General features: G+C 37.9%; 2 protein-coding genes across 2 annotated transcripts in view; one reads left to right on the top strand and one right to left on the bottom strand.

Annotated features, from left to right (window-relative positions):
- LOC107648785 (enolase 2) overlaps positions 1–4,102 on the top strand; it is a 4,156-nt gene extending 54 nt beyond the window's left edge. Inside the window, exons 1-17 of the mRNA XM_016352603.3 lie at positions 1–212; positions 518–581; positions 786–850; positions 947–994; positions 1,172–1,258; positions 1,338–1,418; positions 1,593–1,694; positions 1,771–1,851; positions 2,084–2,158; positions 2,309–2,371; positions 2,457–2,534; positions 2,868–3,062; positions 3,175–3,225; positions 3,333–3,421; positions 3,531–3,582; positions 3,665–3,721; positions 3,808–4,102. The exon at positions 1–212 is cut by the window's left edge and continues 54 nt beyond it. Of these exons, the coding sequence (XP_016208089.1) occupies positions 147–212; positions 518–581; positions 786–850; positions 947–994; positions 1,172–1,258; positions 1,338–1,418; positions 1,593–1,694; positions 1,771–1,851; positions 2,084–2,158; positions 2,309–2,371; positions 2,457–2,534; positions 2,868–3,062; positions 3,175–3,225; positions 3,333–3,421; positions 3,531–3,582; positions 3,665–3,721; positions 3,808–3,888 (1,335 nt within the window). The 5' untranslated portion in view covers positions 1–146 and the 3' untranslated portion in view covers positions 3,889–4,102. The remainder of the gene's footprint in view (positions 213–517; positions 582–785; positions 851–946; positions 995–1,171; positions 1,259–1,337; positions 1,419–1,592; positions 1,695–1,770; positions 1,852–2,083; positions 2,159–2,308; positions 2,372–2,456; positions 2,535–2,867; positions 3,063–3,174; positions 3,226–3,332; positions 3,422–3,530; positions 3,583–3,664; positions 3,722–3,807) is intronic.
- Positions 4,103–34,593: 30,491 nt separating this feature from the next.
- LOC148561477 (uncharacterized) lies at positions 34,594–48,299 on the bottom strand. Its single transcript, XM_088490760.1, has 7 exons — positions 48,069–48,299; positions 37,910–38,501; positions 36,641–36,893; positions 36,192–36,445; positions 35,674–35,807; positions 34,886–35,163; positions 34,594–34,720 (listed from the first exon to the last, which is right to left on the bottom strand). The coding sequence occupies exons 1-7, from the start codon at positions 48,297–48,299 to the stop codon at positions 34,594–34,596; spliced, it is 1,869 nt and encodes a 622-aa protein (XP_088346886.1).
- Between the last annotated feature and the right edge of the window lie 23,790 nt (positions 48,300–72,089).

The following is a 72,089-nucleotide window of genomic DNA, read 5'->3' as shown; positions in this document are numbered from 1 at the left end:
TGTCTTAAAACCTAATCCCGAATAAAGTACAAAGCTTAATCAACTATAAATAAACCCCCACCACCCGAAGTTGTTCATCTTCAGAACTCGCCACTTCTCACTCACCCTTCGATCTACTCATTTCCAGATCTAAAATACAATCATCCATGGCCACCATCACTACCATCAAGGCCCGCCAGATCTTCGACAGCCGTGGTAATCCCACCGTCGAGGTTCGCTTCTCTCTCTTCTCAACCTCTTTCGCCTTTTCAGTAATTTTTATGTTATTCTCCGATTCGTCATATCTCACTCGTCCTCGCTGTTTCTCTTCATTTGTTTCTCCGTCTTCATTATTTTGATGATATCGAGATCTAATCAAGACTTTTTATTCACTTTATCCGTTGTCTTTGTTTCTTAATTTGATTTTGATTTGAATCGATTTGTTTTTATGGTTGAATTTGAATTTCTTGAGGTATGGTTATGGTGGACTATTTAAAATGTTTTTGAAATGGATGAAGATTCTTTTTTTCTTTTTCAGGTCGATTTGACATGCTCAGATGGCACTTTTGCTAGAGCTGCTGTTCCAAGTGGTGCATCCACTGGTATGCTGAAATCTCTTCTCATATCTGATACTGATGTATCCCTTTGAAATAACATCTAGAAAATTTTCAAAATTATATTCTATATCTTTATCGTTATACTGTTTTTTTTTTCAAAAAGATTTTCGGCATAACCGCATAGGTAGCTTTCTCACTTGATCAGTTTTGTTTAACTTTGTTCCCTTTGTCTTTTAAATTTCTTTTTAGGAATCTATGAGGCCCTTGAATTAAGAGATGGAGGATCTGACTACCTTGGGAAGGGTGTATCAAAGGTAAGTCTCATCTAGTGTCTACATAGTTTAATAGGTCGTCACGGTTATTGTGCTATCAGTGTTTATTCTCACCTTGATTTTCTTTTGCACATGCAGGCTGTTAACAATGTTAACACGATTATTGCTCCTGCCTTAATTGGCAAGGTTGGTTAACTTTGGATTTATTAATTATGTATTATCAGAGCTTCTAAATCTGTTGTCATGGCTAAGTTTTTTTTTTTCTTTCTTTTTTTTTCTGTTTGAAATTCGGAAGAGCTGTTATGTGGTTTATGGATTGATCATTGATCCATTTTTTTGGGTTGCTTTTATGACAATGAACAGGACCCAACCAAGCAGACTGAAATTGACAACTTAATGGTTCAACAGCTTGATGGAACTGTTAACGAATGGGGTTGGTGCAAGCAGAAGGTGCTTGTCAGGCTATCTTTCTATTGTTGCATCATTTAAAGAGATTCTTGAATTTCTAATTCATATTTTGTTGTTTTAGCTTGGAGCAAATGCCATATTGGCAGTTTCTCTTGCAGTCTGCAAAGCTGGTGCTAGTGTCCTGAAAACTCCTTTGTACAAGGTATTTATATCTGAACTGCTGATATTAATGTCTAAATCTAATATTTACTAGATTAGAATGAGGAAATATGAATTCTTCCACACAAACTCCTCAATTACCTTCTATGTGTGTTTTATCTTAGGCTGGAATTTTTCTTTATTATATTATATCTGACTTAATTATGGCTTGGTGCAGCACATTGCAAATATTGCTGGTAACAAAAAGTTGGTCTTGCCAGTTCCCGCCTTCAATGTCATTAATGGTGGATCACATGCAGGAAACAAACTTGCAATGCAGGCATGCTTTTGAAGGCTCTTCTCTTGTGTGTGTAACAGATAGTTACAATGAGTTTCTAATACTTATGTATATGCAGGAGTTTATGATTCTTCCCGTGGGAGCTTCCTCTTTCAAGGAAGCCATGAAAATGGGTGTGGAAGTATATCACCACTTGAAGGTCTGTCTTCATGTTTCATTAATTTGCCTCTTACATTGTGCTCTAAATCTTAATTGGTTTTTACACAATCTAGATTTTTGCTTTAAACTTAGCTTACATTGAAGTTTTTGGTGCCATGGCTTGCCATGCTTGGTTCTTTCTGAGCATGCATCTACACTGTTGGTTAATCAACATGCTTTGCTACTGTGTTTTATTTATTTATTAATGGTGGGTTATGCTAATAACGTTTCAGTCTGTCATCAAGAAGAAATATGGTCAAGATGCAGTAAATGTTGGTGATGAAGGTGGCTTTGCTCCTAATATTCAGGTACATGGTGTTGTTCAAACCCTCTTTTTCATATAGCTGATCATGTTTAGTGGGGCAATTCTTAATTTTTAATGTTTTTTAATGCATGGAGTGTGGGTACTTGCTCATATTTGGGGGAAGTTGCTGATGTTTTGTTTTTCAATTTTTCAGGAGAACAAAGAGGGTTTGGAACTGCTAAAAACTGCTATTGAAAAAGCTGGTTACACAGGCAAAGTTAGTTTCCCCCTCTCGTCAAAATTTTTGTTTAAGTGCTTTGGCTTCAGTAAGAGTGCTTAACAAAGTTTTTTTATGTTCTTAGGTTGTCATTGGAATGGATGTTGCTGCCTCTGAATTCTACACATCAGACAAAAAATACGATCTGAACTTCAAGGAAGAAGTAAGTATTTATTTATATCACTTTGTGAATGGGGTAATACGAATTTAGTCTAGTAAGGTAAGTGCGTAGTAACCAAAAAAAAAAAAAAATCTTTTGGTAAGGGCACAAGTTGATATAATTTGTTAGTAGAATCAGTGTGTATTCAAGTGTTAAAAGAAATTAATGGTCATGAATGAGAAGTTTGATTTCACCTATGTTTCCACTTGTTAGTATTCCTGCTACATATATTACTGTCCAAATCAATCTTTTGTTAGGAATAAATTGATAACATGTTGATAATTTTCATGGCATTCTCTGTTTCACATATTTCTTGACATCCTCTCTGATATGCAGAACAACAATGGCGCAGCAAAGATATCAGGGGATGCTTTGAAAGATCTCTACAAGTCATTTGTGACTGAATACCCAATTGTTTCAATTGAAGATCCTTTTGACCAAGATGATTGGGAGCACTATGCCAAGCTAACTGGTGAGGTTGGGGCCAAGGTACAAATTGTTGGTGATGATCTCTTGGTCACCAACCCCAAGGTTAGTAGATTGGTTGAAGAAAACTTCCCCTCTCCCTTCCCCTACAGTTTTTATTCTGTTGGCTGCGACTAGAAGGATCGCCCCTTGACTTGTTTTTGCGTTCTGTTCACAGAGGGTTCAGAAAGCTATTGAGTCAAAAGCATGCAATGCCCTTCTGCTTAAGGTATTTCTGTTTTACTCATCCTTTAGAGAAGTTATTGGAGCCTTTTATTTGTGCACAAGTAGATGTACATATACACTGGTATGTTACTTAAACACAAACTAAAACAGGTCAATCAAATTGGATCTGTGACCGAAAGTATTGAAGCAGTTAGGATGTCCAAAAAAGCCGGATGGGGCGTAATGGCCAGTCACCGAAGGTTCGAACTTCGTCTTGAACTGCATGTTAAATCAGTGAAATTTACTATCTATTAACTATTAATATCTAACTGTACTTGATATACTGAGATTGTTATATTTTGGTTGTAGTGGAGAAACTGAGGATACGTTCATTGCTGATCTTTCTGTTGGTTTGGCAACGGTATGACCTTATTTCACTTATAATTAGTTGTCGCCAACACAGTCCCGTATGCAATATTAATCTGGTAATTTCTCCTGAACAGGGTCAAATTAAGACTGGAGCCCCTTGCAGGTCAGAGCGTCTTGCTAAATATAACCAGGTTAGTCACGTTCATTGTGCTAGCTTTAGCTTTAAACTTCATGGTTGAGCTTTTGCTTAGTGTTTTTTATTTTATCTAAACGGCAGCTCTTGAGAATTGAGGAGGAGCTCGGTTCAGCAGCAGTGTATGCCGGAGCAAACTTCCGCACCCCAGTTGAGCCTTACTAAACTTTTGGAGTGGAAAAGCACTAGTTTGACATGAGTTGAGAAATGAGACATGGTTGCGGTGTGTTTTTTGTTGTCATGAATAAGTTGGTAGTTAGAACTTTAGTCGCTACAAAGGCTTGTTATCAATAATTTTGACTACTGAGGTTTAATGTCAGGGGTAGGATAGTGCTGCCCTATAATTTTAAAGGTTTAAAATGATACTCTTTATCTTTAATTGCTTGAAGCTGTCTACTTTCGTTTCAGATACCAAATTGGGTTGATGCGCTCATTCTATTTGCCTAATTTGAACAAGATAAAAAATTTGAATCGGTTTTTTTTAATCCCATAATTAGCTATAATAGTAACTGAAACCTCTAATTTTTATTAATCTATTAGTTTTGTTACGGACTTGGCGTACCGGTCCCCAATGGGCCCTCCACAACTCGGCCCATTTGGGGCATTCTTTTATCCCAAAAACTTGCTAGATTCTCGCGTAGTGGGACCCCCCTCCTCTCAAGATTAGATAACATAAGCCGGCTATAAAAGGAGAGTTCAATTAAATAACATAAGCCGGCTATAAAAGAAGATTTCAATTGCTCTGCTAGGCGTGATCAATTTTCGCTCTAAACAATTACTCCCTTTTTCTTACTCTCTGAACTTAACTACCATCACTAGCTAGAGCAATTTGGGCCCCAAAACTAGTGACCCGCTAGCCCACAAAAAGATGGCCAATGTGGTCCACAACCATGAAACACGCAGTCAACCAGGACATCAGTCACGAGAAGAAGACCGTCGGTCTAACGGGAGCAGGCCGTTTAGCGGTCTAGGTAAAGATACGAACCGTATTATCCAAGAACTTTGCTACTAGGTACAAACCCTGGAAGGTAGAGTTGCCACTAACCTATCAACCAGAGCACAGGCGAGACAATCTCTTGGACCGCCTCCCAGAATGTGGACCTTAGATTGACATCATGGGAAGAGCAGGAACCATAGCTGCTCTCGAGAATCCAATCCTTACTGAGATGACCACGGAGAATGATACCACAGGGTTTCCAAACGAAGAAGGCACGAATGTGTTTACCGAGAAGGTCCTAACAGTCCAGTTACCAAAGGAGTTCGATAAACCAACCGACATGAAGTATGATGGCACCAAAGTCCCCCAAGAACACATAATGGCTTTCGAGGTTAGGATGAACCTAGAAGGAGCAGTCGACGCTGTTCGATGCCGAAACTTTCCGGTAACTCTAGCTAGCCCAGCCATCAAGTTGTCCAATGCACTCCCAAACAGCTTGTTCTCCTACTTCGACTTCTCCGGGAAGTTCCTGCCACAATTCACCACACGAATCTATTAGGTGTCACACAACGCTTGGACGAGTCCATTAGGAAGTAGCTATATAGATTCAATGATGAATGCCTAGCAATTAACGGATTGACCGATTCGGTGGCTAGCCTATGTCTAACCAATGACCTGATGAATGAAAACTTTCGGAAGCACCTCATGATGAAGCCCGTTTGGTCAATACACGAAATCCAGAGCATGGTGAGGGAATACATAAATGACGAAGATGTAAGTTAGGTTGTGGCTGCTAACATACGGCACCATGGCAACACGGTACCTCGGAACAACCCCCTACCTAAAGATTCCAATAGAGAACAATTTAAACCTCCCACTCACAACTGACCACCATGGGTGGAAAAGTTCACAAATTACACCCTTGCCCGCCCCGATCACAGAAGTATATCATGTTGCAGAAAGGGGTGTCCTCCTGAAACCCAGGCAATTAAAGGAACTGATGAGCGAAAACTGAAGCTCACAGATATTAGCAAGTGCACCAGATCGTTCAAGTGCCCTTGGAAGCTGAGTGCTTCGGAGGCAGTGATTGTTGAACTGAGAGAAGTCAATAATGGAGAATGTCAAGGGCTTCAGAGATGTTTAAGCCCTAGGAAAATCAAATCTTGTTTACCTATTCTAAAGCAGGCAAAGATCTTTTCATGACAAATCTTAATTAATCGATTTCCAATATCTTGGCTTCTCGGTTTCTCTTTAATTAACCAACCGCCAATGTCTTGGTCAATTAATTAATTGAAAGGTTAAGTGCAAAACCAATTCAATTCCTCATAAGGTCCAAAAGTAGTCCTTAGGTAGGATTATATATCACGTATCCTAACTATTCCTATCCGATTGAACCCTTATGAGGAAACAAAATTTTCAAAAGTTGCTCTAATCTGTATTATATGTCACGTATTCAAAACTAGTGTGACTGAAAATCATGTACGTGACGCAAAATTCAAAAACCACTATGTCTAGTTGATTTAAAAAGTCACGTGAAAGAGTTTTCTAGCATAATTCGAATATTAGTTCTGTCGTAGCAGTAAACAAATTCAAGACGGGATTAGCATACCTTTCGATACTACTAATCCTTTAGGGATGAAGAACGAAATACTAAATCATGAATTAGATCAATGCAATACTTTAAAATAAAAGAAAACTTAGACTAATAATCCATAGAAACATAAACAAAGCTCCTAACCTTTTGACAAAAGGATTAGTTACTCATGGAAAAATGGAAAACAACAATGAAAAGAAATTGTGCGGAGAAAACTGGATGAAGAATCTTCACTTATTTATACGTAGGGTTTCTTCTAATTCAATTTGAAACTAAATCTTATCTATATCAAAATACGATAACTTCTAATAATCAAATCCTAGAATTAAAACAGAATTAAATCAAATTCGAATCTAATCATAACAATATCATCTTCAATCTTCAATTATGAATCACATCTTTGAGGTTGGGCTTTGTTGAAGTCATAATTGGCGTGCACATGAGCTCACTAGCGTGTATTTTGGTTACTTCTTTTGGGCTTGAGCATGTAATTCCAAGCAGTGGCGTTACACTCCATCTTCATTGGGCTAGCAGGGTGTGGCACGGTCCATCAGTGGCATTACATGATGACACGACATCTTAAATAATTTTTAGGGTTCTTTTTCATTCATTTTCTTAGGTTTTAAATAAAATTTTTTATGTTTTCTAATAGAATTACATAAATAATCAAATATTTGGAGTTAGAATAGTATTTTTGTGTTTTCAGGAGTTTTTAGCTAAAAACAAACAAGAACCAAAGCTTTTTCACAAGAAAAACACAAGTACAGCAAAAGCGTTACCTAAGGAGCAAAAGCGTGCCCAAAATGGAAGAAAAACATGCACGCCCGACGGCCATGACCACACGCCCGGCGTCCATGATTACAAGCCCAGCGTACAAGTTCTCAACTCTGACCTCTTCACACTCAAGTGGTCATAACTTGAGCTATAGAGATTCAAATGAGGTGGTTCCAGTTGCGTGAGAAAGCTAACGTCCAAAGCTTCAAAATGATATGTACATGTCTATAATTTTGAGTCATGCACAACCAAAATCAATTGGACACATAAAACAGCACTACAAACATCTCAAAATGTATGACCGACGGACAGGACCCACGCCTGTCGGCCCCTCCTTGCTCCCACGCAGGCCCAACTGACTAGCTCCCATGCCTGGCAGGCCCCTCCTTGCTCCCATGCACGCTCGGCAGACATGCACTCCACGCCCGGTGTATGTATCCCCTGAAGGTGTATTTTGGGCTTACGCCCAAATTTCTCTATGCAAGCCCGACGTTTCAAGAAGTCCAACTCCCAGGATGCAAGATTATTAAGGCCCAATCTCAATTACACACATCATTAGAAGCCTTAATTTCATCCAAAAGATTCAAGATTCCAGAAAATTAGTTATTAATTTTTTCTAGACACATAAAAGACTTGATTGTTAGCATTTGTTTCTAAATTAGATTTGAATTATTATTTTGATTTGAAATAAAAGCAAGTAGTTAGTTATCTTATCTTTCTTACCAAGAGATAAGATTAGAATTAGTTTTCAAATTAAATTCTAGAGTTAGGATATAAATAAGTGAACAAAGTTCACAAATGGCACAATCAATGAGGAGAATTGATGAGCAGATAATTGCCGATTAAGAATTTATAATAAAAATAGCGTTGCGAGTACAGTTCTTAACCGACGAAAATTTCGCTTATCAATTTAGATGTCACAATTTAAGAATAAAATACGGGGAGTAGAATTTCTAGGTCGTCTCCCAACGAGTTGACAAAAGAGTGCAATTTATTGGTCAGGAATTTTCTGAGAAATTTGAGAGTTGGGGAATAGAGAAATAAATGACTGTCAATCAAAGCAATAAAAATCAACAAGAGATTTTATATAATAAAAATAAAAAGCCTTGACTGGGAGAAGATTAATCGGAATTTCTATCCTTGTTGAATTTTCCCAAGTATAATAGTAAGAGGTTGTTGCTTCTACTTAGTTATCCTTTACCTAATAAAGGAAACTCAAGTAACTAACTAACTCTGATTCACAAGTCCTAATCCCTTCCTAGGGAAGGATTAGAGTTAGTTACTAGAGAGTCAGCCAACAACTTCCAATTACAAATTAACACTTGAGTATTCCAACTCAAGGGTCATCCTATTAATAAACTCCAAAGTCAAGTTGGGAGTCTACTCCATTGACATAGATACCATTTTCGCAAACATGTAAAAGGAGTAGAAAGGAGACATGGTAATTAAAATTAATTTAGTAAAAGCAATTTTTGAGCTAATAAATTAAGGGGAGATGATAATCAAACAAATAGTGAAATTAAATGTAAAAATAACTCTTGCATTAATAATTTCCAAAATCAAAGATGTAAATCATGTTGCTTGTATGCGAAGTTTGTATTCGTAGGTTTTGATGAATGACAAACCAACAAACGACATGAAAGACAAACCAACAAACAACTTGAATGAACAAGCATGTTGAAAGATCAACCAACATTCAACGTCGAGGAATGAAGAGTTGAAAGCAACACAACAACAACAAGAAACTCAAGTCCACAACATTTGAAGACAAGTATAGTGTCTTAGGACTTAGGTAACTTCTTGTTAAGAACCAATTGCTAAATCTCTCAACACACACTCACAAAATGTTTTGATGCACATCTTGCAATTCGATGCTAGCCAAATGGTTTAAAAACTTGTTTTCAAAGGTACAAAAGCATAGGAATTGACTCCAACAAGTTTGAGATCAATCCTAAGCACTTTGAAGTGATTTTAAGCCATTCTTTAAGGTTTGCATCGATGCACACTCATCTTGCATCGATGCAAAACATGCAACGACTTGTTGCATCGATGCAAAGATGTTTGCATCGATGCAACCTAGCTGAAAATTCAAATTTCAGCTTCAAAGACACATTTGCATCGATGCAAAGTGTTATGCATCGATGCAAATGATTCAAAAACATAAAAAACGGCTAGTTTTAACAAAACGGCTCCATCCCATTAACTCCCCAACGTTTCTAAGGTTTGGGGAGTCTATAAATAGATGGATTGAAGCCTTATTTCACACATGTGAGTATTTGCAAACTATCTTGTTCATATTCTTTCATTCTACACATTTTTAAGGTGTTATAATACACAGTTTGAGAGAGCAATATCAATTGGTTCAATAGTGCTAAACTTGTAATCATACACTCTTCTAGAGAGTACTCATTTCATCTCAACAATTCTTTGAGAATTGTTTTCTTGTAACACTTTGTAAATTGGAGTGTGATCTCCAAGGTTGAGTCAAGAGTTATAAACACTATAATCGGTAAGGATACCAAAGAGGTATACTAAGTACTCAAGGCAAATCTTAGAGAAGGTATCTCTAAGTGGAGTAGGTTAGTATACGAGTGGTGATCATATACCGTGAGGTGTTAGAAACTAAGGACTCGGATTGTAAAAGGTTTTGCGCGAGCACCTTGAAGCTTGGCAATAGTGGAACTTCTCAATAGCGATTGAGAAAGAAAGTGGACGTAGGGCAAGGATTGTGCCGAACCACTCTAAATAGCGTTTGCATCTCTCCAAACTCATCTCTTCAATATTATTGTCTTTTACCTTTGAGCAAATAAATTGTGATCGAAAAGTAGCTTCGTAAGTACTTAAGGAATAGCTTAAGTCCGATTGGTGAAAAGCTTGATCAATTTATTTGAGTTGGTGTCTATTGGAAAGTAAAAGCTCCTTATAAATGCTTAGCAATTGAGTTAAGCTCTTGGAAAAATACTAGTACAATAACACTTTTGTATATTGTCTTTAACTTTTGCAAAAAGATTCATTGTTGTTGCAATACTCAATTCACCCCCCCCTCTTGAGTAATTGTGCATAGGTTCTACAAGTGGCATCAGAGCTTAACCCTTTGAAAGACTTAACCGTTTAAGGGAAAAGATCATGGCAAGCACAAGCTTTAACAACAACAACACTAGTGAAGGTAACTCAACCGCTAGACCTCCTCTTTTTAGCGGAACAAATTACTCTTATTGGAAAAATAAGATGAGAATTTGGATCCGTTCTCAAGATGTGAGAATTTGGAAAGTAATTGAGAATGGAAATCACATTCCAACAAAGACAACAAGCGCTAAAGAAGGAGAAGTCTCCGTCTTAAAGCAAGTACCGAAAGGAGAAAATGAATATAGTGACGATGATTGGAAGAAAGTGGCAATGAATGATAAAGCCATCAACTTCATTCATTGTGCACTTAACGAGCATGATTATATGAAGATCTCTACATGTGAAACCGCTAAAGAGATTTGGGATAAACTCCAAATCACTTACGAGGATGAAACCGACTCCGATGACGACGAGGTTGCAAATCTTTGCTTAATGGCAAGCGAACAAAAGGTTAGTAATGACAACTCCACTTCTTTTAATTTACAAGATGAATATGATGCCTTACTTGAGGTGTACACAAAACTTACCCAAGATTATTCTCTCCTAAAGAAAAAGAATATGGATCTTTTAAAACAATATGAGATGTTGAAAAATGAGAATATCAATCTTGGAAAAGATAAGTGTAGCACAAGTAGTGATCCATACAAATCTTGTAAAATGCATGAAAATGAAATTACAAATCTTAAGAACACTTTAGCTAAGTTCAATGAATCTTCAAAGAACTTAGATAAAATGTTGAAAAACCAAAAGCATGTTCATAATAAGGAAGGTTTAGGTTTTGAAAAAGAAAAATTTAAAAATACTAAAACTCCTATTAGGCAACCGCAAGCCCAAAAGGCAAGCATGCCTAAAAGGAATGAAGCCTTTAAACATCCTCCTCAACATGCTTCATTTAGAAATTATAATCACAATGCATATAGATCAAAAGATGTTGCATTTAGGAAACAACCTAGGCAACCATTTAGAAACATGCATAGGATGCAAAATCCAAATGTCATATGTCATTATTGTAATAAAGTAGGTCATATAGCACCCGTATGCTTTACTAGAATTAAACATATAAACTTTCGTAGTCTAGATACGAGATGGGCACCTTATGGGCATTATGCTCATACTAACCATCAAGGACCCAAATTCACTTGGGTACCTAAATCCCAATTTTAATTGTTTTGTAGGTACGTGTTGGAGCTAAGGATACAAATTGGTATGTTGATAGTGGATGCTCCAAACACATGACCGGCGATGAATCAAAGTTCACCGCAATAAAGCCTACAAACGGAGGAAACATGATCTATGGAGACAACAACACCGGCAAAGTAATCGGCGTTGGAAAAGTTGAAAAGATTTTGATGAAAATGTAGAAAACTTTGATTCACTAAATTTGAATGGTGAAGACAAAGAAAAAGATTTAAATGAAGCCTCTACAACAAAGGATAGTGTTCAAGTTGAAGAAATTGAACCATCACAAGCACAAATAAATGCACTTCCAAAGGACTGGCGTACTTCAAAGGATCATCCTCTAGACAACGTCATTGGTGATGTTTCGAAAGGGGTAACAACTCGATCCACTTTTAGAAATTTATTTGCATATAGTGCTTTTGTTTCTCAAATTGAACCATCTACCATTGAGTCCGCAATTGATGATGAACATTGGGCTATGGCAATGCAAGAGGAGCTTAACCAATTCAAACGAAATGACGTTTGGGAATTGGTGCCTAAACCAAGTAATCAAACAATTGTAGGAACAAAATGGGTTTTTAGAAATAAATTTAACCAAGAATCCGGTTCAACATTCAAGAACCAAGCATATTGAGATTAGACATCACTTCATAAGAGACCATGTTGAAAAGGGTGATGTGGTTATTGAATTTGTCGAAACTAGTAAACAACTAGCGGACATCTTCACTAAACCTTTATGTAAAGAAAGTTTTTTTTAACATCCGAAATGAACTTGGTATCTTGGATTCTAATCTAATATGATTTGTTTGAATTCATTGTATTTATATTGCTATTTTTGTATCTCTTACTAACTTAAGCATTGGAGACATCCAATTAGCCATTGTTTTGTAGGTTTATGAGTTGATGAATGAGTGATTAATCTTGAGGTAGATTGAAGAATTTGAAGATTATAAACAATGGAGGATCAACAAATTGAAGTTTATAATAGTTTAAATCATCGCACGGGTCGCTTGGATCGTCGTATTGATGACTTATATGAGCATTTCGGCATCCACCTACCGTATGAAGAGGATACTGATGATGATGAAGACCAAGATTGATTGTCTCCTCTTCATCAAGTCACTTTTTATTGCTTTATGTTTACTTGATTATATGAACTGTTAAACTAACTCCTAGTAAGCTAAGGATTTCTATTATGGTTTAAATACTTTGATATTTCCTTCATAATTTTGTTTAATGATTAATGCTTGTATGCTTATTTGGTGAATAACTCAAAATAGGATTGGTACCCCTATTTTAAGTTAATGTGCATGCTTTAATATATTTCACTTATTTAGGGGGAATTATGCATGCTTGTTTTATATATAAAAAGAGGAAATCAAATCTTTTTTGAAAGGGGGAATATCTCATCCTTGAAATTAATAGAGAAATTGAACTTAAAAAAAAAAAAATTCATTGTTTTATGCATGCTTCTATGACACATTTCAAACTCCTTTCTTTTTGATAATGTCAAAAGGGGGAAGAGAAGTTTGAGGATAATATTTGAAATTTTGAACTTTTGAAAAAGAAGAAGTTTGGGGATTTGAAAAGAAGAAATAAGTTTGCGAAACAATGTTTTCAAAAAGACTTCCGCTAAGCAAAAACTTTGATATCTAAATCGTTTTCTTTGATAAACGCCCTTTAAGGGAACAAATGCACATATTTAGGGGGAAGAGAAGTTTGAGGATAATATTTGAAATTTTGAACTTTTGAAAAAGAAGAAGTTTGAGGATTTGAAAAGAAGAAATAAGTTTGCGAAACAATGTTTTCAAAAAGACTTCCGCTAAGCAAAAACTTTGATATCTAAATCGTTTTCTTTAATAAACGCCCTTTAAGGGAACAAATGCACATATTTAGGGGGAACTCCTGCAAAATTTTTTTGTGAAGTCTTCTCCAAAGCTTTCTATAAAACAAAGTGCATTATTGTTGCTTTCAAAATCATTTATAAATGCATATCCTCAAAATTGGTTTGTCATTATCAAAAAGGGGGAAATTGTAAATCATGTTGCTTGTATGCGAAGTTTGTATTCATAGGTTTTGATGAATGACAAACCAACAAACGACATGAAAGACAAACCAACAAACAACTTGAATGAACAAGCATGTTGAAAGATCAACCAACATTCAACGTTGAGGAATGAAGAGTTGAAAGCAACACAACAACAACAAGAAACTCAAGTCCACAACATTTGAAGACAAGTATAGTGTCTTAGGACTTAGGTAACTTCTTGTTAAGAACCAATTGCTAAATCTCTCAACACACACTCACAATGTTTTGATGCACATCTTGCAATTCGATGCTAGCCAAATGGTTTAAAAACTTGTTTTCAAAGGTACAAAAGCATAGGAATTGACTCCAACAAGTTTGAGATCAATCCTAAGCATTTTGAAGTGATTTTAAGCCATTCTTTAAGGTTTGCATCGATGCACACTCATCTTGCATCGATGCAAAACATGCAACGACTTGTTGCATCGATGCAAAGATGTTTGCATCGATGCAACCTAGCTGAAAATTCAAATTTCAGCTTCAAAGACACATTTGCATCGATGCAAAGTGTTATGCATCGATGCAAATGATTCAAAAACATAAAAAACGGCTAGTTTTAACAAAACGGCTCCATCCCATTAACTCCCCAACGTTTCTAAGGTTTGGGGAGTCTATAAATAGATGGATTGAAGCCTTATTTCACACATGTGAGTATTTGCAAACTATCTTGTTCATATTCTTTCATTCTACATATTTTTAAGGTGTTATAATACACAATTTGAGAGAGCAATATCAATTGGTTCAATAGTGCTAAACTTGTAATCATACACTCTTCTAGAGAGTACTCATTTCATCTCAACAATTCTTTGAGAATTGTTTTCTTGTAACACTTTGTAAATTGGAGTGTGATCTCCAAGGTTGAGTCAAGAGTTATAAACACTATAGTCGGTAAGGATACCAAAGAGGTATACTAAGTACTCAAGGCAAATCTTAGAGAAGGTATCTCTAAGTGGAGTAGGTTAGTATACGAGTGGTGATCATATACCGTGAGGTGTTAGAAACTAAGGACTCGGATTGTAAAAGGTTTTGCGCGAGCACCTTGAAGCTTGGCAATAGTGGAACTTCTCAATAGCGATTGAGAAAGAAAGTGGACGTAGGACAAGGATTGTGCCGAACCACTCTAAATAGTGTTTGCATCTCTCCAAACTCATCTCTTCAATATTATTGTCTTTTACCTTTGAGCAAATAAATTGTGATCGAAAAGTAGCTTCGTAAGTACTTAAGGAATAGCTTAAGTCCGATTGGTGAAAAGCTTGATCAATTTATTTGAGTTGGTGTCTATTGGAAAGTAAAAGCTCCTTATAAATGCTTAGCAATTGAGTTAAGCTCTTGGAAAAATACTAGTACAATAACACTTTTATATATTGTCTTTAACTTTTGCAAAAAGATTCATTGTTGTTGCAATACTCAATTCACCCCCCCTCTTGAGTAATTGTGCATAGGTTCTACAAAAGATATCCATATGTAACTCTGAACATACTTAATAGAAAGTAAAAGAGTAAGGAAATAAGAAAGCAAACTGTAATGATAGAGACTTCAATCGAAGGTAGTAACTCTCTCAAGATCCAATCCAAAAGCATAAAACTAAAAATCTAAGAATGTGAAGAACCGTAGAGGAAGTAGTGTTTTCTCTCTAAGATTCAAAACTAAAACTAAAACTAAGTGAATGTGAATGTCTCTTGAGTCTTTGCTTGTCTCCTGGCTCTAGTCTGTGTTTCTAGGCCGAAAACTGGGTCAAAAACCAGCCCAAATTTGCCCCCAGCGTCTTTTGCAATTTCAGCACGTGACACACGTCACGCTTACGCGTAAGTCACGCGTACGCGTCAATGGTCTTCTGCGTGTGTCACGCGTGCACGTCAGTCACGCGTACGCGTCGCTGTGAAAAGCTCCAAGTCACGCACACACGTGAGCTATGACAAGGAGCTCATTGGAATAGATAGAGCTTATTGGAAGTCCAAGCGTTGGTGGCAGCTTCAAGATGAGTTCAAGCACAAGCCACCATGACAAGGAGCTCACCAAACGTCCAACTTAAGGACTTAAACCAAAAGTGCTAGGTGGGAGACAACCCACCATGGTATGATCGTCCCTTTTTTATTCATAGTTTAGTTTTATTTTATTTTTATCAGTGTTCATTCATAATTTTTGCATCATCACTTGCATTCTGCATAAAAAAAGGGGCAACCCACGCGTACGCGTGGGCGTCGATGCAAATCTCGCTCTCCCATCCAACGAGTAGAAAGTTGTGATGGAATCGTGCGGCTGGTGTGTAAAAAGCACAATTTGACCTACGCGTATGCGTCTAGGACGCGTGCACGTTACTTGCAACCTAGGGAATCCACGCGTACGCGTCAAGTACGTGCACGCATGGATATGGCCATCGGCGTAAATAGCATGCTGAACAGGCACAAAATCACCCACGCGTACGCGTCCCTGACGCATGCGCGTCCTTTCACTTTCAGACCACCCACGCGTACGCGTGCCAGACGCTTACACGTCGCATGCCCGTGCCTGTTTTCACGCGCACGCGTGACACGCGTGCGCATCGTGCCTTTTTTTCGTTTTGTGCATTTTTTTTATATATTCTTTTCTAACTTTGCTATTTTTCTCTTTGGTGTTCAATTCTCTTACTCAACTGTTGCATATTCATGCATTATTTTGGTGCTCGTAACTTGTTTTAAATTTTTGGGTATTATTATTCATAGGTCAATGCTAAATTTTTATGACACATGTATTCCATTTGCATTGATATGCACTTATACTGTCTTGCATTACCCACTATCTCTTTCCCTTTGTTGCAATTCTTGCACTATTGATATGCCTTTTGCTTCTTCTGTCTTTTCACTTGCATGTTGTAGCTACCATGTAATTGAGACCCTCATTATTTGGCATTAACTCACTAATGAGCGGATAATTTATACGCTTTTTGGCATTGTTTTTAGTATGTTTTTAATATATTTTAATTAGTTTTTATTATATTTTTATTAGTTTTTAAATAAAAATCACTCTTCTGGACTTTACTATAAGTTTGTGTATTTTTCTGTAATTTCAGGTATTTTCTGGCTGAAATTGAGGGACTTGAGCAAAAATCTGATTCAGAGGCTGAAAAAGGACTGCAGATGCTGTTGGATTCTGACCTCCCTACACTCAAAGTGGATTTTTTGGAGCTACAGAAGCCCAATTGGCGAGCTCTCAATTGCGTTGAAAAGTAGATATCCTGGGCTTTCCAGCAATATATAATAGTCCATACTTTGCCCGAGATTTGATGGCCCAAACAGGCGTTCCAAGTCAGCTCAAGAATTCTGGCGTTTAACTCCAAAACTGGCACAAAAGCTGGAGTTAAACGCCCAAACTGGCACAAAAGCTGGCGTTTAACTCCAAGAAAAGTTTCTACACATGAAAGCTTCCTTGCTCAGCCCAAGCACACACCAAGTGGGCCCGGAAGAAGATTTCTGCATTAATTACTGATTTCTGTAACCCTAGGCTACTAGTTCTCTATAAATAGGACCTTTTGCTATTGTATTTGACACACGATACATATACTTTTGATCTTTGAGAGTCTTATGCACGTTTGGGGGCTGGCCTCACGGCCATGCCTGGACCTTGTTCTTATGTATTTTCAACGGTGGAGTTTCTACACACCATAGATTAAGGTGTGGAGCTCTGCTGTTCCTCATGAATTAATGCAATTACTACTGTTTTTCTATTCAATTCAGGCCTACTTCTTCTCTAAGATATCACTTGTTCTTCAACTTGATGAATGTGATGATCCGTGACACTCATCATCATTCTCACCTATGAACGTGTGCCTGACAACCACCTCCGTTCTACCTTCGATTGAGTGTGTATCTCTTGGGTTTCTGATCTAAGATTGGAACCTTCGTGGTATAGGCTAGAATTATTGGAAGCCATTCCTGAGATCCGGAAAGTCTAAACCTTGTCTGTGGTATTCCGAGTAGGATCTGGGAAGGGATGACTGTGACGAGCTTCAAACTCGCGATTGTGGAGCGTGTGACAGACGCAAAAGGATCAATGGATCCTATTCCGACATGATCGAGAACCGACAGCTGATTAGCCGATGTTGTGACAGAGCATCAGGACCATTTTCACTGAGAGGACGGGATGTAGCCATTGACAACGGTGTTGCCCAACATAAAGCTTGCCATGGAAAGGAGTATGAATGATTGGAAGAAGGCAATAGGAAAGCAGAGGTTCAAGGGGAATAAAGCATCTTCATACGCTTATCTGAAATCCACCAATGAATTACATAAGTATCTCTATCTTTATTTTATGTTTTATTCATCTTTTAATTATCAATCCTCCATCACCATTTGAATCTGCCTGACTGAGATTTACAAGATAACCATAGCTTGCTTCAAGCCGACAATCTCCGTGGGATCGACCCTTACTCACGTAAGGTTTATTACTTGGACGACCCAGTGCACTTGCTGGTTAGTTGTGCAGAATTGTGACAAAGTGTGATTCACGTTTGAGAGCTCCAAGTCTTTGGCGCCATTGTTGATGATCACAATTTCGTGCACCACTCACCCATGCTTTCTTTGTTTTCTTATCTTTATTTCTGGGTTATTTTTCTTCTTTTTCCCCTTCCTTCAGGATGGCCACCAAGACGGGAAAGAAAAAGCTTCTCAATGGAACGACAGACAAGTCCATCTGTACAATCTTTGGAGAAAAGCATCGGTGTAGCAACCCGTCTACTTGCACATCTTAGCATACACCGAGGATGGTGCAATCTTTAAGTGTGGGGAGGTCGATACCAACTTTTGTGGGTTAGTTATTTCCTATTTCAACACCAATGTTTAATTTTCCTTGTTAAATTAGTTGTTGCATTTGCATGTTTGATTTCATGTTTGTTGATCTTGTGCATGTTCTTCTACCACTACTTGGTTGGAGTGATAAGTTATTTTTCAAGACCCTTTTTATAGCATTTCACTAATTTAAATTAAAACTTTTTTGTTAAACTTATTTGAAGATTGTAATTTGGAACATAGTTTATAGCTAAGAACACACAACCTGTGAGATTTTGAGCTTAATTATATGGTTACATTATTTAACCATGATTTTTATTCTTGTGTGTTTTCTTCTCTATGATTGCAATTTATGGTTTGTTCCATTCTATATGTCCATTGTTTAGTGTATTTGCATGCATACATATGATTGAGGCCATCATTTGTTATTATCTCACTTATCCCAAACTAGCCTACCATTTTCAATTACCTTTGTTTGCCACTTTGAGCTTTTTAATCCACATTTGTTCTTTATTTTACCACATCACTAGCCTTAAGCAGAAAAACAATTAATTATCCCATTGAATCTTTGGTTAGCTTAAGATAGAGATTGTGTGTTAACTAAGTGTGGGGAAATTGTGCAAACTTGGGTTGATGAAAAGTGTTGTGTTTTTACTGACAAATGTTGGAAATTTGGGTGCTTATTCATGTAAAATCAGAAAAACCATATGCATTGATATATTATATTTTCATTTATGATTAAAAAATATATATATATATAAAAGAAAAAAAAAAGAGAAAAGAAAAGAAATAAATGAATAGGGGATAAAATCACCCCAATGCTAAGTTCAATAAAAAGATCAATATACATATGATGGAATTAAAAATTGATGTATGAGTATGTCAAATATACAAAAGTGAGATTTTGGGTAGCTAGGCATGAATTTAGAATTATATAGAGTATGTGTGTGTGTTAGGTGAGAATTTAGGTTAGTCAAAGATTCAAAGTATAACTCACTTGTCCATACATGTATCCTCACCCTTACCTTAGCCCCATTACAACCTTAAAAAGATCTCATGATGTTTGCATTTGTACATTAAATATTTGTTGATTGGTTAGATGAAGAACAAAGTTTTAGAGAGCATGACTAGAGGATATTAGAGTGAACTAACCCTAGACACCTGAGCGATTAGAGTGCATATACACTTCCAGTGAGGGTTCAATGCTTGATTCTATGTTCCCTGCTTTCATGAGCTATCTTCCTACAAGTTTACTTGTCTTTTATTGTGTGATTTGAATTAGTGGAATTTGATTTATGTTTGTCTTGGAGAATTTGTTTACTTTTAACCAAGTAGGTAGAAGTATTTTTTGCATTTAGTTGCATTCATATAGATAGGTTACATTTCATAAGTTTTACCATTCCTCTTCACTCCTTTATAGTTTCTCTTGAGCTTAGCATGAGGACATGCTAATGTTTAAGTGTGGGGAGATTGATAAACCACTATTTTATGGTTTATCTTGTGCTAAATTGAGTGGATTTTATCCACTATTGTCATACTTATTCATAGAATTCGCATGTTTTACATTTTCCTTCCTAATTTCGTGCTATGATTGAAAACATGCTTCTTTGGCCTTAAATTTGATATGTTTAATCCTCTCTTATTACCATTTGATGCCTTGATATGTGTGTTAAGTGTTTCCAGGGTTTATAGGGTAGGAATGGCTTAGAGGATGGAAAGGAAGCATGCAAAAATGGAAGGAATACAAGAAATTGAAGGAATTGTTAAGCTGTCCAGCCTGACCTCTTCGTACTAAATCGATCATAACTTGAGCTACAGAGGTCCAAATGAGGCGGTTCTAGTTGCGTTGGAAAGCTAACATCCGGGACTTCGAAATGATATATAATTTGCCATAGTTGCCATGCAGTTAGATGATGCGCACGCATGCATCATACGTACGCGTAACCTTGCAAAAGTTCAATCGACGCGTACGCATGACAGAGGGCGATTTGTGGGCTGTTTTTGGCCCAGTTCCGAGCCTGAAAACAATAGAAGCTGCAGAGTGGGAGATTCATTCATACAACATTCATTGACACAACTTTTCATTAGATAATTTTAGGTTTTAGATGTAGTTTTCTAAAGAGAGAGGCTCTCTCCTCTCTCTAGGTTTTAGGATTCTTAGTTTAGTTCTTCTTAATTTTAGATTTCTATCTTAATTTAATTTAGTTTTCTCTTCTACTCTTATTAGTTCTAGCACTTTAGTTTATCTATTTCTCTTGTTGGTTCATTTATTTTCCCAATTTAGCTTTATGAATTCTAATGTTAGACACAATTTCCTATTTAATGCAATTTGAGGTATTTCATGTTTATTGATTTTTACTTTATTGTTATCATTGATACTTGCAATTATTGGTTGTTTAGATTTAGTATCTCTTATTGCTTTTCTATGTTTTTACGTTACGCCTTCCAAGTGTTTGATGGAATGCTTGATTAGAATTTAGTGTAGATTTCTCTTCTCTTGGCTTTGGTTGAGTAATTGGAAACTCTTGAGTTATCAAACTCCTTTGTTGATTAATAATTGAAATTTGCTAGTTGATTTGAATTCCACTAACTCTAGTCTTTCCTTGAGAGTTGACTAGGACTTGAGGAATCAAATTGATTCATCCACTTGACTTTCCTTTATAGTTAGAGGTTAACTAAGTGGTAGCAATGGACAATTCTCATCACAATTGATAAGGATAACTAGGATAGGACGTCTAATTTTCATACCTTGCCAAGAGTTTTTCTAGTTATTAATTTACTTTCTTGCCATTTTGTTTCCTTGTTCAACATTCAAAAAACTCAAAAAGATACTTTTCCCATAACCAATAATAACTACACTTTCTGCAATTCCTTGAGAGACGACCCGAGATTTAAATACTTCGGTTTAATTTTATTGGGTTTGTTTTAGTGACAACCAAAATTTTGCATGAGAGGATTATTGTTGGTTTAGAAACTATACTAGCAATGGGGATTTATTGTGAAATTATAAACTAGCAAAAAATCCGTTCGTCAGAGATTACCTCCGGAAGTCAAGGACTGACCTCCCCACACTTAAGGCTTGGCACGGTCCTCCGTGCCATCAGTAAGGAGCAAGGTAGGGCTGGAAGCATCGCCTCCACTATCTGGCTCGTGATGGCTCCCTGTGCTACTAGGTGAAGGGGAGTCCAGGGTGTCCTTCTGTTCCAGAGGTGGGTGAGTACTAACAATGAGCTCCTTCAGATAGGTGTATCGGCGCTTGATGCGGTGCTCTATTTGCTCCATCCGCTGGTCTTGCCAGTCTAACCTCTGAAGGATCTGAAGGAACATCTGATGGGTGGATGGTTGGTGTACGAAATTGTGATCTCTAGCAACGGCGCCAAAAACTTGGTACGCACGTTTATAATCTCAAATACTTTTTCACAACTCCGATACAACTAACCAGCAAGTGCACTGGGTCATCCAAGTAATAAACCTTACGTGAGTAAGGGTCGATCCCATGGAGATTGTCGGCTTGAAACAAGCTATGGTCACCTTGTAAATCTCAGTCAGGCAGATTCAAATGGTTATGGGATTTTGATAATTATGATATAAAATATAAAATAGGATAGAGATACTTATGCAATTCATTGGTGAGAATTTCAGATAAGCGTATGGAGATGCTTTTGTTCCTTCTGAACCTCTGCTTTCCTACTGCTTTCATCCAATCATTCATACTCCTTTCCATGGCAAGCTGTATGTTGGGAATCACCGTTGTCAATGGCTACTTCCCGTTCTCTCAGTGAAAATGGACCAAATGCGCTGTCACCGCACGGCTAATCATCTATCAGTTCTCGATCAAGTTGGAATAGGATCCATTGATCCTTTTGCGTCTGTCACTACGCCCAACACTCGCAAGTTTGAAGCTCGTCACAGTCATCCTTTCCGAGATCCTACTCGGAATACCACCGACAAGGTTTAGACTTGTCGGATCTCAAGAATGGCCGCCAATAATTCTAGCTTATACCACGAAGACTCCGATCTTTCGGAATGGAGGCTAAGAGATAAACGCTCAATCCAAGGTAGAATAGAAGTGGTTGTCAAGCACGCGTTCATAGGTCGAGAATGGTGATGAGTGTCACGGATCATCACATTCATCATGTTGAAGTGCAAGCGAATATCTTAGAATAGGAATAAGCTTGAATTGAATAAGAAAACAATAGTACTTTGCATTAATTCATGAGGAACAGCAGAGCTCCACATCTTAATCTATGGTGTGTAGAAACTCTACCGTTGAAAATACATAAGTGATGAAGGTTCAGGCATGGCCGAATGGCCAACCCCCTAAACGTGATCTCAGAACATAAAATTAGTCAAAGACTAACCAGAGATATGAAACAAGTCACTAAAAGTAGTTTTTATACTAAACTAGTAGCTAGGGTTACATAAGATAAGTAAATGATGTAGAAATTCACTTCCGGGCCCACTTGGTGTGTGCTTGGGCTGAGCATTGAGCTTTCATGTGTAGAGACTCTTTTTGGAGTTAAACGCCAGGTTGTAGCCTGTTTCTGGCGTTTAACTCTGATTTGCAACCTATTTCTGGCGTTTAACTCCAGAATAGGGCAAGGAGCTGGCATTTGAACGCCAGTTTGCGTTGTCAAAACTCGTGCAAAGTATGGACTATTATATATTTCTAGAAAGCCCTGGATGTCTACTTTCCAACGCAATTAAGAGCGTGCCAATTGGGTTTCTGTAGCTCCAGAAAATCCATTTCGAGTACAGGGAGGTCAGAATCCAACAGCATCTGCAGTCCTTTTTCAGCCTCTGAATCAGATTTTTGCTCAAGTCCCTCAATTTCAGCCAGAAAATACCTGAAATCACAGAAAGACACACAAACTCATAGTAAAGTCTAGAAATGTGATTTTTATTTAAAAACTAATAAAAATATACTAAAAACTAACTAAATCATACTAAAAACTATGTAAAAACAATGCCAAAAAGCGTATAAATTATCCGCTCATCACAACACCAAACTTAAATTGTTGCTTGACCCCAAGCAACTGAAAACCAAATAGGATAAAAAAAAGAGAATATACTATAAATTCCAAAATATCAATGAAACTTAGCTCCAATTAGATGAGCGGGACTAGTAGCTTTTTGCCTCTGAACAGTTTTGGCATCTCACTTTATCCCTTGAAGTTCAGAATGATTGGCATCTATAGGAACTCAGAATTCAGATAGTGTTATTGATTCTCCTAGTTCAGTATGTTGATTCTTGAACACAGCTATTTTATGAGTCTTGGCTGTGGCCCTAAGCACTTTGTTTTCCAGTATTACCACCGGATACATAAATGCCACAGACACATAACTGGGTGAACCTTTTTAGATTGTGACTCAGCTTTGCTAGAGTCCCCAATTAGAGGTGTCCAGGGTTCTTAAGCACACTCTTTTTTTTTTTGCTTTGGACCTCAACTTTAACCGCTCATTCTCAAGCTTTTCACTTGACACTTTCACGCCACAAGCACATGGTTAGGGACAGCTTGGTTTAGCCGCTTAGGCCAGGATTTTATTCCTTTGGGCCCTCCTATCCACTGATGCTCAAAGCCTTGGATCCTTTTTACCCTTGCCTTTTGGTTTAAAGGGTTATTGACTTTTTCTGCTTGCTTTTTCTTTTTCTTTCTCTCTTTTTTTTTTTGCTATTTTCTCTTTTTTTTTTCTTTTTTTTCTGCAAGCTTTTGTATTTACTGCTTTTTCTTGCTTCAAGAATCAATTTTATGATTTTTTAGATTATCAATAATATTTCTCTTTTTTCATTATTCTTTTAAGAGCCAACAATTTTAACATTCATAAACTACAAATTCAAAAGACATATGCACTCTTCAAGCATTCATTCAGAAAACAAAAAGTATTGCCACCACATCAAAATAATTGAACTAATTTCAAGGATGAATTCAAAATTCATGTACTTCTTGTTCTTTTGTAATTAAAATATTTTTCATTTAAGAAAGGTGATGGATTCATAGGTCATTCATAGCTTTAAGACATAGACACTTAGACACTAGTGATCATGTAGTAAAGACACAAACATAAATAAAACATAAGACTAAAAAACCGAAAAAAATAGAAAAATAAGAACAAGGAGATTAAGGAACGGGTCCACCTTAGTGAGGGTGGCGTCTTCTTCCTCTTGAAGAACCAATGGTGTTCTTGAGCTCCTCTATGTCTCTTCCTTATCTTTGTTGCTCCTCCCTCATAGCTCTTTGATCTTCTCTAATCTCATGGAGAATGATGGAGTGCTCTTGGTGTTCCATCCTTAGTTGTCCCATGTTGGAACTTAATTCTCCTTGGGAGGTGTTGATTTGCTCCCAATAGTTTTGTGGAGGAAATTACATCCCTTGAGGTATCTCAGGGATTTCATGGTGAGGAATTTCCTCATGCTCTTCAGTGATGTCATAATCCTCTTCAGAGGAAGAATATTCATCAGAGCTCATGAAAGGAAGAAGGATGTTCAATGGAATCTCTATGGTCTCTGTATGAGCCTCAGATTCCTTTGGTTCCTCAAAGGGAAACTCCTTTCTATCCAAAGGACGTCCCATGAGGTCTTTCTCACTGGGATTCACGTCCTCCTCCTCCTCTGGGCATTCGTCCACACCAAGTAAGGTTATGGCCTTGCACTCTCTCTTGGGATTTTCTTCTGTATTGCTTGGGAAAGTACTGGGAGGAGTTTCAGTAATCTTCTTACTCAGCTGACCCACCTGTGCCTCCAAATTTTTAATGGAGGACCTTGTTTCATTCATAAAACTTAGTGTGGCCTTGGATAGATCAGAGACTATGGTTGCCAGGCCAGAATGGCTCTGTTCAGAATTCTCTGTCTGTTGTTGAGAAGATGATGGAAAAGGCTTGCTATTGCTAAACGTATTTCTTCGACCATTATTATTGAAGCCTTGTTGAGGCTTCTGTTGGTCCTTCCATGAGAAATTTGGATGATTTCTCCATGAAGGATTATAGGTGTTTCCATAGGGTTCTCCCATGTAATTCACCTCTGCTATTGCAGGGTTCTCAGGATCATAAGCTTCTTCTTCAGAAGATGCTTCTTTAGTACTATTGGATGCAGCTTGCAATCCATTCAGACTCTGAGAAATCATATTGACTTGCTGAGTCAATATTTTGTTCTGAGCTAATATGGTATTCAAAGTATCAATTTCAAGAACTCCCTTCTTCTGAGGCGTCCCATTGTTCACAGGATTCCTATCAGAGGTTTACATGAACTGGTTATTTGCAACCATTTCAATGAGTTCCTGAGCTTCTGCAGGGGTTTTCACATGAAGAGATCCTCCTACAAAATGGTCCAATAACATTTTTGACAACTCAGACAGACCATCATAGAATATACTTGTGATGCTCCATTCTGGAAGCATGTCAGTAGGACACCTTTTGATCAGTTGCTTGTATCTTTTCCAAGCTTCATAGAGGGATTCTCCTTCCTTCTGTCTGAAGGTTTGGATTTCCACTCTAAGCTTGCTCATCTTTTGAGGTGGAAAGAATTTGGCCAGGAAAGCACTGACCAGCTTATCCCAAGAGTTCAGGCTATCCTTAGGTTGTGAATCCAACCATGTTCTAGCTCTGTCTCTTACAGCAAAAGGGAAAAGTATAAGCCTGTAGACCTCGGGATCAACTCCATTGGTCTTGACAGTGTCACGTATTTGCAAGAATTCAGCTAAAAACTGATGAAGATCTTCCATTGGAAGTCCATGAAACTTGCAATTCTGCTGCATTAGAGAAACCAATTGAGGCTTAAGCTCAAAATTGTTTGCTTCAATGGTAGGGAGTGAGGTGCTTCTTCCATAGAAGTTGGAAGAGGGTGCAATAAAGTCACCAAGCATCTTCCTTGCATTTCCACCATTGTTATTAGGTTCGGCCATGTCTCCTTTTTTTTCGAAAATTTCTATCAGGTTCTCTCTAGAGAGTTGTGCTTTAGCTTCCCTTAGCTTCCTCTTCAGAGTCCTTTCAGGTTCAGGATCATCTTCAACAAGAATGTTCTTATCCTTGTTCCTGCTCATATGAAAAAGAAGAGAACAGAAAAGAAAATATAGAATCTTCTATGTCACAGTATAGAGATTTCTTATGTGAGTATAAGAAGAGAAGAATAGAAGAAGGAGAAGAGAAAAAATCGAACACAGAGAAGAAGATGGGGTTCGAATTATGAGTAGAAGAGAAGTGTTAGTAGATAAATAAATAAATAGAAGGAGATGAGAGAGGGGGGAGAAAATTCGAATTTAATTTAAACTAAAAGGAAAATTATCTTTGTTTTTATTTTAAAATGTAGTTAGAATTCGAAAATAAAAAGAGAAATAAAATTAAAATTAAAATTTGAAACAATTAGTTAATTAAAAAGAATTTTGAAAAAGTGGATAGGAGTTTTCGAAAATTAGAGAGAGAAAATTAGTTAGGTGATTTTGAAAAATGATATGATTGAAATAGAAAACTTTTAAAAATAAACTAAAAAGTCAAGTAGTTAATTGAAAAAGATTTTAAAATCAAATTTGAAAGGGTGAGAAGTTAGAAAATATTTTGAAATTGATTTTGAAAAAGATATGATGGAAATTGAAAAAGATATGATTGAAAATCATTTTGAAAAATATTTGAATTGGAAATTAAAAATATTTGATTTTGAAAATTGAAATTGATTACTTGACTAACAAGAATTTAAAAGATATGATTCTAAAATTTAAAGATTGAACCTTTCTTAATAGGCAAGTAACAAACTCAAAAATTTTTTGAATCAATCACATTAATTGTTAGTAAAGATTTTGAAAAATATGGAATAAAATAAGAAAAAGATTTTTGAAAATCAATTTGAATTTTTGAAAATATGAAAGAAAAAATGAAAAAGATTTTATTTTTGAAAAAGATTTGAAAAAGATAGAATTTTTAAATTGAAAATTTGATTTGACTCATAAGAAATAACTAAATTTTGAAAATTTTTTGAAAAAGTCAACTAAAATATTCGAAATTTATGAGAAGAAAAAGGGAAAGATATTTTTTTTATTTTTAAATTTTTAAGAAGAGAGAGAAAATACAAAAATGATGCAAAACATGGAAATTCAAGATCAAAACACATGATGCATGCAAGAACACTTTGAATGTCAAGATGAACACCAAGAACACTTTGAATGTCAAGATGAACACCAAGAACTTATTTTTGAAAATTTTTAAGAAAAGACACACATGCAAGACACCAAACTTAGAAATTTTCAATGTTTAGACACTAACAAATTAAAAATGCATATGAAAAACAAGAAAAGACACAAAACATGAAAATGCAAAGATCAAACAAAGAAGATCATCAAGAACAAATTGAAGATCATGAAGAGCATTATGCATGAGTTTTCGAAATTTTTAAGAAATAAAAAAGATGCAATTAACACCAAACTTAAAAATTGACACTAGACTCAAACAAGAAACACAAAATTATTTTTGGTTTTATGATTTAAAAATATTTTTTTGAAAATTTTTTGAAAATAAAAAGAATAAAAACATTTTCTTAAAATTAAAATAAAATTACCTAATCTGAGCAACAAGATGAACCGTCAGTTGTCCAAACTCGAACAATCCTCGGCAACGGCGCCAAAAACTTGGTGCACGAAATTGTGATCTCTGGCAACGGCGCCAAAAACTTGGTACGCACGTTTATAATCTCAAATACTTTTTCACAACTCCGATACAACTAACCAGCAAGTGCACTGGGTCGTCCAAGTGATACGCTAAATTTAATTTCATGTAATTACCGCCGGCAAGTATACCGGGTCGTATCAAGTAGTAAAACTCACCGGAGTGAGGTCGATCCCACGGAGATTGGTAGATTAAGCAACTTTAGTTAATTGGTAGTTTAGTTGAGCAAACATTGTTTTGGTTTCATGAGATTTGAATGCTTGAAAGAAATTGCAAGGAATTCAATGACAAGAAATTTAAAGAACTGAAATAATGAAGGCGAATTAAATGACTGAACGTAAATAACGGAAACTTAGATTGCAAGAAACTTAAATGACATAACAATAAATTGCAAGAAAGTAGAGTGCTGAATTGTAAAGAGCAGAAAAGTAAATTGCAAGTAATTAAGATTGGATCTAAATAGAAGGAATGTTAAACTGCTTGAATGTAAAAGGGAATTGGGTAATGGGTATTCAAAATAACTAAAGAACAAAAGAGATGAGAATTAATGATGGAAGAGATCATTAGGGATCAGAGATGCAAATTCTCATGAATTGATATTGATCAATTCCTTCTCAATCATGGGTATAGATCCATGGCAGATTGTAGGTAATTGAGTTCCAATCTCTTGGTAACTCAATTTCTCTCAACACAACCAATTGCCACTCTCGTGATCTAATTGTTCATGAGAAGAGATAAAGCTCAATTTACTAATCCTTCACGCCACATGACTTCCAGGATCTCAACTAAGGGTGGTTACATCTCACATACCAACCCAAAGTGTATTAATCAAGGAAACCATGAGAGGATGAACTCTAAACTGAATTATGTAGCTCCTTTCTCAAGTTCACCACACAATTCATATAGATTCAATCCCTCTCTCGATGGTAATTGAATCTGTGAAGAACAAGAGTTTCCTCTTAGATGAGCCACTTGAATTAAGAAGGAAAAGAAAAGTTATCAACCCATTCAAGTGAGCAGAGCTCCTCCCCCTAATGAAAATGGGGTTTAGTGAATCATAGCTCCAATTTCAACAACAATTGCCATAGATAAAAATTAAACTAAGTGTAGAGAAGAATGAAGAAGAAGAGGAAGAGGAAGTTCTTAAAACTGAAATTCAAAGTTGCAAGAAAAACAAAATAGAAGACCGGTGAAAAAAAAGTAAAAATGCTAGGGTAATAAAACAAATTCCCTCAGTGTCTAAAAAGTCCCCTTTAAGTACAAACTTCTTCTCTATTTATACTAGTCCTAAGACTCCTTGAAATTCTCCTTTTGGGTTAGCAATTTGGGCCTTGCTCTTGTTGATTTTTGGTTAATGAAAGGATTCTTGCCAAACAGAGGAAACAGGGCTCATTTCCATTGCTCTGGCCTAATGGCCTGGCGTTGTTGGCACACGTGCCAGCCTTGATGCATGTTGGCAACGTGCATGGCAATTTCCTAGGAGTTGCACTTGGTGCTTGGGCGTTGTTATGGGCGTTATTGACAAACACTTGGCCCATTCTACACTTTTCATGCTTGATGTTGCCTGAACTTTGAGCTTCAGTCCTTTGCTTCAATTTGGACTATTATACATCATTGGAAAGCTTAGAATGTCTTATTTCTAATGAACTTAGGATCATTTCAATTGGATCTTCCTAGCTCAAGTTATGCTCCATTGAAGAGGACAAGGTCAGGTTGCCTTGGTTGGGTGTTTTTGGTGAAGTTGTTGGCAAACACGCCACCAACAACGTGCTCGACCTCCTCTGGCCCAATTCCTTAGCCTTGGCATTGTTGTGGGTGTTTCTAGGGAACACGCCAGTTCAATCCCTACCTGGCAACACTGTCGATCACCTTTTTGTGGCTCATTCATGCCTCCCTAACTCTCAACTCCATTTTCTTGTTTTTGGGGCCTAATGATGACTATGATTTGAGCTCCCATTTCATGTTAAACTATAGACTATTATATATCATTGGAAAGCTCTAAATGTCAGCTTTCCAATGCAATTGAAAGTACTCAAATTGGTTCTTTGTAACTCAAGTTATGCATCCTTGAAGAGGGTAAGGTCAGGCTGCCTTGGTTGGGCGTTTTTGGTGAAGTTGTTGGCAAACACACCACTAGCAACGTGCTCTGTCCTCCCCTGACTCAAGTTCTTTGCATTGTCATTGTTGCTGGCATTGTTGATGAACACGCCAATTCATTTTCAAGGCAACAATGCCTTCGACCTCTTCCTTGGCTCCATTTCTTTACCTTGCGTTGCCAAGGAACACGCCAACTCTCTTCAACATTGGCAACGCCCAATATCACTCCCATGGCTACCTTACAGTGGCCAGTGTTGTTGTTGGCGTTATTGCCAAACACGCCAGTTCAATCCCTGCCTGGCAACGCTTTCGAGCCTCTCCAGGGGTGCCTTGAAGTGGCCAGCGTTGTTGCTGGCGTTATTGCCAAACACGCCCGTGTTATCCCCTGCCAACAACGCTTTCGATCCTTCCTTGGCCTAGCATTTTGGCCTAGCGTTATTGTGGGCGTTGCCAGGGAACACGTTAGTTCATCCCCTGCCTGGCAACGCTCTCTGGCTCCAATTCTTGCTCTGCTTCAGGATTCTTACGTTGTTCACAAACACGCTGGAGTTGGCAACGTGTAATCCTTTGTTTCCTTGCAAAGAGTGATGTATCTCCAAGCCTTATTTTCTCCATTGCCTGCTTGCTTTATTTCCTAACATCAACCAAAGAATCCTCATCAAAGTATTGCCATCTTATGCACTAAAATTCAAGGGAATTATTCACATCAACTTGTTTATGAACTCCTTAAATCATTTGCATGGATTATGCCAAATTTCACCTAGTTCTTGGTTCATGAATGCATGGATAGATAACTCACAAAATTGCTTGTTTATTCTAGTAGTAATGGGTGATATTCAGCTAAAATTAACTAAACTTAACTAGCTAGAATAGCAAATATGTGAATGCATCACAACACCAAACATAAAATGTTGCTTGTCCTCAAGCAAGAAATGAAAGAATTTGATCACAAGGCTTAAGATGCAAGAATTGAATGTCTCAACAGAGAAGAACTTCTTCCCAGAAGTATGTCATCCTTATTTGCATAGTTGTTTGTTCATTGCAAATGATCATGGCTAATTCAACTTCTTTAATTAAAATGCTTGCTTTAATACTAGGTTGATTAGCTTTACTAGACTCCTTGTTCACACCTCAGCACAAAATCCTCAAACTATTTCTTTCTCTGCTTTTCTTCTTTTCAAATTTCTTTTGTTTCACTTGAGCTAAAAAATCTTGTCTTAAGACGGCTTTTTATCATAAGTTTTCAATCAACAATCCCAAATCAGTTGGTTTAAGTTGTGAAGTGTTGAAACACTCTTAAAGATCTACTAACTCAAGTTTCTCTCCTTAACACATTCAATCACAGGCATATAACTTTGAGATTCTGTTTGGATAGTGGTGTCCAGCACCTCTTTGAGTTGCTAAATATTCTGTTATAGAGCTACTCTTGAATGTGAGTTTTCAATCGATAATCCCGAGTTAGTTAACTCAAGTTATCGGGTGATGAGGCACCCCTCGGATTTACTAGCTCAAGTATGTCCCCTAACATCAATCACCACAGACATATATCCAAATTTTGTCATTGATGCCTAGCTTTTCATTCTTTGTTCTTTGTTTTCTTTATTTCTCTTTTTTTTTTCATTGTCACGGATCTTTGTGCTTCTAACTTCTTGAGTCTTATAACCCTCAACAAACTAGTTTTGTGTAAGCAAGCATCTTAACTCTTTTTAATTTCTTGAGCCCTGATTTACTCACAATGTAAACAAGCATCTTATTCTTCCTAAGATAGATTCCTCTCTGTTTTTGTTCAAACTACATCTTTTATTCCATTGGCAAGTAAAAGTACTTAAGACCAGCAAACATTCCAAGCATATGAGTGATACATGGACTAAACATGAAAATGCATATTGTAAAAAAAATGAAATTGCATATTGTAGAAAAAAAACAACTTAGAAGGTATATCATGTTTCAGATATACATCTTCTTTATTTGTTAAAGCATAAAAAAAGAACTTCACCACCTTTAGTCTTTATGCCCCTTTCCTTTGCTTGGTTCTCCTTGCTTTCCTTTGCCTTTCGGATCTTCTTTCTTCTTCCTTCTTACTTCTCCTTGTTGTTTTGTTGTTGAGTCCTCCTCTATTTTCTTCTATATCCCTGAGCTTACCATCCTCTCCTTTAGCCTTTGAGCATTAAATCTCACCCTTGCAATTTCCTGCTCTTCTAATACCTTTTGTGCTTCATTGAATGTTTGGAGTTGTGGGTTGAGCACTGGAAGTGTTCCACAAAGGTAGCTGAGTTTTTCTTGGGTGCACATATCATAATCAATCCTGTCTCTATGTCTAGCCACTTTGAACATTCTGTTCTCATTGTAGTCTCTATGTAAGGCATCTTGTCTCCCATCTATCCTCTGGAGGAGCTCCCTTTGCTGAGCTTGCTCTTTCCTTAGCTGAGCCTGTTCTTGTATTACTTTCTCCATGGATCTTTCATGTTCAGCATCTGAGTTGTTGATGACTTCATACATTTTTGCATATTGCTCTTGTTGTTGTTCCATCATGTGCATTTGATATTCCCTTTGCTGATCCATCCATTGAGCTTGAACTCCTCTTTGCTGATCCATCAAATGCCAAAGGTCCTTTTGTTGTTGAGCTTGTTCCTCTTGGCTTCTTTGAATTAGTGAATATTGCCCAGAAATTCCTTCCAAAGCGGCTTGGAGTTGATTCATGTTTAAGGCACTTGGTTCTTCCATTTCTTCATGCTCTTCCTCTTGTCTTGCTCCTTTCCTTTTCTTTCTTCTTGCTAGAGGTTGCCTTTCCAATTGGACTGTGGTGACGTACTCCAATCTTTCCTTGGTGATAGGCTTCCCTATGGACACCAAGTCTGTATCTTCAAACTCTTTAAGAGGTACCCCAGCTTCTTTACATAGGCATAAGATAGTGCTAGGATATCCTAACAAACTATCTTGTTTGACATTTTCAGCTGTGTCAATGATGTTTTTAGCTATGATTTCTCCTACGTTGATCTCCCCTCCTTTCATTATGCAGTGGATCATTATTGCTCTGTTTATTGTTGCCTCTGAGTTGTTTGAGGTAGGGATTAATGATCTTCTCACTATGTCATGCCATCCTTTTGCTTGAGGTATGAGATCACCTCTTCTAAGTTTGAGTGGTTGTCCTTGTGAATCCAACACCCAGTCTGTGCCCACTTTGCATAGGTCACTTAGCACATCCACACATCTTTGGTCATATGTAACCCTTTCCTCAAAGCTAGGTTGCTTAAACCGTTTTGTCTTGATCATTAGCACCCTATTGATGGTGTCTGGGCTAAAGTGGACCACCACTCCTCTTACATAGCTCAGATATGGTTCTTCATCATCAGTTTTCTTTATGACATTGGCATAGAACTCATGAATGAGAGGCATACTTACAACTTGAGGTTGATTACAGAGAAGCTCCCATCCCCTTTTTCTAATCACTTTTTGCATCTCAGGGTATTCCTCCTTTCTTAGCTTGAAGGGCACCTCCAGAACAATATCTTTGCTTATCATCCAATTAAAGATGCGCTCATGATTTTTGGATTTGAATATTCTCTCATCAAACGTGTCTTGCTCTCCCACCGGCTGCTTGTCCTTTCCTTTGCTAGCTCTTGATGATGAGGCCATTGGAATTCAATTACAAGGGTCGAATCCTCCAACACCAAACTTAGAAGAATGCTTGTCCTCAAGCATAAAGAGAATGTTTATGAAGGAGGTTGAAGTGGATATGGCAACAAGGTAAGAAGTGCAAGCTTGAAAGTGAATGTGAAGGGGAATGAAGAAGAATAATGGTTCGGGTAGGCTAGGAGAAATAGTGCATCATGGGTTTTGCTTAGTGATTCTTAGGATCAAGAACAAGGTTTGTGAAACAAAGATGATTAATGGGGTGAGTGTGATTTCGGTTGAGGTGAATTGATGAGGTGTGGTGATGTATTGGTGAAATATGGTGATGTTGAGTGGTCTATATATGAATGTGAAGGTAAGGCAAAGTTTGATTGTTGTTGGGGGTTCACGTCACTTAAAATGGTGGAGGGGTTAAAGGTTTGGTCAAGTTATGGGAAACATGAATCTTCTAGCTATTGCATGTTGAGTTGCTCTTCCCAATGCACAAAACCCAAGGCACATGTGACTTCCTTTTCCTTGTGTGTGTCCGTGAACTCCTCTCCCAAGATTCTCCATCACTTTTTTCTTTTTCTTTCCTGCAACAAGAATATAAAGACTTTAGAATTCCTTGTGATGTTTGGACTAATGCTACAATTTTCAAAAGATTTATGATACACAACAAGACAAAATTGAAATTTAATGGTTGCTTTCATATGTCTAAGGGAAATGACTACATGTTTGCTCCATGATCTAGCATTTCGTGTATGTGTGGACACCAAACTTAGTTTGTGACTACGTGTTGTAAAAAAAATAGCTTTTGCATTTGCTTCAAGATTGGCCACACCAAACTTAGTACCTTGCATACACTATGTGCTAGTTCAATCTTTATTCTCTTAGATGCATATGATTCAACCTATTATTATTGATTACTAAAGCATGAAAATAAAAGACTCCTGTGCATGGGTTGCCTCCCATGAAGCGCTTGTTTATTGTCCTTAGCTTGACATTGCAGCTCCCTTGCTTATGTTAACAAGTGCACACTTTCTTCCTTGCTCTAGGGGCCACCAAGATAGAGCTTCACCCTATGACCATTGACTGTGAATGTCTCCTTTGAGGTTTCATCATGTAGTTCCACATAACCATGAGCGAAAACTCTTGTGATGGTGTATGGACCAGTCCATCTGGATTTAAGCTTTCGAAGAAAAATTTTTAGCCTAGAGTTGAAGAGTAACACTTTTTGGCCTGGTTCAAATGTCCTTGGAGATATCTTCTTGTCATGCCACCTCTTTGTTCTTTCCTTGTATATTCTGGCATTCTCATATGCTTCAAGTCTGAATTCCTCTAACTCATTGAGTTGCAACAGTCTCTTCTCTCCAGCTGCTTGGGTATCAAGATTTAGAAGTTTTGTGGCCCAGAAAGCTTTGTGTTCAAGCTCTACAGGTAAATGGCATGCTTTTCCATACACCAGCTGAAATGAAGATCTTCCTATGGGGGTTTTGAATGCTGTCCGATATGCCCAGAGTGCATCATCTAGCTTCCTTGCCCAATCCTTTCTTGTTGCTCCTACAGTTTTCTCCAAAATTCTCTTTAGCTCTTTGTTTGCAAGTTCAGCTTGTCCATTTGTCTGTGGGTGATAGGGTGTGGCTACCTTGTGGGTTACTCCATATCTATGGAGGAGGGAGTTCAATTGTTTGTTGCAAAAGTGGCTTCCCCCATCGCTTATAAGTCCCTTTGGCACCCCAAACCTAGTGAAGATGTTTCTCCTTAGAAATTGCAATACCATATGAGCATCACATGTAGTGGTGGCTATTGCCTCTACCCATTTTGAAACATACTCCACTGCCACTAAGATGTACTTGAATGTGTAGGATGGAGGGAAGGGTTCCATGAAGTCTATTCCCCATAAATCAAAGAGTTCCACTTCCAAAATGAACTTCTGAGGCATCTCATTCTTCTTTGTCAAGCCTCCTGTTCTTTGGCATTCATTGCAGTAACTCACAAAATCTCTAGCATCCTTGAAGATAGAAGGCCAATAGAACCCACTTTGGAGGACTTTTGCAGCAGTCCTTTCCGCTCCAAAATGGCCACCATAGCTTGAATTGTGACAATGCCATAGTATGTCCTTCATTTCAACTTCCGGCACACATCTTCTAATCATTCCATCTGGGTATCTTTTGAATAGGAAGGGTTCATCCCACAAGAATAACTTAGCCTCATGTAGCAGCTTCTTAACTTGTTGCCTTGTATACTCTTGTGGAATACTCCTTCCTGCTTTGTAGTTGGCCATGTCTACAAACCAAGGGGTTTGTTGGATTTGCAAGAGGTACTCATCCAGAAAATTCTCATTCACTGGTTGAGAGGTATCTTGATTCGTCCCTTGTGGCAACCTTGATAGATGGTCAGCAACTTGATTCTCACTACCCTTTCTGTCCTTGATCTCAATGTCAAACTCTTGTAGAAGTAATATCCATCTAATTAGCCTTGGTTTGGCATCCTGTTTTGACATTAGATACTTGAGAGCAGCATGATCAGTATAAACTAAGATTTTGGATCCAATCAAATATTGCCTAAACTTATCAAAAGCATATACCACAGCTAGTAACTCTTTCTCTGTTGTGGTATAATTTCTTTGAGCTTCGTTCAATACTTTGCTTGCATAGTAGATGACATGGTGCTTCTTGTCCTTCTTCTGCCCCAGCACAACACCAATTGCAAGGTCACTTGCATCACACATAAGTTCAAAAGGTAATCCCCAACTTGGGGGTGTGATAATTGGTGCTGTGGTGAGCTTAGCTTTTAGAGTCTCAAAGGCCTGTTTACATTCATCATCAAAGGAAAAAGGGTTGCTCACCACAAGCAAGTTGCTTAATGGTTTTACTATTTTAGAAAAATCTTTGATGAATCGTCTATAGAATCCAGCATGGCCCAAGAAACTTCTAACAGCTTTTACATTTGTTGGCAGTGAAAGCTTTTCTATAATTTTTACTTTTGCCTTGTCCACCTCTATACCCTTTCTTGAAATTTTGTGACCAAGAACAATTCCTTCGGGTACCATAAAATGGCATTTCTCCCAGTTCAAAACCAAATTGGTTTCTTGGCACCTTTTTAAGACTAGAGTAAGATGGTGTAAGCAATCATTGAAAGAATCACCAAAAATGGAGAAATCATCCATAAAAATTTCAATAAATTTTTCTACCATGTCTGAGAAGATTGATAGCATGCACCTCTGAAAGGTAGCTGGGGCATTATACAACCCGAATGGCATTCTCTTGTAAGCAAAAACTCCAAAGGGGCAAGTGAAGGAGGTCTTCTCTTGATCCATGGGGTCAACAACTATTTGATTATAGCCAGAATATCCATCAAGGAAGCAGTAATAGGCATGGCCAGCCAACCTTTCAAGCATTTGGTCAATGAAAGGGAGGGGGAAGTGATCTTTTCGTGTGGCATCATTCAGCCTTCTATAGTCAATGCACATTCTCCACCCTGTTACTGTTCTTGTGGGTATGATTTCATTCTTCTCATTGACAATGACAGTCATGCCACCTTTCTTCGGTACTACTTGAACTGGGCTCACCCATGGGCTGTCAGAGATGGGGTAAATGATTCCAGCTTTACATAACTTCATCACTTTCTTCTGAACAACCTCCTTCATTGTGGGATTCAGTCTTCTCTAAGGTTGTACTACTGGTTTGGAATTTTCCTCCAAGAGAATCTTATGCATACATATAGCAGGGCATATACCCTTTAAGTCATCAATGGTCCATCCCAGAGCATCCTTGTAGGCTCTTAGTACAGCAAGTAGCTTTTCTTCTTCTTCCTCACTCAGGGTGGAGTTGATGATCACTAGGAAGTGATCCTTCTCACCAAGGAATGCATATTTAAGATGAGGGGGTAGAGGCTTTAGCTTTTGTTATGGTGCACTTTCTATCTTAACTTCACTTGGTTCCTCTGATGGTTGTATCTCTTCTACCTCTTGCTCTTGGATGTCTTGAGTTTCTTCTTGATTCTCCCCATGACTTGCTTCAAATATTTCTTCAACTAAAGAATCTACCACATCAATCCTCATGCAACTCTCTTTCTCAGCTGGATATTGCATTGCCTTGAAGACATTTATGGTCATTTGTTCATCATGTACTCTGAAGATCATCTCCTCCTTCTCCACATCAATGATTGTTCTAGCAGTGGCCAAAAAAGTCTACCAAGAATGACTGAGTTACTTCCCTCTTCATCCATCTCCAACACTACAAAGTCGGCTGGGAATATAAAATTTTCCACTTTTACCAAGAGATTCTCCACTACTCCATTTGGTATTTTGAGGGATCTGTCATCAAGTTGTAGTGACATCCTTGTAGGTTTATCCTTTTCTATCATCAGCTTCTTCATCATGGCAAGAGGCATTAAGTTAATGCTTGCTCCCAAGTCACAAAGTGATTTATCAATGGCCATATTCCCAATTGTACATGGTATGAGGAAGCTGCCTGGATCCTTAAGTTTTGGTGGAAGTCCCTTTTGAATGATGGCACTACACTCTTGAGTAAGGAGTACGGTTTTTTTCTCATGCCAGCTTCTCTTCTTGGTGATCAATTCTTTAAGAAATTTTGAATATAGTGGCATTTGCTCTAAAGCTTCGGCCAATGGAATGTTGATCTCAAGTTTCTTAAAGATTTCCAAGAATTTTGGGAATTGTTGGTCTCGTATTCCTTTGTGTAACCTTGTTGGGTAAGGGAGTTTGGGTGCATAAGATTTTACCCCTTCACTTCTTTCCTCTTGCTGTGGCTTCACAATTTCCTTGTTGTTGGCATTGTTATTTTGTGTTGGCAACTTGCTTAGTGGCTCCACAAGTTCTTTTCTCTTTTTGGATGTTGATGCATTTTCATCCTCCTTCTTGTCTATTGTATCTTCCCCTTCATGCCCTGTTGCTTCTTTGTTGACTTCTCTCCCAACTACCTTGCCACTTCTCAACTACACAGCTTTACATTCTTCCCTTGGGTTCGGGATTGTATCACTTAGAAGTACATTGGTTGGCCTTTTAGATTGTTTGGCTAATTGTCCCATTTGTCGCTCAAGGTTCCTCATGGTGGATTCATATCTTTCTTGTCCTTTGAGCAAAGTTTGAGTGGTCTGAGCAATTGATTGTGTGCTTTGGGAAAGGTTTTGTAATGCTGCTTCAAGACTTGAGATCCTAGTTTCATGATGGTCAATTGGTGGTATGATAGGGTGTGATTGTTGTTACTGGAAGTTATTTGGGGAGATAGGGTGATAGCTTTGTGAGTTGGATGTTGGTGCGGGGAAGGTATTTTGGTGAGTTTGTGAGTTGTTGTGAGGTGATTGGTATGTGTTTTGTGGTTTTTTGTATTGGTTAGTGTTGTTAGATGAATGATTTTGGCTGTTTGTGTTACGAGAATGGTTGGAATTGTTGTTCTTCTGCCAATGGCTTTGATTATCACCCCATCTCAGGTTGGGGTGATTCCTCCAAGATGAGTTGTATGTGTCACCATGGAATTCATTCTGAGAAGAATTTGAAGTGTTTTACATGTATTGAACTTGTTCTTGTTACTGCTCAACATTGCCTACTTCACCTTGGCCCCATTCAATTGAAGGTTGATTTGTTGTGCTCACTGAAGCTAGTTGGAGGCCATCTATTCTTTTAGCCATCATTTCCATTTGTTGCTGGATTTGTTGGTGCATCAACTTGTTCTGTGCCAAAATGGTGTCCACTCCTTTTAATTCCAACACACCATTCTTTTGAACGGGTTGGCATTGCCTCTGATGAGCATAGAAATATTGATTGTTTGCTACCATGTCTATGAGATTCTGGGCTTCCTCGGCTGTCTTCATCAATTATAGCGAGCCTCCCACAAAGTGATCCAAGGACTCTTGAGCTTTTAGGGTTAACCCCTCATAGAAATTTTGAAGTCTATCCCATTCACTGAACATTTCAGGTGGACATTTCTTAATCAGAGCTTTGTATCTTTCCCATGCATCATACAATGATTCCCCATCCATTTGAGTGAAAGTTTACACCTCCGTCTTCAATCTGATGATCCTCTAAGATGGATAGAACTTAGATAGGAATTTATTCACCAAATCATCCTAAGTGTTGATACTTTCTTTTGGGAATGTCTCAAGCCATTGAGATGCTTTGTCCCTCAAAGAAAATGGAAACAACAGCAGCTTGTAAATATTTGGATGTACACTATTTGTCTTGACAGTTTCACATATTCTTAGGAAGACAGATAGGTGTTGATTTGGATCCTCAAGGGGCCCTCCTCCATAGGAACAATTGTTTTGCACCAAAGTGATAAGCTGAGGCTTCAGTTCAAAGTTATTTGTATGAACATTAGGAGTGAGTATACTGCTCCCACAGTTTCTGGGATTGGGGAAAGTGTAAGAAGCTAGAACTCTCCTTTGAGGTGGGCCGTTATTGTTGGCAACGCCCTCAGGGGGGTTATGCAAATTGCCCTCCATGACTTGGTCTTCTCCTTCTGAGTCTTCTTCACCGATTACTCCTTTCCCCCTTGCTTCTCTTCTCAATCTTCGGAGGCTTCTCTCATCACTTTCACAAAAGGTGGAGACCTCTCTGCTTGCTTCTGACATACAACCAAACCAACAACACAATTAAAATACTCTATTGCTAGAGTGAAGTTAAAATTAATGAAACAAAATATCAAACAGTTAGTGGGTCTTAACAAAGAAAAGAAAAATGCTTAATCTAAACTACCATTCACTTAATCATTGTTAATCTTTGCCAATCCCCGGCAACGGCGCCAAAAACTTGATACGCGAAAAATTAATTTCACGTAATTACCGCCGGCAAGTATACCGGGTCGTATCAAGTAGTAAAACTCACCGGAGTGAGGTCGATCCCACAGAGATTGGTAGATTAAGAAACTTTAGTTAATTGGTAGTTTAGTTGAGCAAACATTGTTTTGGTTTCATGAGATTTGAATGCTTGAAAGAAATTGCAAGAAATTCAATGACAAGAAATTTAAAGAAGTGAAATAATGAAGGCGAATTAAATGACTGAAAGTAAATAACGGAAACTTAGATTGCAAGAAACTTAAATGACATAACAGTAAATTGCAAGAAAGTAGAGTGCTAAATTGTAAAGAGCAGAAAAGTAAATTGCAAGTAATTAAGATTGAATCTAAATAGCAGGAATGTTAAATTGCTTGAATGTAAAAGGGAATTGGGTAATGGGTATTCAAAATAACTAAAGAACAAAAGAGATGAGAATTAATGATGGAAGAGATCATTAGGGATCAGAGATGCAAATTCTCATGAATTGATATTGATCAATTCCTTCTCAATCATGGGTATAGATCCATGGCAGATTGTAGGTAATTGAGTTCCAATCTCTTGGTAACTCAATTTCTCTCAACACAACCAATTGCCACTCTCGTGATCTAATTGTTCATGAGAAGAGATAAAGCTCAATTTACTAATCCTTCATGCCACATGACTTCTAGGATCTCAACTAAGGGTGGTTACATCTCACATACCAACCCAAAGTGTATTAATCAAGGAAACCATGAGAGGATGAACTTTAAACTGAATTATGTAGCTCCTTTCTCAAGTTCACCACACAATTCATATAGATTCAATCCCTCTCTCGATGGTAATTGAATCTGTGAAGAACAAGAGTTTCCTCTTAGATGAGCCACTTGAATTAAAAAGGAAAAGAAAAGTTATCAACCAATTCAAGTGAGCAGAGCTCCTCCCCCTAATGAAAATGGGGTTTAGTGAATCATAGCTCCAATTTCAATAACAATTGCCATAGATAAAAATTAAACTAAGTGTAGAGAAGAATGAAGAAGAAGAGGAAGAGGAAGTTCTTAAAACTGAAATTCAAAGTTGCAAGAAAAACAAAATAGAAGACCGGTGAAAAAAAAGTAAAAATGCTAGTGTAATAAAACAAATTCCCTCAGTGTCTAAAAAGTTCCCTTTAAGTACAAACTTCTTCTCTATTTATACTAGTCCTAAGACTCCTTGAAATTCTCCTTTTGGGTTAGCAATTTGGGCCTTGCTCTTGTTGATTTTTGGTTAATGAAAGGATTCTTGCCAAATAGAGGAAACAGGGCTCATTTCCATTGCTCTGGCCCAATGGCCTGGCATTGTTGGCACACATGCCAGCCTTGATGCACGTTGGCAACGTGCATGGCAATTTTCTGGGAGTTGCACTTGGTGCTTGGGCGTTGTTATGGGCGTTATTGACAAACACTTGGCCCATTCTTCACTTTTCATGCTTGATGTTGCCTGAACTTTGAGCTTCAGTCCTTTGCTTCAATTTGGACTATTATATATCATTGAAAAGCTCAGAATGTCTTCTTTCCAATGCACTTGGGATCATTTCAATTGGATCTTCCTAGCTCAAGTTATGCTCCATTGAAGAGGACAAGGTCAGGCTGCCTTGGTTGGGCGTTTTTGGTGATGTTGTTGGCAAACACACCACCAACAACGTGCACGACCTCCTCTGGCCCAATTCCTTAGCCTTGGCATTGTTGTGGGCGTTTCCACGGAACACGCCAGTTCAATCCCTGCCTGGCAACGCTCTCGATCACCTTTTTGTGGCTCATTCATGCCTCCCTAACTCTCAACTCCATTTTCTTATTTTTAGGGCCTAATGATGACTCTGATTTGAGCTCTCATTTCATGTTACACTATAGACTATTATATATCATTGGAAAGCTCTGAATGTCAGCTTTCTAATGCAACTAGAAGTACTCAAATTGGTTCTCTGTAACTCAAGTTATGCATCCTTGAAGAGGGCAAGGTCAGGCTGCCTTGGTTGGGCATTTTTGGTGAAGTTGTTGGCAAACATGCCACTAGCAACGTGCTCTGTCCTCCCCTGACTCAAGTTCTTTGCATTGGCGTTGTTGCTAACGTTGTTGATGAACATGCCAATTCATTTTTAAGGCAACAACGCCTTCGACCTCTTCCTTGGCTCCATTTCTTTGCCTTGCGTTGCCAAGGAACACGCCAACTCTCTTCAACGTTGGCAACGCCCAATATCACTCCCATGGCTACCTTACAGTGGCCAGTATTGTTGCTGGTGTGATTGCCAAACATGCCAGGTCAATCCCTACCTGGCAACGCTTTCGAGCCTCTCCAGGGGTGCCTTGAAGTGGCCAGCGTTGTTGCTGGCGTTATTGCCAAACACGCCCATGTTATCCCCTGCCAACAACACTTTCGATCCTTCCTTGGCCTAGCATTTTGGCCTAGCGTTGTTGTGGGTGTTGCCAGGGAACACGCCAGTTCATCCCCTACCTGGCAACGCTCTCTGGCTCCAATTCTTGCTCTGCTTCAAGATTCTTACGTTGTTCACAAACACGCTGGAGTTGGCAACGTGTAATCCTCTGTTTCCTTGCAAAGAGTGATGTATCTCCAAGCCTTCTTTTCTCCATTGCCTGCTTGCTTTATTTCCTAACATCAACCAAAGAATCCTCATCAAAGTATTACCATCTTATGCACTAAAATTCAAGGGAATTATTCACATCAACTTGTTTATGAACTCCTTAAATCATTTGCATGGATTATGCCAAATTTCACCTAGTTCTTGGTTCATGAATGCATGGATAGATAACTCACAAAATTTCTTGTTTATTCTAGTAGTAATGAGTGATATTCAGCTAAAATTAACTAAACTTAACTAGCTAGAATAGCAAATATGCGAATGCATCACCAAGTAATAAACCTTACATGAGTAAGGGTCGATCCCATGGAGATTGTCGGCTTGAAACAAGCTATGGTCACCTTGTAAATCTCAGTCAGGCAGATTCAAATGGTTATGGGATTTTGATAATTATGATATAAAATATAAAATAGGATAGAGATACTTATGCAATTCATTGGTGAGAATTTCAGATAAGCATATGGAGATACTTTTGTTCCTTCTGAACCTCTGTTTTCCTACTGCTTTCATCCAATCATTCATACTCCTTTCCATGGCAAGCTGTATGTTGGGCATCACCGTTGTCAATGGCTACTTCCCGTCCTCTCAGTGAAAATGGTCCAAATGCACTGTCACCGTACGGCTAATCATCTGTCGGTTCTCGATCATGTTGGAATAGGATCCATTGATCCTTTTGCGTTTGTCACTACGCCCAACACTCGCGAGTTTGAAGCTCGTCACAGTAATCCCTTCCCAGATCCTACTCGGAATACCACAGACAAGGTTTAGACTTTCCAGATCTCAAGAATGGCTGCCAATTATTCTAGCTTATACCACGAAGACTCCGATCTTTCGGAATGGAGGCTAAGAGATAAACGCTCAATCCAAGGTAGAACGAAAGTGGTTGTCAGGCACGCGTTCATAGGTCGAGAATGGTGATGAGTGTCACGGATCATCACATTCATCATGTTGAAGTGCAAGCGAATATCTTAGAATAGGAATAAGCTTGAATTGAATAAGAAAACAATAGTACTTTGCGTTAATTCATGAGGAACAGCAGAGCTCCACACCTTAATCTATGGTGTGTAGAAACTCTACTGTTGAAAATATATAAGTGATGAAGGTTCAGGCATGGCCGAATGGCCAGCCCCCTAAACGTGATCTCAGAACATAAAATTAGTCAAAGACTAACCAGAGATGTGAAATAAATCACTAAAAGTAGTTTTTATACTAAACTAGTAGCTAGGGTTACATAAGATATGTAAATGATGTAGAAATCTACTTCCGGGCCCACTTGGTGTGTGCTTGGGCTGAGCATTGAGCTTTCATGTGTAGAGACTCTTTTTGTAGTTAAACGCCAGGTTGTAGCCTGTTTCTGGTGTTTAACTCTGATTTGCAACCTGTTTCTGGCGTTTAACTCCAGAATAGGGCAGGGAGCTGGCGTTTGAACGCCAGTTTGTGTCGTTAAAACTCGTAAAAAGTATGGACTATTATATATTTCTGGAAAGCCCTGGATGTCTACTTTTCAACGCAATTGAGAGCGTGCCAATTGGATTTCTGTAGCTCCAAAAAATCCATTTCGAGTGCAGGGAGGTCAGAATCCAACAGCATCTGCAGTTCTTTTTCAGCCTCTGAATCAGATTTTTGCTCAAGTCCCTCAATTTTAGCCAGAAAATACCTGAAATCACAGAAAAACACACAAACTCATAGTAAAGTCTAGAAATTTGATTTTTATTTAAAAACTAATAAAAATATACTAAAAACTAACTAAATCATACTAAAAACTATGTAAAAATAATGCCAAAACGCGTATAAATTATCCTCTCATCAATGGTGCTTGTGGTGTGGAGGATGGTGGAGCAGAAGAAGGAGGAGTGTCCCAAGATGGGCCTGGAGGCCAGCTCATAGAAGGGACTGGGGGTCTGATGTACTTCCCATTCGGGACATACTGATCGGCCCTAGGGATCATGGCCTTCGTGTCCCTATCCCGATAGGAGACACCTGCTGCAGAGACTAAATTTGAAACTAATATGGGGAAAGGCAGGTTACCCGCGATCTGCACATGTCCGATTGCCTGTCGGATGAGTCGGGGCAGGTTGAGAGGTTGTTCCGTAAGGATGCACCAGATGAGAACAGCCATGTCCACTGTGAAGGTGGACTCGTGAGTGCTCAGAAAGATATAGTGGGACATAATCTGTGCCCAAACGTGAGCCTCCAAGGTAAGTGCTTGGGCTGAGATACTCTTGGGTTTTGACCAGTGTTGCCCGTAGATCCAAGTGCTGCCAGGTTGGGCTATAACTCCAAGGATGCTGTCCTAGTCAAACTGATATATCTGGCGCTTAAGCTGGGCCTCTTGATAGGCATCCAATCCCTCTGGGCTAAGTGGAAGATCCAGTACTCTCTGTATGGCACCCTCAGAGATAGGGACTTGCTGCTGACAAACATAGACAGTCTGCAAGGTAGGCGAGTAGAAGTTGGAGTAGAATTCAACTACCCATGATAGGTTGGCCTCCCGCGGCTGCCTCCTTAAGAATTCTCACTGTCTCCTCTCGATGCGGGTCTCCACAAAATCAACAAAATGTGTTGGGAGAATGAGTAGATGCTCATTATTGTAGTTCCTCTCGGCTAGGATGGGGAACACCTGCTCGCAGTAACAATTAGTGAACCGTGTGGAGTCCCGTGCAGGAAAGGCTTTCTCTGCTTCATCAACTTTGATGATCCTCTTTACCCGCTTTATTGGTGTAAGGCCCACATCGATTGGGGAGGGGAACGAAGCATGCCTTATAAGGGTGTGGATACCTCTCCCTAGTATGACGCGTTTTGACGAGTGAGTGTGGGGGGCTTTGGCTATCATCCCTATCGTCAAAGGCAAAATCGTGAGGCCATGTGTGCCAAAGCGGACAATATTGTGCTAGTGGGTGGTTTGGGCTGTTACAGATGGTATCAGAGGCAGAGCCCGGATCGATGTGCCAGCGAGGGCGATGGGCTCCCTTAGGGGGATGGATTGTAAGGCCCACATTGGTTGGGGAGGGGAATGAAGCATGCCTTATAAGGGTGTGGATACCTCTCCCTAGCATGATGCGTTTTGACGAGTGAGTGTGGGGGCTTTGGCTATCATCCCTATCGTCAAAGGAAAAACCGTGAGGCCTTGTGTGCCAAAGCGGACAATATCGTGCTAGCTGGTGGTCTGGGCTATTACAGTTGGCGGTTGATGCTTGTAGATGGTGGCGCCTTAGCCGGTGCTCTCTTGGTTCCTCTCCTTGCCAGTGGCTTTTCAGAAGCCTTCTCCTTTCCTCTTTTAGTGACCATCCTAAAGAAGGAAGAAAGAGAATTAATTTCAAGTATAGATAACTAACAATTGGAAGGAAGAAAGTCCAAGTAATAATGAATGCCAAAGGAAAAGGGATGTCCTATACATGGTAGCTACAACATACATGGAAGACATTAAGTAAAATCATGAAGGAAATTCATAACAATTAGATGCAAGAGGGCTAAAAGCATGCAAGTAATAGGCATGAGAAGCATAACTCAAGCATCAATTATTAAATGTACCAAATTAAAGAGCAATTATATGATGACAATTGTGAATGATAATATCAATACATGTGGATTGCAAGTGTTGTTAAAAAGAAGCATTAAAGTGTGAGAGTAAAATAGAATAGAATTCAAAAGGCCATGAGAGCTTTTTCATAAACACTTGGTGTGCAAGTTAAAATAGGAATTAAAATAATTAATCCAAGTGTATATAAGATCCATAATAAAATGTCAATTGTCAATCACTCCTCATAATATCCACAAGCTCAAATATAATAAAATAATACCCAAATAAAGCTCCAACACCAACATAAAAATGCATGATGAAAGAAATGAAAAAGAAACTATAAATAACTAAGCTAATATAAAATTTAAAATAAATAAAAATAATTAAATGTAATAAATGAAAGAAGAATGAAAGAGGAGAGGAGAGGGAGAAAAGAAACCTTAGGAAGAAGATGAAGATAGGAAGGTGAGTGGAAGAAAGAATGGGAGAAGAGGAGTAGGAATGGTAGAGGAGAAAGAAAAGGAAATTGTAGTTGCCAGAATTAGTGATCTCCGGTGGTGGTCCGCTGGTGATGGTGGTAAAAGGGAAGAAGAAAGAAGAAAGAAGGAAGGAGGAAGAAGAGGGAAAGAAGGAAGAAGAAAGAAGGAAGAATTAGGATTGAATGAAAATTTGGATTAGAGAGGGGGAAAGAATTGAAATCTGGGCGGCGTGCTGGATAAGTGATGCGGCGCATGCGACGCGCACGCGTAACCCACGCGTACGCATGGGTTGCGCAAAAGTGAAGGTGACACGTAAGTATCTGGCACGCGTACGCGTGCCTTTGGTCGTGCCAGTCGCGCGAATCCAGCCGCGCGCATGCACAACTCTGTTTGAAATGCACTGGGGCCAAAATTGCATATGACGTGTGCACGCGTAACACGCTTACTTATGGATGTCCTTAAAGCAAAAATGACGCATACGCGTCAGAGACATGTACGCGTGGGTGAATTTTTGCCTCTAGCACAGTGCCAGTGCCAGACCATCACAACTCTCTGTTCAAACACTTATTTACACCGATTTCCATGTCCACGCGTTCGCGTCCTGGACGCATACGTGTGGGTTGCCAAAATTGTAAGTGATGCGCATGCGTGAGGTACGCGTATGCGTAGCCTTGCTTGTGTGCAAATCACGCTTCCTGCTCAAGTCCCGCATAACTCTCTGTTCAATTCTAATGTGTTGCGCATTCACGAATGAAATGTACGCGTCATAGACGCTTGCGCGTCGAATGCTCTTTTTTTTATGCAGAATGCAGGTAACTATGCAGAATTTATAAATCAACACTAATAAAAATAAGATAAAACTAAAAGTAAAAAGGGACGATCATACCATGGTGGGTTGTCTCCCACCTAGCACTTTTCTTGTACGTCCTTAAGTGGGACGGTCCACAAGCTCAGTCTTCTTCTGTTGATGGATCCTCCACGAGGAAGATCTCTAACTCCTTGTTTTTCTTCATATTCTCACCACGGTATAGCTTCAAGTTGTGGCCATTGACTTTGAAGAATTTGGGGCTTGAAGGATGACTTAGGTGGAAGACTCCGTATGGCTCTGCCTTTTTCACCCTGTAGGCGCCTTCCCATCTTGATCTCAACTTTCCTGTCATGAGTCTCAACCTGGAGTTATAGAGGAGGACTAACTCTCTAGGTCTGAACTCTCTTCTCTTGATGTTCTTGTCATGCACATCCTTCATCCATTCCTTGTAGAGCCTCGAATTCTCGTATGCTTCAAGTCGAAGGCACTCGAGTTCTTGTAGTTGCAGGTTCCTTTCAGCCGCTGCTCTCTCCAATCCCATGTTGCAGTCCCTTACCGCCCAGAAAGCTTTGTGCTCCACCTCCACTGGGAGGTGACAAGCCTTTCCATAAACTAGACGAAATGGACTCATTCCGATAGGCATCTTGTAAGCGGTCCGATAAGCCCAAAGCGCATCTCCCAGTCTAGTACTCCAGTCTCTTCTGTGAGGCTTCACAATCTTCTCTAGTATGCGCTTTATCTCTCTGTTGGACACCTCGACTTGTCCATTGGTCTGGGAATCGTAAGCCGTCGCTACTTTGTGAACAATGTCATGCTTCTTTAACAAACCTGTCAGTCTCCTGTTACAGAAATGAGTGCCTTGATCACTCACGATTGCTTGTGGTGATCCAAAGTGACAGATAATATTATTTCGAACAAAAGAGAATACAATGTTAGCATCATCAGTACGGGTAGGAATTGTTTCCACCCATTTAGAAACATATTCAATAGCTAACAATATGAATAAGAAACCATTAGAGTTTGGAAATGGACCCATGAAGTCAATACCCCAAACATAAAAAATTTCACAGAACAACATAAGTTTTTGGTGCATCTCATCCCTCTTGGATATATTCCAAAACCTTTGGCAAGGGGAACAAGAATCACAGAAAGCAGTGGCATCGTTAAAAAGTATAGGCCACTAGTATCCACAGTCTAAAATTTTTCTAGCTGTTCTTTGAGGTCCAAAGTGTCCACCACTCTCAGAAGAGTGGCAGGCCTCTAAAATTGACTGAAATTCTGATTGTGGCACAAACCTTCTAATTATTTGGTCAGCACCACATCTCCATAAATATGGGTCATGCCATATATAATATTTGGACTCGTTTTTAAGCTTGTCCCTCTGATGCTTAGTAAAATTAGGAGGAAAGGTACGACTAACCAAATAATTAGCTATAGGTGCATACCAAGGAACCACCTCAGATATTGCGTGCAAGCTATCAAATGGAAAAGCATCATTGATAGGAGTGGAGTCACTCTTAATGTGCTCTAGGCGACTCAAGTGGTCTGCCACTAAATTTTGGAAACCACTCCTATCTTTGATTTCTAAATCAAAATCTTGCAGCAACAATATCCAACGGATTAACCTTGGTTTGGACTCTTTTTTAGCTAACAAATATTTTAGAGCTGCATGGTTTGAGTATACTACCACCTTAGTACCAAGTAAGTAGCCTCAGAATTTATCTAGAGCAAAAATAATAGCCAGAAGCTCTTTTTCAGTGGTAGTATAATTAGACTGAGCAGCGTCTAAGGTCTTAGAAGCATAAGCAATTATATAAGGGTCCTTACCTTCGCGTTGAGCCAGCGCCGCTCCTACCGCGTAGTTGGAGGCGTCACACATTATCTCAAATGGCTGACTCCAGTCGGGCCCTCTCACAATTGGAGCTTGAATCAAGGCAATCTTCAGCTTATCAAACACTTCCATGCAGTCTTCACTCAGCTCGAACTCAACGTCCTTCTACCGTAATCGGGATAAAGGTAGTGCTACCTTACTGAAGTCCTTGATAAATCGCCGGTAGAAACCTGCATGACCAAAAAACAAACGGACTTCCCTCACGGAGGAAGCATAAGGTAAACCAGAAATCACATCTACCTTTGTTGGATCAACTGAAATACCAGTATTAGAAACAACATGTCCTAGAACAATACCTTGTTTTACCATAAAAAGACATTTTTCAAAATTTAGTACAAGGTTTGAACTAACACACCTTTCTAATACTCTAGCTAAACTATCCAGACAAAGGTCAAACGAATCACCATACACACTAATGTCATCCATAAAAACTTCCATACAGCTCTCAAGAAGATCTAAGAAAATACTCATCATGCATCTTTGAAACGTAGCCGGTGCATTACATAAGCCAAAAGGCATTCTCTTATATGCATACGTTCCAAATGGACATGTAAAAATAGTTTTCTCCTGATCTTCAGGAGCTATATGAATTTAGAAATAACCAGTGTAATCATCTAGAAAAAAGTAGTGTGATTTATCTGACAGGCGATGAAGTATTTGATCGATGAAAGGCAGTCGGTAGTGATCCTTGCGGGTAGCCTGGTTGAGGCGTCTATAATCAATGCACACTCTCTAGGAGTTTTGCACTCTAGTTGGCATGAGTGCCCCATGCTTATTCTTCACTATTGTGATGCCAGACTTCTTTGGTACCACATGTATTGGGCTAACCCATTCACTATCTGAGATTGGATTCAAGCAGTCTCGTCACTTCCTTCTTGACAACTTCCAAGATGGTGGAGTTCAACCGCCTTTGAGGTTGACGGATAGGCCTTGCTCCGTCTTCTAAAAATATGCGGTGCTCACAGACTTGAGGGCTGATGCCTATTATATCCGCCAAGCTCCACCCAATGGCTTTCTTGTGTCTTCTCAACACACTAAGCAACTGTTCCTCTTGTTGGAAAGTGAGTTCCCTTGTAATAATAACTGGGAGCTTATGATTATCCTCAAGGTAAGCATACTTGAGGTGGGGTGGAAGGGGCTTCAACTCCATTTTTAGCTTATGCTGGGCACTTGATCATCTGGAGCCATTGGTGGTGTTAAAGTATCTTCAGTAAGCTCAGAGGGTTTCCCCACACTTGCACCTTGCTCCATGTGCATCTCTTCTACTTCTTCTTGGTGAACTTCAGCCATTAGAGGAAGTAGTGTTTTCTCTCTAAGATTCAAAACTAAAACTAAAACTAAGTGAATGTGAATGTCTCTCGAGTCTCTGCTTGTCCCCTGGATCTAGTATGTGTTTCTGGGCCAAAAACTGGGTCAAAAACCAGCCTAACATTGCCCCCAGCGTCTTCTGCAATTTCAGCACCTGACGCATGTCACGCGTATGCGTTGATGGTCTTCTGTGCGTGTCACGGGTGCACGTCAGTCACGCGTACACGTCGGTCACGCGTACGCGTCGTTGTGAAAAGCTCCAAGTCATGCACATGCGTGAGCCATGCGTGCGCGTCGATACTCACTGGTCATCTCCTTTGTTTCTTGTGTTCCTTCCACTTTTTGCATGCTTCCTTTCCATCTTCTAAGCCATTCCTGCCCTATAAAGGCTGAAAACACTTAACAAATGGATCACGGCATCGAATGGTACAAAGGAGAATTAAAAATTAGCAAATTTAAGGCCAACGAAGCATGTTTTCAATCATAGTACAAAATTAGGAAGGATTTGTAAAACTATGCAATTTGTCTAAATAAGTGTGTGAAGAACTGATAAAAACCACTCAATTTAGCACAAGATAAACCGTAAAATAGCAGTTTATCAAGGATCTTCGAATCCAAATCCAGACATTCCGTTCCTCAGCATAGTTTTCTTCTTATTTTTCTTTCATTCCATGTGTAACTAATCCTCTGTCAAAGGGTTATGAGCTCTATTTATGTTTTCTATGGGTTATTAATCTACGTTTATTTTATTTTAAAGTTTTGCATTGATCTATTTAATGATTAAGTTATTCATTCTTTATTTGGATTAGTGATATTGGAAGGTATACTAATCTCTTTTGAATTCTTTTATTATAATTGAAAATTTTGATATTTGAATTATAGCTTGGAAACTTTTTTACACGACTCTTTGAATTCGGCTAGGAATAGTCGTTCAATTAGTGTGCGACACATACATAATTTTCAATCACTCTAGTTTTGAATAAGTGACATATAATTAGGATTTGAACAACTTTTGAAAATTGTGTTTTTCTTCTAAGATTTAACTGGATAGGACTAGCTTGAATTCCTGATATATAATTCGACCTAAGAACTACTTTTAAATCTTATTTTAAATCAGATTTCGTGCTTGGCCTCTTTGATTAATTAATTGACGACTAATTAATTGCTGAGAAATTGAGGAATCAAGAAATTGGAAATAAGTTACTAAAGATTTGTCGTGAAAGATCTTTGCATACTTCACGATAAGTAAACAAGGTTTGATTTCTCTAAGATTATAAACATCTTCGAAGCCCTTGACTCTCATCATCACTGTCTTTTCTCAAATTAACATTTAAGTTCTCTGTCCGTAAGCATTCAAGCATTCAAGTTCTAAAGTTCTCATCAAGATTTAATCTTGCCCTTTTCAATCTAGGCTCTTTTAATCTAATTAGGTATTTAATCTAATATTTGCTTGTTCAGTATTTAATCCTTATGGGAACGATATCCACACACCGTGGTATTATTTGGGCGATCCAGTGCACTTGCCAGTATCCATTAGCTTAATTTTTTGCTCATCAAGTTTTTGGTACCATTGCCCGGGATTAATTGAGACTAACAACATCCGTCTGGTTAAATCTTAACTTAGATCTTGTTTACTTCTTTTTTTATTTCACGTTTAGTTTATTTATTTTCTTTAGTTTCTTTATTTTATTTTAATTCTACCCTACGTTCTTTTCCTTTTATTTCCTTTATGTTTTTTTCTTCTCTTTTACATTCTTTTTTTACATTGTTTTAATTCTTTACCCTATCAAAAATTTTTCTTTCTTCTCTTTTTTCCATAAGATGTTTTTAATCTTCTCTTGTTTGTGTATACAAGGAACGATGAAGCTAGATGTTGTAGAGAAAATTCTAGCAAACAATGAACGTATGATGCAACAACTTTCTTTCCTCATAAAATAAGTGGAACAAACATAGTGTAAGCACTTGGGGTACTCCTCCAATTACTCATCTTCCCCTGAATGGAGGAATTACCCAAATTCTAATTGGGAGAGTCGATATCAAATTCCTCAAGGACCATCACCACTTGAATGTATGTACCTTAGAAAAAATAAATAAAATTATTGCTAAGATGTCTCAACAAGCTCTTAAGAGTAAGATGGAAAAATTGTCTCAATCCATTGCCTAGCTTATTCAACAAATCTATGATTTCATGCAAAAAATAAGAACAAACTTTAAAAGCTGAGAACTCTCCATCAGAAATTTAGAGATACAAGTCGAGCATGCTACCAAGCAACTGGCAAAAAGGAAAAATCCCACGGAGAAATATGAGGCAATTAATATAAGGGGTCCATGTCTCAATAAAATAGAAGAAATCATAGAGAGCAATTTGGGTAATCCATTAAGCCAAAAGGTGCGCAATAAAATAGCTCTAACTAATTCGCCCGAACAAACCAAGGAGGAAAAAGAAAAGAAGCCAACAGTTACTTGTTCAACAGAGAACACATTCTCAAGCAATCTAAAGCGAATAAGTCCCACTATGTGCGTGTACAAAATCTCACTAGAAGAAAATTCTAAACCCAAAGAAGGCTTAATCCAATGAAAGAAGTTATTTACAAAGAGGTAATCAAATTGTGGGAAGAAATCCAATTACTAAGAATCTATTCCTTTTTTCTTTCATTAAAGTCTTTTCTTTTAATTAATTGGAAAAAAAAATCTATATCTTTTCTGTTCTAATTAAATATTCCAAATTTGCATTCTTCTTCTTCTTTATGTTCTTTTGCATTCTTCTTTCATGTTTCTTTTTTAGTTCACATTGTGTTTCAAAGTTTTTCAAAATTTATTTCTAATTTCAACTTAGTAAAAAATTTTCTTAAAAAAAAAAACAATCATCACATGCATCATCTTCAAAACAATTTTAAACGGTTGTTTTCTGTTCTTAATTTTTAAACTTCAAAAAAATGGGGGAGGGGGACATCCAGAGTTCTTAAAATTCAAAAATCAGTTTTCACTTTTTCCTTCCTTCTATTTTATGATGTTTTCTTTAAAGATTTCTACCCTTGTTTTCCCTTCCCTTTCTTTTCCTATGCATCAAAATTTGTTTTCTTTTACTTGTTCCTCCACTAACAGTTGCACTCATCTTATCCCTTTATTTCTCATGCATGTATTCTTCTTTATATGACTTACACCATTTATTGATAAACTTTGATAAATTCTAAGTTTGGTATAAACCCTAAGGTTTGGTGTTAGTAACACCATGAGCCTCAGGATGAGAAGAATAAAGAAGATAGTGATAATGAACAAGTAATTGGTAAGATTAGGGTGAGATGAATCCTATATTCTGGTAGTTAGTAATTTTCTTTTTCTTGTTTTTCTTTTTTGTTTATTTCCTTTATTTTCTTTTCATGCATGTATTGCATACTCTAGCAATCACTTTATATGGGGGATATCTTAATGAAAAGTTTGAATAATGAATTCAAACAAAAGTGGTGGTTCTTAAAAGAGGTGGTTATATTTAATAAATTTAAAATATTTGAATCTTGAAGAAACGGAAGAAGAATCTTCAAGAACAAAAATTTGAAGAAGTATTATTGTAAGAACCGCGACTAATTAACCGCCTAACTAGATAATTTATTTGCCCAAAATAGGTTCTGAATAATTAGAGTGAGAATTAGGGGATTTAAATATAATTTTTAGACTCAGTAGATTTTTCTAAGCCAGAAAATGTATTTTCGGCAAAAAACCGAGAAAAACTGCGAACCGGCAGTTGAACCGGTCAAACCGGTTCAACTCTGCCCGGTACTGTGCGAGAAAAAATGAAAATAGTCAAAAACCTTCGAAAAATATTAGAAGTAAAAAACCAGACGTTAATTTTAAAGGTTTGGCCCGAAGTTGGGCCAAACGGGCTAAAAACGCTAACGGATTGGACCGTGCCCAAGTTGGGCCCAAGCCCAACATATATAAAGGTTCATTAATGAACCCCTTTCAGAAATAACACACACTTAACACCACACCACCAGCTGAAAGAAAAGAGAGATGGGAGAAGAGATAGAGCACTATTCACATAGAGCTTCCCAAGCTCATATCTTGAGCTACGGAGCTCCGATCTCCGCACCGTTTGCGGCCACGCGTTCCTCGTGGAGAGCTCTACAAAACCCATCCAAAAAATGGTAAGAAAAGCTCGAATCTCTCTCAGTTCTTCTCTTCAAGATTTCGAATTTAGGGCTTTTGATTAAGTGAGGTTTCGTGATTTTTGGGTGTTTAGGTTCACTCTAACTCTTGCTTAGCCTTGGATTTTGGCTACCAAAATTGTTGAACAAGGTAAAAGGCATTGAACTCTTGTGAAATTTTATTTTTGATAAGCCCTAGGTTGATTTATGATGATTTATGTATATATAGCTTGATTATTGTGAGTTTGGAGCTTGTTGGTGCTTGTTGGAGTTACATTGGTGGTTTGATAGTGGTTGGACGCCTAGCTTGTGCTCAAATTTGGTTAAGGACATATTGGGAATTGGCCAAGGAATATTTTTGATTTCCTCTATGTAGTATATAATATTCATCGACACTTCAGCTAGTGATCTATAGGATAGGTTGAATTTTAAATGATTTGTTGAGTTGTTGAATGATGATGTATGATGATTTAAGATGGGTTGATGAATTTGAGTAATTATGATGATTGATGATAATATGATGATCATGAATGAGTAAGTGGATTGAAAAGTGAATGGTAATGATACATGTGTAGGTTGAAATTTATGAAATGGTGATGTGGTTGGAAAATGTGAATGATGATTGATTATAGTGTAATACATTTGATGTTGAGGTTGAGAATGATGAAATGTAAAGGAAAAAGTAGTAAGAATAGTGCAATATGTGATAAAGGGTAGATTTTGATGAGAAATGGAGTTTGGAATGGTTTTATTTGGTTTTGGTTGGTTTGAGTTGTGAAATTTGGGAAATTGGTTATTGGTGAACTTTTGGTAAAAGTTGGTTATTGGTGAAGTTTGTATAATCATAAATTATGCCTCAATTTTTTAAAAATTGTTGAAATTTGTTTAGAATTAAATTCCATTGAAATTCTTCAAATCGATATAAAGTTTGTAAAATTTGGACTTTTGTAGAGGAAGTTATGATTATTCAAAGATTGGTGTCGAAATCCGAAAATTTGCAAAGTTGCAGAATTTTATGATTTCTGGTATGTGCGCACGCACAACCCTGCAAAATATTTAACTATGCGCACGCACAGACCTGTCATACGCACAGGAAGGGAAGGGCTTTCTGTTTACAGCGCTAGCACAGATTGTGCGCGCACACACCAACGAGGATTTGCAACCTGTGCGCACGCACAAGTTGGGAAGGGGAGTCTGTTGAGAGCACTTGCACACCTTGTGCGAGCGAACATACCTTGTAAAATTTGGTACCTGTGCATACGCACACCCTTATGCGTACGCACACTTTTAAAAATCTCCTGGGCGTGCGCACACACACCCATGTGCGTACGCACACGTCTTGTTTCTCAAATTTAACTTTTTTGTTTTCAACTATTTTACCTTTCCAACAAGATTGTAAGCTTCTATGACACCATTTTAAGACTTTTGGGCTTAATTTTGTGTATGAGAACATGGGAAATAATTTAAGAGTTTTAGTTGATATTATTATGAAAAATTAGAAAACGCAGGCTTAGGTTTCTGGTGTACTGATGATGGGTTTGATGATAAGTGAAGGTAGATTAAAATATGAGATGAGAAGTGATGAACTGCAGAGTTCGAAACTGAAATGTGAATTGACAGTAGTTGAGATGAGTCAAGGACTCGAAAATGAAAATGTTGATGTGACAGTGGTTGAGATGAGTCGAGGACTCGAATGTGCAATGATGAATCATTGATGTATTGAAAATATTTTCTAAAAATCCATTGAACTACTGTTTTATATTGAGATTATGAGATGTTAAGCGCCCGGCAGGGACGGCGGTTGGATCCCGTCTGTCGAGGTAGCGGCGGTGATGAGCGGATAATTTATACGCTTTTTGGCATTGTTTTTACATAGTTTTTAGTATGTTTTAGTTACTTTTTATTATATTTTTATTAGTTTTTATGCAAAAATCACATTTCTGGACTTTACTATGAGTTTGTGTGTTCTTTTCTAATTTCATATATTTTCTGGCTAAAATTGAGGGATCTGAGCAAAAGTCTGATTTAGAGGCTGAGAAAGGACTGCAGATGCTGTTGGATTCTGACCCTCCTGCACTCGAAGTGGATTTTCTAGAGCTACAGAAGCCCAATTAGTGCGCTTTCAATTGCTTTGGAAAGTAGACATCTTGGGCTTTCCAAAAATATATAATAGTTCATACTTTTCTCGAGATTTGATGGCCCAAACTGGCGATCAAAGCCAGCCAGAGACCCTTTTCTGGCGTAAAACGCCAGAACTGGCATCAGAACTGGAGTTAAACGCACAAACTGGCATCCAAGCTGGCGTTTAACTCTAGAAATAGCCTATGCACGTCTAAAGCTCAATGCTCAGCCCAAGCACACACCAAGTGGGCCCCGGAAGTGGATTTCTGCACTATCTGTACTTAGTTACTTATTTTCTATAAACCCTAGTAACTAGTTTAGTATAAATAACACTTTTTACTATTATATTCGGACACTTGGGACTTTTTATGTTACATTTGGATTCTGGTCTCATGGCCATGCCTAGACCTCTTTTCTCTTATGTATTTTCTACGGTGGAGTTTCTACACCTCATAGATTAAGGTGCAGAGCTCTGCTGTTCTTCATGAATTAATGCAAGTACTATTGTTTCTCTTTCAATTCATGCTTACTTCTTCTCTAAGATATACTCTCGTACTTAATTCAGTTAAGTCAGAATGAAGGGGTGACCCGTGACAATCATCCACTATCTTTGTTACTCGCTTAGCCAAGATCCGCGTGCCTGACAACCACAAGCGGTCTACATGATGTTCAACGTAGTCATTGGACGACAACCGGAGTATATTCTCTTGGGTCTCTAATCCACGGACCGAGTCCATGGGATCAGAACCTTCATGGTATAGGCTAGAACCAATTGGAAACATTCCTGAGATCCGGAAAGTCTAAACCTTGTCTGTGGTATTCCGAGTAGTATCTGGAAAGGGATGACTGTGACGAGCTTCAAACTCGCGAATGTTGGGCGCAGTGACAGTGTACAAAAGGATAGGGAGATCCTATTCCGACGCTAGTGAGTACCGACAGATGACTAGCCGTGTGGTAGCTGTACCTGGTATTTTTCATTCGGGACGAGAAATCCGACAGTTGAGTAGCCGTGCAGACAGTAGGAAAGCAGAGGTTCAAAAGCAACAAAGTATCTCCAAACGCTTATCTGAAATTCCCACCAACGAATTACATAAGTATCTTTATCTTATTTTATGTTTTATTTATCTTTTAATTATCAAAACCTCATAACCATTTGAATCCGCCTGACTAAGATTTACAAGATGACCATAGCTTGCTTCAAGCCGACAATCTCTGTGGGATCGACCCTTACTCACGTAAGGTATTACTTGGACCACCCAGTGCACTTGCTGGTTAGTTGTGCGGAGTTGTGAAAAGTGTGATCACAATTTCGTACACAAGTTTTTGGCGCCGTTGCCGGGGATTGTTCAAATTTGGACAACTGATGGTTCATCTTGTTACTTAAATTGGGTAATTTTATTTTATGTTTATGTTTTTTTATTTTTAATATCGAAAATTTTTTTTATGTTTCTTGTTTGTGTCTAGTGTCAAATTTTAAGTTTGGTGTCAATTGCATGTTTTTAATTTTCCTTAAATTTTCGAAAATTCAACATGCATTATGTTCTTTGATCTTTAAGTTGTTCTTGATGATTTTTCTTGTTTAATCTTTAATTTTTCTTGTTTTGTGTGTTGTCTTTTTTTTCTTGTTCATTTTCGAATTATTAGTGTCTAAAGTTTAAAAATTTTTAAGTTTGGTGTCTTGCATGTCTTTCTTTTCTTAATAATTTTCAAAAATATGTTTTTGATGTTCATCATGATCTTCAAAGTGTTCTTGGTGTTCATCCTAATATTCAAAGTGTTTTTGCATATTTTTCTTGTTTTGATCTTAAATTTTTATGTCTTGTGTCATTTTGTTGTTTTTTCTTTCTTCATTAATTCAAAAAAATAAAAATAAAAAATAATATCTTTTCCTTATTTTACTAACAAATTTTGAAATTTTGAGTTGACTTAGTCAAAGATTTTTTAAAATTTAGTTGTTTCTTGTTAGTCAAGTCAAAATTTCAATTTAAAAAATTTTATCTTTTCAATTCTTTTTCAAAAATCAAATCTTTTTCATTTTTCTTCTTAATATTTTCGAATTTCTTAAATAAATTTTCAAAATCTTTTCCTTAATTTTATTTCATATTTTTGAAAACTTTACTAACAATTAATGTTTTGATTCAAAAATTTCAAGTTTTCTACTTTCTTGTTAAGAAAAGTTCAATCTTTAAATTCTAGAATCATATCTTTTAGTTTCTTGTTAGTCAAGTCATCAACTTTAATTTTAAAAATCAAATATTTTTTATTTCTTTTTCAATATTTTTCAAAATAAATTTCAATCATATCTTTTTCAAAATTTTAATTTCAAAATCTTTTTCTAACTTCTTATCTTTTCAAAATTTATTTTCAAATCTTTTTCAATTAACCACTTGATTTGTTTGTTTTAATTTTAAAAAGTTTACTATTTCTTATCTTTTTCAAAACCACCTAACTACGTTTTCACTTCTCATTTTCGAAAACTAAATACAATTTTTTCAAAAATCTTTTTAATTAATTAATTTATTTAGTTTTCAATTCGCTCTTAATTCTTTTCTTAAATTTTGAATTCTAACTTAATTAATTAAATAAAAATAAAAATATTTTTCTTCTCCCTCTTCTTAAAATTCGAATACTCTCTCTCTCATCTCTTTCCATTTATTTATTTTTTTATTCACTAACACTTCTCTTCTACTCATAATTTGAACCCTCTTTCTCTCTCTGTGTTCGAATTCCTCTTATCCTCTCTATTCTCATTTTTCTATTCTTCTATTCTTCTACTCACATAAAGAAATCTCTATACTGTGACATAGATGATTCCTCTTCTTTTCTATTATCTTCTTTTTCATATGAGCAAGAACAGGGATAAAGACATTCTTGTTGAAGCTGATCCTGAACCTGAAAGGACTCTAAAGAGGAAGCTAAGAGAAGCTAAAGCACAATACTCTGGAGAGGACCTTACAGAAATTTTTGAAAAAGAAGCAGACATGGCAGCCAAACCTAACAACAATGGTGGAGATGCAAGAAAGATGGTTGGTGACTTTACTGCACCAACTTCCAACTTCTATGGAAGAAGCATCTCAATTCCTGCAATTAGAGCAAAAAACTTTGAGCTTAAACCTCAATTAGTTTCTCTAATGCAGCAGAATTGCAAGTTTCATGGACTTCCATTGAAAGATCCTCATCAGTTCTTAGCTGAATTCTTGCAAATATATGACAATGTTAAGACCAATGGGGTTAATCCCAAGGTCTACAGAATTATGCTTTTCCCCTTTGCAGTAAGAGACAGAGCTAGGATATGGTTGGACTCACAACCTAAAGAAAGCCTGAACTCTTGGAAAAAGTTGGTCAATGCTTTCTTGGCCAAATTCTTTCCCCCTCAAAAAATGAGTAAGCTTAGGGTGGAAGTCCAAACTTTCAGATAGAAGGAAGGTAAATCCCTTTATGAAGCTTGAAAAAGATACAAGCAATTGATCAGAAGGTGTCCTTCTAACATGCTTTCAGAATGGAGCATCTTATGTATATTTTATGATGGTCTGTCTAAATTATCCAAGATGTCATTGGACCACTCTGCTGGTAGATCTCTTTATCTGAAGAAAACCCCTGCAGAAGCCCAGGAACTCATTGAAATGGTTGCAAATAACCAGTTCATGTACACTTCTGAAAGAAATCCTGTGAATAATGGGATAACTCAAAAGAAAGAAGTTTTTGAGATTGATACTCTGAATGCCATATTGGCTCAGAATAAAATATTGACTCAGCAAGTCAATATGATTTCTCAGAATCAGACTGGAATGTAAGCTGCATCCAGCAGTACTAAAGGAGCCTCCTCTGAAGGAGAAGCTTATGACCCTGAGAATCCTGCAGTGGAAGAGGTGAATTACATGGGAGAATCCTATGGAAACACCTATAATCCTTCATGGAGAAATCATCCAAATTTCTCATGGAAGGATCAGCAGAAACCTAATCAAGGCTTCAATGATAATAATGGTGGGAGAATTTAGTTTGGCAATAGCAAGCCTTTTCCATCATCTTCTCAGCAACAGATAGAGAATTCTAAGTAGAGTCTCTCTGACTTAGCAACCATAGTCTCTGATCTATCTAAGACCACTCTCAGTTTCATGGCTGAAACAATGTCCTCCATCAGAAAGTTGGAGGCACAAGTGGGTCAGCTGAGTAAAAGGGTTACTGAAATCCCTCCTAGTACTCTCCCCAAGCAATACAGAAGAGAATCCCAAAAGAGAGTGCAAGGCCATAGCTATATCCAAAGTGGCCAAACCTGGAGAGAGTAAAATAGCAGTGATTTCCAGTGAGAAAGACCTTGCTAGACATCCACTGACCAATAAGGAGTTCTCTAATGAGGAACCAAAGGAATCTGAGGCTCATATAGAAACCATAGAGATTCCACTGAACTTACTATTGCCATTCATAAGCTCTGATGAGTATTCTTCCTCTGAAGAGGATGAAGATATTGTTGAAGAGCAAGTTGCTCGGTATCTAGGACCAATCATGAAGCTGAATGCCAAGTTATTTGGTAATGAGACTTGGGAGGATGAACCTCCATTTCTCATCAATAAACTGAATACCCTGGTTCAGCAGAAATTACCTCAAAAGAAACCGGATCCCGGAAGGTTCTTACTACCCTATATCATAGGCACCATGACCTTTGAGAAGGCTCTGTGTGACCTGGGATCAGGTATAAACCTCATGCCACTCTCTATAATGGAGAAACTAGGGATCTTTGAGGTACAAGCTGCGAGAATCTCACTAGAGATGGCCGACAAAATAATGAAACAGGCTTATGGACTTGTAGAGGATGTCTTAGTGAAGGTTGAAGGTCTGTACATCCCTGCTGACTTCATAATCCTAGACACTGGGAAGGATGAGGATGAATCCATCATCCTTGGAAGACCCTTCCTAGCCACAGCAAGGGTTGTGATTGATGTGGACAGAGGAGAGTTAGTCTTGCAACTGAATAAGGACTACCTTGTGTTTAAGGCTCAAGGATCTTCCTCTGTAACCGTGGAGAGGAAGCATGAAAAGCTTCTCTCAATACAGAGTCAAACAGAGCCCCCACACTCAAACTCTAAGTTTTGTGTTGGGAGGCCACCATCATGCTCTGAGTCTCTGTGAAGCTCTCTAAGAGCTCACTGTCAAGCTATTGACATTAAAGAAGCACTTATTGGGAGGCAACCCAATGTTATTTAATTATATTTATTTTTTTATAGACATTTGTTTTCCATTGTTATTTTATGTTTTCTTTATGTTGATGATCATGTGGAGTCATAAAAACAGTTGCAGAATTAAAGCGGAATCAAAAATAGCATCAAAACAGCACACCTGGAGGACAGGCTTACTGGCGTTTAAACGCCAGTAAGGATAGCAGAATGGACATTTAACACCCATGCAGGCAGCATTCTGGGCGTTCAAAAAAATGCCCAGTAAAGAACGATTCCTGGCGTTTAACGCCAGCCAGGGTATCTGGCTTGGCGTTAAACGCCCAAAGAGGCAATCAAGTAGGCATTAAACGCCAGAATGGATAGCATTCTGGGCGTTTAAGGCCAGGATAACACAAGGAAGGTTGTTTTGTTTCCAATATGATTTTTTTCAATTTTTCATGTTTTAATTCATAATTTTTTGCGTCAAACATATTTTAAACATTCATCTTTCAATTTCTATTTTCAAAAATTAATAATCATTCCAATTTTTTTAATTCTTTTTCAATTCTTTTTAATTTTTCTTGCATACAGTAATAAGTTTTCAAAATTAATTGCATCATTCTTCTTCTACTATCTTCTATTTTATTTTGCTCGAGGACGAGCAAACCTTTTAAGTTTGGTGTGGAAAAGCTCAGCTTTTTGTTTTCCATAACCACTAATGGACCAAAAGGCCATGAGAAAAAAGTAACAAAGGCAAGGAAGAGACATAAAGGAGCTCAAAAACTCCATTGGTTCTTCAAGAGGAAGAAGAAGCCACCATCACAAAGGTAGACCCATTCTTTAATCTCCTTGTTTATTTTCTTTTCTGTTTTTGGTTTTTATGCTTTATGTTTTGTCTATGTTTGTGTCTTCATTACATGATCATTAGTGTCTAGTGTCTATGTCTTAAAGCTATGAATGATTCCATGAATCTTTCACCTTTCTTAATTGAAAAATGTTTTCTGAAAAAGAAAAAGAAGTACATAAATTTCGAAATTTATCTTGAAATTAGTTTAATTATTTTGATATGGTGGCAATACTTTTTGTTTTCTGAATGAATGCTTGAACAGTGCATATTTTTTATAGTGAAGTTTATGAATGTTAAAATTGTTGGCCCTTGAAAGAATAATGAAAAAAAGAGAAATGTTATTGATAATCTAAAAAATCATAAAATTGATTCTTAAAGAAAGAAAAAGCAGTGGAAAACACAAAGCTTGCAAAAAAAAAAATTTATTGCAAAAAAAAAAGAAAAAGAAAGAAAAAGAAAAAGCAAGCAGAAAAAGCCAATAGCTCTTTAAACCAAAATGCAAGAGCAAAATGCCAATAACCCTTTAAACTAAAAGGTAAGGGTAAAAAAGATCCAAGGCTTTGAGAATTAATGGATAGGAGGGCCCAAAGGAATAAAATCCTGGCCTAAGCGGCTAAATTAAGCTGTCCCTAACCATGTGCTTGTGGCGTGAATGTGTCAAGTGAAAAGCTTGAGACTGAGCGGTTAAAGTCGTAGTCCAAAGCAAAAAGAGTGTGCTTAAGAACTCTGGGCACCTCTAACTGGGGACTCTAGCAAAGCTGAGTCACAATCTAAAAAGGTTCACCCAGTTATGTGTCTGTGGCATTTATGTATCTAGTGGTAATACTGGAAAACCATATGCTTAGAGTCACGGCCAAGACTCATAAAGTAGCTGTGTTAAAAAATCAACATACTGAACTAGGAGAATCAATAACACTATCTGAATTCTGAGTTCCTATGGATGCCAATCATTTTGAACTTCAAAGGATAAAGTGAGATGCCAAAACTGTTCAGAAGCAAAAAGCTACTAGTCTCGTTCATTTAATTAAGACTAATCTTCATTGATATTTTGAAACTTATTGTATTTTCTCTTCTTTTTATCCTATTTTATTTTTGGTTGCTTGGGGACAAGCAATAATTTAAGTTTGGTGTTGTGATGAGCGGATAATTTATACGCTTTTTGGCATTGTTTTTACATAGTTTTTAGTATGTTTTAGTTACTTTTATTTTTATTAGTTTTTATGCAAAAATCACATTTTTGGACTTTACTATGAGTTTGTATTTTTCTGTAATTTTAGGTATTTTCTGGCTGAAATTGAGGGATCTGAGCAAAAGTCTGATTCAGAGGCTGAGAAAGGACTGCAGATGATGTTGGATTCTGACCCTCCTGCACTCAAAGTGGATTTTATAGAGCTACAAAACCCCAATTGGTGCGCTCTCAATTCCGTTGGAAAGTAGACATCTTAGGCTTTCTATCAATACATAATAGTCCATACTTTGCTAGAGATTTGATGGCCCAAACTGACGTTCAAAGCCAGCGAGAGACCCTTTTCTAGCGTAAAATGCCAGAACTTGCACCAGAACTGGAGTTAAACGCCCAAACTGGCATCCAAGCTGGCGTTTAACTCTAGAAATGGCCTATGCACGTGTAAAGTTCAATGCTCAGCCCAAGCACACACCAAGTGGGCCCCGGAAGTGGATTTCTGCACTATCTGCACTTAGTTACTTATTTTCTGTAAACCCTAGTAACTAGTTTTGTATAAATAGCACTTTTTACTATTGTATTCAAACACTTGGGAAATTTTATGTTACATTTGGAGGCTAGCCTCACGGCCATGCCTAGACCTCTTTTCTCTTATGTATTTTCTACGGTGGAGTTTCTACACCTCATAGATTAAGGTGCGGAGCTCTGCTATTCTTCATGAATTAATGCAAGTACTATTGTTTCTCTTTCAATTTAAGCTTACTTCTTCTCCAAGATATACTTTCGTACTTAATTCAGTTAAGTCAGAATGAAGGGGTGTCCCGTGACAATCACCCACTATCTTCGTTACTCGCTTAGGCAAGATCCGCGTGCCTGACAACCACAAGCGGTCTACATGATGTTCAACGTAGTTATTGGACGACAGCCGGAGTATATTCTCCTGGGTCTATAATCCATTGACCGAGTTCGTGAGATTAGAACCTTCGTGGTGGTATAGGCTAGAACCAATTGGCAGCATTCCTGAGATCCGAAAAGTCTAAACCTTGTTTGTGGTATTCCGAGTAGGATCTGAAAAGGGATGACTGTGACGAGCTTCAAACTCGCGAATGTTGGCTGCAGTGACAGTGCACAAAAGGATAGAGAGATTATATTTCGACGCTTGTGAGAACCGACAGATGATTAGCCGTGCGGAAGCTATACCTGGTATTTTCATCCGAGACGAAAAATCCAACAGTTGATTAGCCGTGCAGAAACCGTACTTGGTATTTTTCATCCGAGAGGATCATACAACTTGCCATGGAAGGGAGCACGCATGATTGGATGAAGACAGTAGGAAAGCAGAGGTTCAGAAGCAACAAAGCATCTCCAAACGCTTATCTAAAATTCCCACCAATGAATTACATAAGTATCTTTATCTTATTTTATGTTTTATTTATCTTTTAATTATCAAAACCTCATAACCACTTGAATTCGCCTGACTAAGATTTACAAGATGACCATAGCTTGCTTCAAGCCGACAATCTCCATGGGATCGACCCTTACTCACTTAAGGTATTACTTGGACGACCCAGTGCACTTGCTGGTTAGTTGTGCGGAGTTGTGAAAAGTATGATCACAATTTTGTGCACCAGGCGGCGGCATAAGGATGGTGGTTAAATCCCGCTTACATTGAGATGTGAGGTCTAAGGCAAGAGTATCCCGCTTGCATCCCTTCGGATCAATAGAGTGCACAGACACAAAACCTTGGACGGTGATCTAAGCACTATATCTCGGGGGTTCCCAATGACGATTCCGAAGGGCGACATCTCCATGGAGATGTGTCGGGTTGGCAGTTGAACCAACAATGTGATATCACAGCCAGTAGGGCGACATCATGTGCATTTTTTATCTGTTTGTTTGCTTTGCCGACTTGAAATTGTATGCCTAATTGAATAACATGACTACTTGCTTACTTGACTACTTACTTTATATGCTTCTGCTTGTGTCTTACTTGCATTGTATATAATTGTGCTTTCTGCTGGGATTGAGGAGATTCAGAAGGCGACGGTGATGGAATCGCACAGAGGATAGGTTGGTGAAGGCTGTGGGACAGCGGAGAATTGTTAGACTAGAGAATCCTTTAAGTTAGAATACCCATTTTGTACTGCTAAGGCTTTGAGCTATGTTAAGGTTTATATATATGCCTTATCATTTAAGTTATGCCTTAAGATGAGATCTTGTGATGGATATGAAGTCTAGGATTGCCTTTGGCGTCTCGGGGTCTTATATCCTACATCACTGGGCATTGTTATCATTCTGAAAACCTCCGGTTCTCATACCATATTTCTGTTGTGTTTTTCAGATGCAGGTCACAACTCACCTCGGTGAGTTGCTTGGATGGTGACAGAAGCGCAGGATCCTGTTACTCTTGGAGTCTTTTTGATTTATTTTGTTTATACATCTCTCATTTTGTATTTTGTTTTGTTTAGAGGCTTGTATTTGAGAGAGAAAAACTTGTATTAGCTGATTTTTACTGTCTAGTTTCTGTATAGTCTGTGTATGGCTAGCCGGCTTAAACTCCGCGAGCCGTGGCTAGATTCTTATGATACTATACTCTTATCTTTTGCTATATTATCTATATATATATCTTGTGCTTTAAGTTGGTAGCTCCGTTAGTACGTTTTGGCTTTTCAAATCCTATTTTTGAGCTATATCTTTCATCGGGCTTCTAGATTATATTATTTCTTCTATATATTATATGTACGAGATTAAAACTGTCGTAACCTTTGATTAACCTTTGCTTTATGATGCGAGGTAAAGCTTAGGCTAATTAGAGTCTTACATTTAGTGGTATCAGAGAGGTTCGTCCTCGTGAGACTGAGGGATGGACCGATTGTGCTTCATTGCATACTCTGTGTGTCTTTTTCTTTGATGCTATTAGGTTATCTACTTGATATTGCATATCATGCTTTTTGGTGAGTGCCTGTTTGGGATAATTGAAGCACTAGACTTTTGATATTGAGACTGATCACCTTAATATCAACTGTTTGGTGTAGACAGGAACCCAAATGGCTACTCGCGGACAAGGTCGATCACCTATACAGAGAGATTATGAGGGTAAACCATCAACAGATAATCACGCGGAACTTATGGTGGCGATGACTAACTTAGCTAACACGATTCAAGCAAGCACTGCGAGGACTACTCGTGCTATGCGGCGAACCAGGCAATCAGTAAGAAGAGAAAATGAAGAAGGTGCTGATGACAACTTAGTTGGTATTCCGAGAACTCTAGCTGCGTTTCTGAAAGCTGACCCGCCGGTTTTCAATGGATCGATAAATCCTGCTAAAGTAGACAACTGGTTCAAAGCTATGGAGGGTGCATTACAGACTCAACAAGTCCCGAGTAATCAGTTCGTGAAATATGCAGCTTATCAACTAATGGGAGAAGCCTAACAATGGTAGCAAGGAGAGCGCCGACTACTAGACCTACAGAAGGTGGACATTACATGGGCATTATTCCGGGAAGCTTTCTACAAAAAGTACGTGCATGATTCCTTAAGGGAGGCCAGAGAGTTGGAGCTCTTACAACTGAAGCAAGGGTCCACGACTATAGCTAAATACACCAGCAAGTTCGAGGAACTCTATAAGTCCTCGAAAATAAGTCAGGGTACTTCTGAGTCCTATGAGGGATGGAAATGTGTCAAATACGAAGTAGGGCTGAGGGAAGATATCATGTCTGTTGAGGCTCCATTGGAGATTAGTAGATTCTCTGAATTGGTGGACAAGGCAACAATTATTGCGGATTATGCCAAGGAGACGACTTTGGAGAAAGATGTTCGTGGCGGTACCAGTAGCAAAGGTCATGAAAAGTATTTTCCACCTAGAGGCCAGATCTTCAAAAGGGACAGACATGCCACTCAGCATCCTCGCGGTCAAAGAAACTTCAGAAGAAACAACAAAGCCCAGTTTCACCTAGCGAAAGGAGATGGTCAATGCTACAATTGTGGGGTGTTTGGACACATTGCCAGGTGTTGCCGACGTGGGAAAAATTAGCCAGTCAGAACTAATAGTAAAGTCATGTATCCGCTGTGGAAGCCCTATGTGGCTGCTTGAGATAAGAGGTGGGTGTATAATTGGTTATACAACTTTAAATGTATTGTTCGATTTTGGGACAACGCGTTTACTCATAGTTTGTGACGGAGAGAAAGTTTTGGGAACAAAGGTGTCAAACTTAGTATCAAAATTTAGGACCAAATTCACTTGTGCTGCTTAGAGTAAGGCCGCTAGAGTTGATGGAACTTAGGGACATTTTGGTTGGCGTGGGCAAATAATCCAATTCTTAAAGACCAAAGAATCAGAGTAATGGTGCCGAAGCACGGTGATTTTAATGACGGTGTGAGGTCTTATACGAATGAAGGCCCAATACATCCTTGTGAACCGACCTACCTTTTCCCTTGTAAATTACCTTAGAGTTCTTTATTTTGAAATCCCTCTTGGTGAATAAATTGAACCTTGCCCAATCCTATTCCTTGTTTGCACATATCCTCACGCGAACCTTGTACTCCTTGATGTATGCCTGAACACGTACTGTTAGGTTGAACCGCCTTTATTGAAGGGCTCTTAATACTCTTAAAATCAGTAAATACCTAATTTGATTCAATTTGCCGTATTGTTTCCTCTAAAGATTCTTAATTTGGAATTCCTTTCTTGGGGTGCACTCTAATTCCCTTTCTGGTGCATTTTCTTATTTTTTACAACCTTGTCTGATCATAACACAATGCGTCTTTTCAAATTTGTATGGATACCATTCGAAATTGTTTACCCTCTTCTAAGCTTGGTATTCCTTCAAATAACTCGAGTTCATTTCAACATCGTATATAATTCTTAGACACAATCATTGGTCTGTTAGTTCTCTAGGACACGAATTATAAATCCGAAGGACAAGACTTGCGAGGGTGCAATATCGCAAGGAGTAGTGAAGCCTTACTTTTGCGAATTACGTTACTTATGACTAAATTAATACACAAGGATGCTCTATTGGCTCAAACGCCGAATTGTAATTCCTCCAGAACTTGAAAGAATGATTAGCTACATCATCGGTACTTGTGTTATGTGAACCTCCAGGACCAGTTAGGATCTACGATAACACCTCGTTGAATAATACGAAGTGGAATCTCTGACTCACGATCTGGAGCCTGCTGTGTTTATACTTGTGTTAAAGATGTGGAGCAAGGGGAACTACCTCCATGAAGATGGAGGAAATTACTCAAGGACTACAATTGGGAGTTAAGCTACTACCTAGGGATAATCACGCTTGATTTTGGTTCTCACGTGTAGATTATAAGATAGATAAAATAATATAACGTTTGGCACATGGTAAATTATTGCGTGAAGAAGTAATTAGAAAAGAAGAAAATAAGTAAGAATAAATTTAGGCTTGAATTTTTGGATGAGTTTAATATTTGATTTTAGTATGATAAGTAGAAGTTTATCAGTTGTTTAGAAGTTTATTACGGGTTGGACCAGGCCCAAGTTGGGCCCAAGCCCAACATATATAAAGGATCATTAATGAACCCCTTTCAACAATAACACACATTTAACACCACACCACCAGCTGAAAGAAAAGAGAGAGGGGAGAAGAGATAGAGCACTATTCACATAGAGCTTCCTAAGCTCATATTTTGAACTACGAAGCTCCGATCGCGGTACCGTTTGTGGCCACGCGTTCCTCGTAGAGAGCTCTACAAAACCCATCCAAGAAACTGGAAAGGAAAGCTCGAATCCCTCTCAGTTCTTCTCTTCAAGATTTTGAGTTTAGGGCTTTTGATTAAGTGAAGTTTTATGATTTTTGGCTGTTTAGGTTCACTCGAACTCTTGCTTAGCCTTGGATTTTGGCTACAAAAACTGTTGAACAAGGTAAGAGGCATTGAACTCTTGTGAAATTTTATTTATGATGAGCTCTAGGTTGATTTATGATGATTGATGTATATATAGCTTGATTATTGTGAGTTTGGAGCTTGTTGGTGCTTGTTGGAGTTACATTCGTGGTTTGATTGTGGTTGGACGCCTAGCTTTTGCTCAAATTTGGGTTAAGGACATATTGGGAATCGGCCAAGGTATGGTTTCGGTTTTCTCTATATAGTATATAATATTCATGGACACTTAGGCTAGTGACCTATAGGATAGGTTGAATTTGAAATGATTGTTGAGTTGTTGAATGATGATGTATGATGATTTATAAAGGGTTGATGAATTTGAGTAATTATGATGATTGGTGATAATATGATGATGATAAATGAGTATGTGGATTAAAAAGTGAATGGTAATGATACATGTGTAGGTTAAAATTTATGAAATGGTAATGTGGTTGGAAAATGTGAATGAGGATTGATTATAATGTGATACATTTGATGTTGAGGTTGAGAATGATGAAATGTAAAGGAAAAAGTAGTAAGAATGGTGCAATATGTTATAAAGGTAGATTTTGATGAGAAATGGAGTTTGGAATGGTTTTATTTGGTTTTGGTTGGTTTGAGTTGTGAAAATTGGGAAATTGGTTATTGTGAACTTTTGGTAAAAGTTGGTTATTGGTAAAGTTTGTCTGATCATAAATTATGCCTCCTTTTTTTAAGAATTGTTGAAATTTGTTTAGAATTAAAGTCCATTGAAAACTCTTCAAATCGATATAAAGTTTGTAAAGTTTGGACTTTTGTAGAGGAAGTTATGATCATTCAAAGATTGGTGTCGAAATTTGAAATTTTGCAAAGTTGCAGAATTTTATGATTTCTGGTATGTGCGTGATAAACCATTATTTTATGGTTTATATTGTGCTTAATTGTGTGGTTTTATCAAATGTTTACCCACTTATTCATATGATTAGCATGTATTTACAACTCCTTCCCAAAATTACTCCATGGTTGAAAACTTGCTTCCTAGAGACTTTTAATTATGTATTTTAATTCTCCTTTATTCCATTCGATGCCGTGATCCCTTTGTTAAGTGTTTCAGGCTTTATAGGGCATGAATGACTTGGAAATTGGAGAGGAGGCATGCAAAAATGGAAGGAACACAAGAAATTAAGGGGATGACCAGCGAGAAGCGACGCAGACGCATGACTCATGCGACCACGCGGAATGGAGAAATCGTAGTGATGCGCTCGTGCGCCTGATAAACCACTATTTTATGGTTTATATTGTGTTTAATTGTGTGGTTTTATCATGATCCTTACCCACTTATTCACTAATTTAGCATGCATTTATATTTCCTTCCTGAAATTATTACATGATTGAAACTGCTTCCTAGAGACTTTTAATTATGCATTTTAATTCTCCTTTATTCCATTCGATGCCATGATCTGTGTGTTAAGCGTTTCAGCTAGAAAATACCTGAAATTATAGAAAAACACACAAACTCATAGTAAAGTCCAGAAATGTGATTTTTATTTAAAAACTAATAAAAATATAATAAAAAGTGACTAAAACATATTAAAAACTACCTAAAAACAATGCCAAAAAGTGTATAAATTATCCGCTCATCACAACACCAAACTTAAATTGTTGCTTGTCCCCAAGCAACTAAAAACAAAGTAGGATAAAAAGAAGAGAATATACAATGAATTCCAAAAACATCTATGAAGATCAGTCTTAGTTAGATGAGCGGGGCTATTAGCTTTTTGCTTCTGAACAGTTTTGGCATCTCACTT

This window comes from Arachis ipaensis, chromosome B6 (assembly GCF_059453495.1).
Source record: "Arachis ipaensis isolate K30076 ecotype BB chromosome B6, ASM5945349v1, whole genome shotgun sequence".
Taxonomy (NCBI): Eukaryota; Viridiplantae; Streptophyta; class Magnoliopsida; order Fabales; family Fabaceae; genus Arachis; species Arachis ipaensis.
Note: the sequence above shows the minus strand (reverse complement) of the source record. Positions and strands in the feature narration are given on the sequence as shown.

What these genes read in the sequence shown, in the direction of transcription:
- LOC148561477 (XM_088490760.1), bottom strand. Translation starts at nt 48,299, where the DNA reads ATGGGATTGGAGAGAGCAGCGGCTGAAAGGAACCTGCAACTACAAGAA. An exon ending in CTTACTCTAGTCTTAAAAAG is followed by an intron (nt 36,446 to 36,640) that starts GTGCCAAGAAAC and finishes TGGATTCTATAG; the next exon opens with ACGATTCATCAAAGATTTTT. An exon ending in AGACTGTTGCAACTCAATGA is followed by an intron (nt 34,721 to 34,885) that starts GTTAGAGGAATT and finishes GCTTAAATCCAG; the next exon opens with ATGGACTGGTCCATACACCA.